The sequence below is a fragment of the Manacus vitellinus genome, unplaced genomic scaffold (assembly GCF_001715985.3).
Source record: "Manacus vitellinus isolate BGI_N305 unplaced genomic scaffold, ASM171598v3 scaffold_3_pilon, whole genome shotgun sequence".
Classification (NCBI taxonomy): Eukaryota; Metazoa; Chordata; class Aves; order Passeriformes; family Pipridae; genus Manacus; species Manacus vitellinus.
The window spans coordinates 25,930,886-25,994,830 of record NW_021940535.1 but is presented as its reverse complement, the minus strand read 5'-3'; the positions used below and the strand labels follow the sequence as shown (position 1 = coordinate 25,994,830).

At 35.5% G+C, this 63,945-nt stretch overlaps 1 protein-coding gene across 1 annotated transcript; it reads left to right on the top strand.

Moving 5' to 3' along the window:
* Positions 1 to 7,266: 7,266 nt before the first annotated feature.
* AHR (aryl hydrocarbon receptor) lies at positions 7,267 to 59,112 on the top strand. The gene is made up of 10 exons (XM_008920367.3): positions 7,267 to 7,448; positions 36,364 to 36,479; positions 39,872 to 39,961; positions 41,762 to 41,885; positions 46,116 to 46,246; positions 47,083 to 47,285; positions 49,029 to 49,138; positions 50,629 to 50,770; positions 51,571 to 52,852; positions 56,070 to 59,112. The coding sequence occupies exons 2-10, from the start codon at positions 36,447 to 36,449 to the stop codon at positions 56,223 to 56,225; spliced, it is 2,271 nt and encodes a 756-aa protein (XP_008918615.2). The 5' UTR covers positions 7,267 to 7,448; positions 36,364 to 36,446; the 3' UTR covers positions 56,226 to 59,112.
* Positions 59,113 to 63,945: the final 4,833 nt, after the last annotated feature.

The window sequence follows — 63,945 nt, the reverse complement described above, 5'->3', positions numbered from 1 at the left end:
GCCGGAGCGGGTCCCGCGGGTGGTGCCGCGGTGGCTGCCCGCGCCCCCCTCACCGCTCCCGCACTGCTCAGGTGTCTCTGCGGGGAGCGGGTGGTCGGAGCCGGGAACGGCTTGGCCAGTTCCGATCGTTTAGGGCTGAACCCCCAGCTTTAACCCTCCGGTATTCCATGAGATGCGTTTATTTGCCAAAGAAACCCAAATGCTGTAGACCGGTCGAAAGAGGGGAAAAAAAAAAGTTTAGTGTATGGTGGCTTTTTGTTTGTTAATTTGTCACATTGAAACTGTGGGAACAGCTTACTATCCGAGTAATTTTCTACGATGCACCTGCTTTAGGTTTGCATCCTAGGCTTTGTATGCTCCACTAAAAGGCTGTTCTCATGAGAGGGGCATTTTCAGGCTAGAGGAGATGCTTAACTTGCACTTTCGACCGAAAGTCAAGAATCTATAGGTCATAAAAAGTAGCAAAGCTAAACTACTGAGTTGCAAGAAAAATAAGGAAAGCTAAAAAAATCTTTGTGCATTTCTGCGGGGTACTTCTGTAGATGTAAAATAACTGCCAGAACTACAAAAGCATTAAAGGAGAGAATGACAAATATTTAATGAAATCCTATTGTGAATGATGTGTTTTTAGATTCACAGCAGACAGACAACTGTCTTGGGGGGGAAGGGAATTAGCTTGAGCACTTGCTTCTTTGTGGTTGGAATTGTTAGAATGAATGCATGTAACCCTACAAGTTAGCACAGAAAGTCTAAAAATGTATCCTTTTCTTTTTTTTTTATTCCCTTACTAGAAAATGCTTTAATTATAAAAAGAGCAGTGCTTTCTTCTTTGACCTTTCTTTTCCAAATAAAAATGTAGAGGTACCTAGATAAATTTGCACTGTAGATTTGGACTTTTAAGAATGAAATCAGTGTTTTTTCATGAGGAAATGACATGTATTTGTAGGCTATTAATAGCTAAAGGCAAATAGTTCTGGTTGTGAAAGGGCGAGGTGTTCTGCCTTGCCTGGTAAGATAGCTTAATGTCTGGCTTACTATTAATTTCTGGTTAGCCTTGGCTAGAGGATGTGAAACCTTGTATTTTACCATACTGTAGTGTCTACATAAGTAATCCTTTTCCCTGTATCTACTCGTTATGTAAGTTGTCTGAGCTGCTGTGATTAGTTGAACTTGAAGCCTTTTTCTTTTTTTTTTTTTATTACTAATAGGAACTATTTATCTATTGAGGGACTGTGCCCTTTAGGACCAGAGGGAAAAGTTTCTTCTCAAAATAAAAGTATTCATATTGAAATAGTATGCTCACCCATAATTGAAGCGGAGGCTGATTGTTAACCTACCTTGTTTGGGTTACTGGAAATTATTTTTATGCGACACATTCATCTCACATGTAACATTTACGTGTTTCTTTTCTTCTCAAAATGCCTATGCTCTTTGGCTGCTGCTTCTGTTAGGCCAGCCTTGCAGAACATTTCTGGTGGGTCAGAGTGCTCCAATTTCTCACATAACTAGTTACAGACCACACCTTTAGGCCAAAAAAAAGTGAGACAGGTAATAAGTTTTTTTTTTAACTGATGGATGGAGGGAGGTAAGATGTACTTGGTGCTGGTTAATAAAGCTTTGACACCACTGTCATTTTAATCTGTTTGAAGTTGATAATGATATTTCCTACCCTCAGTAGAATTCACAGCTCTTCAGAAAAAAAAAAAAGGTGATACCTTACTGGAACTAGTATCTTTATAGAAGAGATTGTTTCTGTTGATAGTTTTAATGTTTTGTTTGCCATGTATGTAACTCTGAATGGCACATAATAATTGGTAACCTGTGGTGACAGGCAGATAGTCCTTAGAAATGGAAGAAGGTCTTAATATATTGCCATAGTTGCCATTGAAAAAATATTAAATAGAAGAAATAATTCTTACTTCAGGTGTAAATAACTCATGAAAGCCATGGTGGTAACTCAAAACCAGTTTAAGAAACATGCCTCCTGCAACTACCCCTTTTTATTATCTACCATGTAAAGAACTGAACTTGAAAGGGAATCACAGGCTATTGCCTGACAGTGCCAAGTGTTGAAATGTGCTTTTTTGATTCAGTAGGGAATTACAGTATCACAGCTGAAAAAGAAAAGCAATCATGGGGGAACATAATAGGCAACTGTTCCTGCAATTCATCTTATCTTGTCATGTAAGGAAGAAAAAAAAAAAAAGAGGATGCTAAACATGTGCACTCCAATTGCTTGTAATATGCTACAGAAATCACTTTCTTAATACCTTGGAGTCTTTCAATTTCCTCCCTCTTTAGTGTTTGAGCCCTGCGAGTCCCCCTGGCGGTAGCAGGGCTGGGGGGGGGTTCACTCCCCACTGAGACTTCGGGAGCAGTGGGTGGCCCTTGCGTGTTGCTTTGCTCTTTTTTTCTGAAGACTTAAATTTCTTTCATCTAGCGATCGTTAAGTGAATTAATATACTAGGATTGTAGTAGGAAGGATAAAATGCAAATTTTATGGAAGTGGGGCTTACTGCAGATAGATTCTGACATGAGGTGAAGGGTATTACATAAGTACAGATCCAACTTGCAGTTTTTATGTCTTTCTGCTTACTAGCTCTGATTTGGTTTGTTTTTGGTTTTTTTCAGTGTTTGGATAGGAATTGTTTTGTATAACTGGATAAATGTAATAGACAAAGAATGGGGTGGGGAGTTCTAAATGTTTCATACTATGCAGATGCAAAAAGCATAATGTCTTGGGTTTTAGTAGACTGAATAAAAAATTATGATAGGATTTTGTTCTGTGTTATCTTGAATATATTTGACTTTAAGTACTTCAGAGGTTTGACTCAATCCTTAATGATGAATAGTCCTAGTAATGTTAGGAAGCAGAGCAGAGATATTTTCATTTAAAACATTGAAACAGTTTATGTATTCTTTGAAGGCAAACAAACAAGAAGTGCCAAAACAAGCTTTCAGAAAGGAAGTTCATCAGAAAAGAAAAATAATCATTGAAATATTCCTTTGTGTAAAGCAGTATCGGCTACAAACAGCAGTTTGCACCTTTTATTTGAAATGGAGGCAATAAAGCTGTTATCATATGTAGAATAAACTTCTTATATATATTTGTCAGTCTCAGTGTAGCTGTACGTTACATGTAGACTGCTACATAAAATTTGCTGGTTTTAAGGTTTGATTTTGGTTCTTTTGGTTTGGTTTTGGTCAATGTTTCTTGCAAAAGCATACATTTTAGAAAAGAATCTGCAACAAATGGAGGTGTACGTATGTAGGTAAAATGGTCAGTAGACAGGAACATATTTTTTTTGTTTCTTTTTTTCAAGTAACATTGGCTTGTTATCTTAAATAATAGTGAAATATTTTAAAACTGAGTGTTAAACTTTCATTCCCGATTGGTGTTCTGGATGTCTCTATTACTCTGGTTGAGTCCTTCATGCACCAAACAAACTAAAACTCTGTTTACTACTGGAGGACAAACAGTAGCCCAGCATTGGACAAGTAGTATGCCACTGCTTGAGGTTTTTTTGGTAAAACAACTTTATCCCTTCAGCAGCCTGAATCTTTGCTGGTTTCAGTCTCTGCTGAAAGAGCCACAGGAAAGAATCTCTTGCCCCTTCAAGATTAGTTGATGACAACTTTGGTTTTTAAGAGCTTGATAGTCCATGTCATATCTGTTGCTTCCAAAGCAATCATCGACTGAATTTTCAGTAATCATAAATTCAGTGTGGGAAATAAGAATAAATGCTTAGAAGTATTTTTCAGTTGCTTAAGTAAATAGAGAATTTTTTAGGATTGTAATACTTGCTTAGTGATAACTGATGCATTTCATATACCTGAACTACACTGAATTAAATCATATGCGCATTTACTCTTAAATATGAGAGGAAAAATATACATAGCTGAGAAGATTAAATCCATTAGCTAGGTGACTTGTGTGTTCTTTCTTATGTCCTTTTTTCCTCAACAATAAAATTGTTCTGATGAACTTCTAATTAGTTTTTTTTAGAAGAATTATGTTTCTTTTAAACGTGTCACTGTATCTTTAGTGCTCTTCTTGCACATTCTTTTATTCTCTTGAGTTCATTTCACAGTTCAGTCTTGTTAATAAGGTATCATGCTTTTCAGTGCTTAGTTGTTTGTTGTTTTCCTTTTTTTTCCCAAAGTATATGTTGTCATATCATGAAGAAAATAAACTTGTGCTTTCTTTGCGTTTTCTCAAAAACTGCTTCAACTTCCCTTTAAAATGATAAAATCAGCATGTAAATATTGAAACTTAATTTGGCCTTTTGATAATGATTAAGACTTGGGTATTTGTGCACTTTATAATAATTTATTGCTATTAATGTCTGGGAAGGCACACATGATAAGCATGATGATGAAAATTTCTGATTGAGTAGGCTGTAGAAGACCAGTGAAAACAGTAGTTAGCTAGTGCTGTGGTGGCAAATCCTTTAAAATTGTTAAATTAAAAATTAAGTGTGCTTGCTTGTCTTGTAGCTGTTGGATGATAAGGGTTGTAGCTCAGTTCAGAGGTTCTGAGTGTACATGGATCTCTGGCTTTGATTAGGGAAATCAGAAGGTAAAAGATTAAGAACTGAAGGATCAGCTTAAAATACATTACCTCCTTTAGTACTTTTTTCTTCTATTAAATAAAACACATGCATGGATTTAATCTTGACATAGGACATAATTTGCCTTGGAGATAATTTTCTGCAGTGAAGCTAGGGCTGTCTTTAGCATCGAGGGTTTATATAAGTGGATGGAAAATGGTTTAGCTTGCTGCTTATGCCCCTGGCACTTCCGCCCTTATTCCCTTTGTCACTGAAGGATCCATTTTTATGTAATGGATTTTAGTTGGGTGACAAAGGGGAAAATTAGGGATAATCAGTGTTTGATTTGGAGGGAGAAAATATGGCAAGATTTATGCTGCAAATAGTAGTAACATAATATTCAAAAATGCTTTCAACTAGTTAAAAGTAAAAAACGAGAAATCATTAGAAAATCAGTGTAAATTAGAAAAACAATCAACAACTGATAACCTGATGAGATGACTGCACAGTTGCACATAATTTCAACTACTTTGTCAAATTGTGAGTTTAAAGTAAACCAGAGGGCAGTTGTTAAAATAGAGCAGTCTGCTATTTAGTTTGAAAAGTTTATGTGTGTTGAATGGTTTCTATGGAGTCCTCCACTTTTCAGGAGCAGACCAGTTTGATTTGATATTAGTTAACCATTCCCTGATTGTTATACAACTGATACCTGCTTAAAGTTTAGAATTTATTATTCAGACATTTATGGCAGTCTAATATGTAAAAAAAAAAATTAAGAAATAACTTTTAATTTACTGCTAATGTTTGGTGATTTTGAACTTTATTTTGTTAGGGTTATATTTAAATTGTGTAACCCTATGGCTTGTACAAATTAGTATTCTGCCAGCATAAGAGAATATGAAGAAAGCTTTGCTAATTTATTCGAAGTTTAATATTCACTTGGGAATATGGTGAACGGACAGTGTCAAACTCAGGACTTGTGACCAAAGCACACGCATCTAACCAAATAGCTTGTCATCCATGGCCATTGATGATAAAGCTATGGGTTTTTTTCAAAGACAAAGAATTTTCATATTTCTTGATTAATTTCTTTTTCCCACTTTTCCAATATTTTTAGGATAAAGCTCTACTAAAACTGTGTCCTAGACAATATTTACCCTGCAGCAAGTTTAACTTTATCTGAGGAGTAAGTAATTGCTGCTGCTATGTTATATTTTTGTCTATTAACAACATTTTATATTATGGCACCTTCACGTTTCCAGGCCCTACATAAGGCATGTGCCTCCTTTAATGTGCAAAAGGACAGTCATAGTGCTGGGGAGCAGGCAGCCAGACTTAAGTGCAAGTTTTTGACAAGTGACACTTGAATAAGCAAAGGCTGTAAAAAGAAGGGCTTGAATTTAAACTAACAAGAAGTGTAATTGAAACATAAAGTAAAAATAAGCTAAAAATAAGAATGTCTGTTCCAGCAGTACTTATTTGGCTGGAAACACAAGATGAAGTTATTTTACTCTATGGTTTACTTTAAGCAGCGGCAAAAATAACTATTGATGCTTTTGCGTTTTCTCATCGTAAAATTGATATAAGTATGACAGTTGGAAGCAGACTAAACAAAATACTGAAGAAATTAGCTGCTGAATGTCTTTATGCTCAGTATTTTTGAGTGATGAATATTGCAGAACAAACATTCCTGGAGAGGAGCACGAACTGATAACTGATGCAGATCTCATGTAGAACCTCAATACTGGAAAAGTGAGAATGAATCACTCTTTAATTAGAAAACTGTTTAATAAAGATCATAAAATCTACTATGGCTTGTGCAGATAAATTATTTTGTTTCAGTATTGGCTTGTAATGACTAATTGTAATTCAAAGGAGTAGGGGCTTAAACTTGTTCCCAGACTTCTGCGTGCATGGGGAGGTGTGAGTATCCAAATAGCTGGAATTGAAGCTCAGGGTGGATATGAATGGAAAATAGCAAGTTTATAAAAACTTCATTATGTAATTCATAACAAGAAAAGCTTTTGAAATCATTCTTTGTAAGGTACAAAGGCACCTCTTTGTCATGCTGTACTCAAATGAAATGCCTTCAGCTGAGAGGTGACTTAAAGGATGAGCTCAGTAGTGTTTGCTACAAAGATTTTACATGCAGACTAACTTTATCTCATGGGGGTTTTTTGTGCAGTTTTGGATCTTCATTATCTAGCACGTTACTAAAACTTTTGTTATATTCAACTGAAAACAACCTAATCCAAACATTGACAAAAATTAGGGACATCTGTGAGAAATAATTATCGAAGCAAAAAAGTGTGCTCTCAAATGTATTTGTACACAAATACCACTAAAAGTTACCAAATTATTTATTATAATAATTATTATTTATTATAATACAAACATTTGGAAGAATAAGTGACTGAAAATGTAGGAAGCTTTTTATAAAAAATGCTGAATCTCAAAGATTTCAAATATTCATTGCATGTTCAAATAGACACTGTAGCTCAAACTGCTTCATTTAACAGTGTGTGTGTGTTGGAGGGGAGGTTAAGCCATCTTAGGTTATTTCTTTTTTTTCTGATGGGAAACAAAATCACTTGGGAAAACATTTTGGTTGTTAAAGTTTGAGACAATTTGTAATCTTAGCCTTGGTGAATATTTGCCTTCATTTTGGAGAGGAGCTTACACTTAGGCTGTGTTTGTTTTATTGCCACAGAGTAAAGCCGTCCCCAGCTGAAGGAGTCAAGTCCAATCCATCCAAGAGACACAGGGACCGCTTGAATGCGGAGCTGGACCGCTTGGCTAGCCTCCTGCCTTTCCCTCAAGATGTTATCGCCAAATTGGATAAGCTGTCTGTGCTTAGGCTCAGTGTCAGTTACCTGAGAGCCAAAAGTTTTTTTGATGGTAAGTGTTGGAAATTTATTTGGTTTTGAACTGCTTGTAAAATTCAGTTTACCCTGTATGTTGATTTCAACTGTTCAAGTACTTAAAACTGTTACATTTATTTTAATGGAATAAAATTAAATGTATTTCAATGGAACCTCCGGTTTTGTGGATATATACAATGTAACTGTATAAAGTAAGCTTTCCAGTTTCATGAAACCAAATGTAACTACTTATATTTCACTTAGGTCACCAGGCTTTCAAAGCTTTACGTTTGGAATTGATATTGCCTTTAATGAGTCCTCCAGTCCTTTTCATCAGACTATCAAAAATACCCAAGAGATTTCTCTTTTTCCCCTCTGAAAATTGCCTTCATAAAACTATTACTGTTCAAAACATGTCATGTGAGTTCCCATCAGCTATATGTTTTGCTTAATGATACATCAAAAATGACTTTGTTTTGATATAAAGTAATTGCTACTGCCTCTTCCTATAGTTTATTGCAAAGGTGATTTGTAAAGAATAGAGACAAAGTCTTTCCTGGGTCCAAGCCCTGATTAATGCAGGACATGAGGCATTAAGACGACATCTGAGGTTCTCCAGTTGTGTGGGCAGGTTTTCACTGACCCCAACCCTGACACGGGTAATACAGCAGCACTTGGAGTAGTCATTAGGCCAGAAGTGGGTGTTCTTGGCCACCTCAGAGCTGGCCAAAGAGTCCTACCCCACTCCATCACTACCTGAGCTGTTCTGTAGGGTGAGACAGGCTGGCTGGCTTCATGCCAGTTTTTACATAGGCAGAAATATTCTGATACTTTTCATTGCTGGAATGAAGCAATGAACTTTTATTGAATTAATTGTCCTTTCTTGAACCAATCAGTCAGATTTTACAATATTATATTAAAGATTAAATTCTGTTGATCAACTGTAGCTAAGGAATCTTGATTACAATGGAGTTGATATTATAATTTTAAGCTGTTTTTTAACTAAGTTTTTCGGACATTAAAATAACCTCTGTCCTCATTAGTTTAAGATTTAGTGTTTCAGCCTTCATAACATGGATGAAAGAACTCAAGAAACCTAACTAAGATAGTTTCACTTTTTTCTGCAGGAATACAGAATTATTTTTATTTATTGTGTCAACTGGCTTCAATTTATTAATGCTCATAAATTCACATTCTGTGTTTTATTGCTTGAAGAATATATGCAAGTGTCTTGGTTTCTGTGCTTGTTCAGGACAATTCTTAATATGGAATCCAGTCTAAGGGTAGAGTTGGGCAAATATTTCTGGCAGTGTTTTTTTCACATGAAAAAGTTTTCTCCCGTCAAATGAGAGAAATCTTTTAGAACGTCAGTTTCATAAAAATCTTTGCAAGATATCTCAGGTAGGTTGCTTTAAAAGAAATTATTTTGCTTGTCTGTGTTCTCTTGCGGAACTAAAGTGTAGTTCTAGTCTCAATGAAATGTGTTTTGTTGTGACTTTTAAAATGGTGTTTTCTGAAATAAGCCCAAGATTGCAAAGTTCTGTTTTGCTTGGGATGAAGTGATAATAACAAATCTCAATTTCTCATGCAATGGAAATGCTTTTTATTCTTCCTGCCCCTTCCCTCCAATTTGCACTTGAAGGTCCTGTAATAAAGGGGTTTAAGACTATGATTTCTGTATAGGAAAAAAAATTAAAAATCATGCCTTTAGCTGTAAAGAGACATTCAGAATTCCTTCACACCAAAATTTACATCAGTTGCTTGTTTTTAATTTGAACATATGGTAGCTTTCAGCCATTTAGAGTGGTGATGAATTAGATGTACATTAGTGGCAGAGAAGTTATATTTGCATTTCAAGTTGCAGTTTAACTACTGTGGATCTGGAATTGAAGCAACCAACCTGTGTTTTTAACTTAGTTGCATAGCACTAGGTTTGTATCCATTTCAGGCAAAGGTTTGTAGCTAATGCTACCATACTGGACAACAGCTGTAGAATATAGAACATTTAATTGCATTATAATGAATTAAGGAGCAGAGTTTTGATTTGCCTTGTAGGAAAGCAACAAGTGCATATACTAGGGTGCATTACAGGAGAATATTTTTCCTTTAGAGTCTATAATATAAAAAAGCCTGGTAAATTTGAAAAGATAAAAGATCTGATGTTGCTTACCTTGTGCAAGACATTTTTAATAGTACAAAGTGAAGCGAGTTTAATTTATACCTTCAGACAGAATAGCTTCAGTAGAAGTTGTCTTAACACTTTTTTAACAGAAACCTTTTTACTACTTCTTTTCAGGCCTTTGAACTGTAGGACTACAAGTCAGGTTAGTCATTAGTTTCCATCTCAAGGTGTTTAAAGACTAACATCCATGACTTCAGTAGGAGTGACCAATTTATGACCATGACAGAGACAATAGTGAAAACTTGGTCTTTTATACTAATGTTCCTAAATAACATGGAAGCTATTTCAGTGAAATTCAGCTTCCAAAACAAAAATTAGTGCTTTGAATGAACAAAAGATGAGAGAATAAACAAAAAAACCCTGAAAACCTCTAGTTTAGATTTGCACAATCAATCTATGCAGTACTTCTCAGGATGGCTTTTTTGAAGGCACATTTTGTGTAATTGAAGATATGCGGAAAACCCTGTAGAATCAATCTGACAAATGCAAGAGTGAGCACTGATTGTCACCTTGAGTGCCTAGACTGAGCCAACTGCTCCACTTTATTAACACAGCATGCTGAAGTAAAGGGAAACGCTAAATGAATAACAGGATGCAAATGGGGGGTGTGTAAATTCCTGCGGAAAGTAAAATATAAATGCGTAATCATATGATCTTGCTTGAAAGGAAACCCAAGTTTTTTCTGTAACAATAGATATTTTTTTCAAAGAAAACACTTGCATTTTTCCAAGTTTAAATAATCTAGAGTGAATGTCTGTTTACTGAAGGCGGAAGTCTGGGGTGAAAAAAGGAACCGTTTTGTGAAAGACATTTCTAAAAGTTACATCAATTTGAATAAATGTGCCTCACTTAAGACACATTTTTTTTTGTCATTACTTTAAAAGCTAAGGGGTCTGTGTGTGTGTATATGCAACATATATGAGTATATATACATATATATCCCCACCAGTAAAAAAAGCATATTCCCCTGACCCTACTAATTAAAATGGTACAGAATGTTCTCCAGAGCTAAAGACAGGTGAGTGTTTCTCTAGCATCTACTGAAATGTGGTAGACTTCTGCATGCTTGACATATTTCAGGTTGTAGGAAGTAGGTGCACGTATTTTTTTCTTCCACAACTTCAAAACATCTTATTTTCTTGTGTTGGTGATTGTATTCTATTAAGCAGTTGCTTTTGATTGTTGTCATTTGTTAGTAAAGTTATTGTGCTGTGAAGGGACCCTTTAGATACATTAGTTTTGTGTGGTCAGGTTATTCTCAAGTCCACATGGTGTCAGAAGCCTTTCTGTATCCCCTGTCAAGCATTCAGGCATGCTTTTATATGTATGAATTTGACCTTGTACTCAAAAAGGAAGTTTCAGTAATGGCTTAAAATAATGTCTCAAGTCTGTTTCTTTATAGAGTCTTATGTGATGAGTCAAAGCTAAGAAGTGATTTAGGGTGGTGTCGCTTCTCGGCAGTGCAGTACTACCTGCCTGTACTCAAGTGGATTAACAGTCCTCAAAGTCAAGCAGGTTAGCTTAAATCACCGCTGGAGTGTTTATTTTGTGCATGTAAGATACTTTCTGAAAGTGGCTTAGGGGAAGCTTTTTATTTTTAAGAGACTAGGATAAATCAGTCAGGTGTCTGCTGACAATCAGTAAAGACTTTGTGTTGTCCTGGTATTATTTCAGTCCATTTTGATGCTAAGTGCCCATGCATGTGTGCATTCAGCAGTGAAAAACATAAAGTGGAATATGGGACAACAGCTCTTTGTGCAGATGCAGGTTAGTGTGAGCTTAGCATATGGAGCACAACTGGACAATCATTTAGGCATAGCCTGTGTTCCCCATGCATATGAAGGGAAAAAGCCCTTTTGCTTCTAGCTTTGGTCCTTATATGATGAATTGATAATCACTTAAATACTTTACTGCAGTAAGGAAAAACATTTATAAAGATTTTTCTTGGGGTTTTGGCGAAACAGATTAAAGAGCTAAAAGTAGAGTTTGCATGACTAATCACTTTTTTAGTGTTAGGGGCATGATTTTTCTTTTTAAAGGTAAATTGAGAATAGAGGAGAGGCTTGCAGAATCAAAAATAAAGTAGCTGTGCTATGTGTGCATATCAATACATTAGAAACAAAATTCAACATGTTGCTTGTTAATTATCCTTTCATCCATTTCACTAAGAATTCCTGTGGTTTAAAGTATGGAGTTTTTTTCCATCTTGCTTATTGGGCAGTATTCTGCATTTATAGAAGAAAGTTTCTGTTCAAAATTAGTTTACAATTAGTTTCTCATGTTGTATGCAAGTGATTCTGGCAAGCACAGCAATAACAAAATAATTTTTTTTCCCCAATAAGTTTGCATTGCCTTTTTTTGCTTTGTAGTATAATTACCACCCATTCTTTGGCATAGCATATCTCAAATTTGCAATGCAGCCATTGTCATCACATAAAATATATTCCTTGGTAGTGTATTTTTCCTGTGCTGCCCACTGTTCTATCACTGTGTGCTGGAGAAAACAGACCACATGTAGTTCCTGCTCTGCAAAGCATGGCTAAGGTGTGCAAATGGGAAAGACAGGCAAAGTGGGAGACAATGTATTTATTCTGTCACGTTGAGAAGGCCAGCAACATATCTCCAAACTAGCAGATATAGATAGCCTTTTTGCCAAGTGTTAGGTGGACAATTGATTGGAATCTTATCTGAGAGCTGGGGGAAAAAAAATTGGGGGGAAAAAAACCAAAACAACCCCAACAGATTAATGATGTTTCCTTTTGCACTGGCTTTGCCCCTGGCCCCAATCCAGAGTTATTACAAAATGTGAACCTTGGAATTGTATAGTTATTTCAGTATCAGACTATCATATTATTCAAGTTATTTCCTAATCTATGCTTGTTTTGCTACTTGTGTTTTTTTGATGTGTTTTGTTGTTGTTGTTGGGTTTTTTGTTTGTTGGTTGGTTTTTTTCCTCCAGACCTCCCCCACTGCCCACAGTCCCCCAAGATTCATACTGAGCATTTCTGGCTGTCTGCTACAGGCTATTTTAGCCTGTATTTTACGTAACAGAAGATAAACAGGGATTTAGGCTTTGAAGTCCTAAGTTCTGATCTTCAAAAATTATGATTAAAACCATGTAGCTATGACATCACCTTAAATCTAAAAATGTGTATGTTTTCTCTATTACATGCTCATTCTTAGCTTGCTCAGAAAAATTTTATTTTTAGGAGTGCTGTGTCACTAGGCATCTGGTGCAGCTGGGGCAGCCCTGTACCCCTAGGGATTGATCCAACTGAGATTTAATGTATCCCAAACTGAACATCTAAAATTGAAAATTCTGTTTATATCACTAAGAGCCTAATATGTCAATGCATTTGTCAGATAAAGAGGAGAAACCAAGTACAAATGCTAATAGTGAATGTGTTCTTTGGATTTTCTTTTCCTGTTACACTGCAGTATTTTAGCGATGGATGTTAAACATTCTTAGAAGTCCCTTTGCAAGGAAAAGAATTTAAAAGTTATCTCTTCTTCTCTCCCCTATGTGTATTATTTAATCAAAGGCATATGGAAAGTCAGTGTAGGAACCTCTTATGTTTCACAAAGCTGTTGTAAAACTTGTTGAAAACCCTGTGCCAGTATGCAGAGCATTTGTTTTTTTCTCTATAGCCCTTGTTAATAGGGAGATTAGTTTTAAGCATATGGTTCTGGGTTTTTCTCTATATTCCTGACTCTGTTGTTTGCAAGATCAGAACCTAAAATATAAACTAACCTATTCTAACAATGTCTGTTTTGGAGTTTGGCATTGTTAGTGTTAGACATTCAGACCCAGAACAGGTAGCAAGATAAAAGCCTAGCCTCAGGAAGTGCCGCTGCTTCTCCTGTGTACTGTATTCTGAGTCTTGTAATCTTTGCTAAGATTTTTATTACTATACTGTAGCACCTAAAGATAATGAGATTTGGAGCTTTTTGGGTTTGTTTTACAAATCACTGTAACTGTTGATCCCTTCTCCAAAGGCAGTTTGAGTGGAAAAGTATAATTAGAGGTAGCACCAGGCTCTCAACATCTGTCTTCCATGGACTTCATGATTCATCCATCTGAAGTTGTAGAAGTATAGTTTGCTTGGCCTTAAAAGTTATTTAAGGCTTCAGTGTGAATGCACATTAGAAATGTGTACAAATAATCTATTAATACTGGTATAGCTTTTACTGCTGTCTATGCCCTTATGACTCAGCAGTTTTCCTCCTGTGCAGGCTTTTCAATAGAAGAGATGCCTAAGTTTTTCTTTATTGGAATACAGATAAAGTCAAACAGGAAATAAGACATGCTTGTATGATTAAGCTCTGTAGATGTTTACAGTTCTAACCAGTTATAACGCTGTTCATTTTTCCTGAGTAAACAAAAACTTCAACTCTATTAAAACAGTTTCTATTCCATACATACTTTGATAGAGCACTGACTGCTTAAAGAATGATTGCTTTGTGAATTGTCTTGGAACTCTAGCTAGGTAATTAGAAGCTAATTCTAGTTACCAGAGCTTGGTTGTTGTAATTGATTAATTTATAAATTACTTTTCTTTTTAAGAGAATCTGAAAAGGTAAAAAATTACAAATTTCAAAATACTCTTCGAAGTTTCAGGTAATATATTGATAAATGTTTCCTTGGAGTTCCTGCTCCTCAGTGCAGTGATGGGCTGTCCTAATTGTATGTCAGTGATAAAACTTAGCATAGTTATTCTAGAAACTTAACTCTATTCTAGTTCTTACAGTTTACTTCATTTATCTGAAACTGCCTTAAGAAAATGTAGGTTTGCTGCCTACCAGCTGTGAACATTAAAGGGGACCTACAAATAGGAATTAGTCGCCCTCAGTGATGCATACTAAACTCTGTTTTTAATTGAACAAAGATATGCTTGATTTTTTCCACTGAATAATTGCCTCTTGAAATTCAACCCATGTGCCTTTTGAATTGCACAGTACTGCACACTTTATGCGTGGCATTGTATAATATCTTATAAGCTGAAAGACATACATACTTGGCCCCTCAAGACAAATTCTAACTGATCACATAAAGTAGGAATTTACTGGAGTAAGTCCATGGCCTGACTGGTCAAATATTTTGGCTTCCCCATCAGACTCCATTGTCACATCTTCAGCAGTACAATTTCTATGGCCCAACACAAGACACTAGCTTTTTGTACTGAAGTATTCAGTTGTAGTGAATTCTTTTTTCCCTCTTGGTGTCTAAGTCTGAGTTACAAATCAAAGGATGATGTCTTTCCTTTATTGATTATTTTTTTCAATGTGCCATATTTTGCATTTTTGGAGGAAAAGATCAGGGTAGCTCTGTCTCCTCCTTGCTTATACCATTTGTTGTTTGGTGTGCTTTTATCAGACAATGGTAAGAGATGTGCCTAGAGAAAACAATTCCAGTATTTCCTTCTTGTCCTCACAGCTGCTCTTAATTTTGCTTTGATATCATTACGCTCTGTATGGTCCTATATGTAGTGTCTTACCAGAGACCAGGCTGTTGATTTGATCACATTAAAGGATGTTGAAATGCTTATGATATAATACAGCACACTGATACTGAAGGCTTTTGTTAATATGCTTTCTTGACCTGTTTAATGGGAAACTTTTTAGACAGGTGAAGCCTAATATATATATAAAATTTTGTGGTTTGTAGCTGATCCTTCAGAAGGATAGCAATGCAAATATGAATTCCTGGTCCGTACGCTATCAGGTGGCATAAATGCTAATAAGTTATACCTAGGGATATGAAAGGAAAAAACAGTTGCCCTTCTTCATGTACCCTATCAGCATTCGAAGGTAGAACGCAAGGCTTATGGTCTTCTGCAGGAAGGGTTTGAGCCCCATAACTGTAAGAGTTTTTGGGAATTTACTAACCTGTGTATTTCCAGAGTGTCCGCCTTCCCTCTGCTTGTCTCAAGCTCTATTAGCTGACTGAGAGCCCTGTGCTGGAACCCTTGCAGTTAATTACCCTCAGCATTAGGAGCGTCAGCTACCCTGGATCCCTCAGTGTTTCTTGTAACATGGATTTACTACTCTGAAATGGCTACTGTCTTAGTTAAGTGAATAAGTTCTTACTTGGCTTTTATCCTGTGCGAATACCTGTCTTATTCATCTGTAGACAAATCATGCCTGACAAGCAACTGCCTTTTGTGAAGCGTGGCTGGGTTTGTGGACAGTGGGAGAGCAGTTAATATTGTTTCCCTTGACTTTAACAGAGTCTTCAATGTTGACTCTTGTAGTTTCTGTAACACCAAGCTGGTGAGTTAGGGTATCTCCAGAGCATCCTTCCAGTTCTGTCCCAAGCAATCTTCCCTCTCTGTAGTACAGCTGAGGTCTGACTGTCAACCTCAATGGCTGACAACGCACTCAGGGGCTGACGAGGTTTCTTCAAGGGACAAGGAAGGAATCATCTTCCAGACTGAGGACATGCATGTGGCTTTTAAGAGGATAAGTCCATGGGCTTTGACAGTGAAATAAGCTTGGAATAAGTCCCATATCCCAAGCAGAGAAGAGGCAATCTTTGTCTTGAAAGGAAACAAGCCTCCAGAAGCCCACTTGACTCCCTTGCTATACTTCAATCATTGCAGAAAGTTTTCTGTTAAATTGCTGAAAAGTTTTGAGTTGGTATAAAAAGTAGGGCTTCATCTCTTTTGGTGGAATGTATGTCTTTTCCCCCTCAATATAAATAAGAGATTTCTGTAGGAAAGTACGTATTCATTAATACCTTTACATAGATAACAAGGGTTGGACTTGAATGGTCTAATAAAGAAACCTTCTAAACCCGTCTCCATACCCTTTTAATACAGTAGTGGCAAAACTCTACATTTCATTTTACTGGTAAAATAAACTGTCCTGTTACATACATGGAATGTAATTGACCATTTCCCTTTCTTCCAGTTAAAATTGTAGGGAAATTCCCCAGGTAAAAAAATTTTATGGAGCTGCTGTTGAGCCATCAGTTCAGTGAAGAGAAAGTTAAGGCATCGTTTCAAAAAAAGGATTTGAGTTAATTATTGAGTACGAGGTCCATGTTTGAGTGAGTTTGTCAATGAAAATGAAGGGTAAGAAAAAAACTGTGAGCTGTTATGGGGATTGTAAAATCACTTTAGATTCCTAGGCTTTATAGTAAAAACTATGATCAATGTATAAACCAGATGGAACAGTTATTTCAGAAAGATTGATTTTACTGAAGAGTTTAACCCATTTCAGAATTGGTGATTTAATTAAAAAAAAATTAACTCTCATTTTTTACTCAGTATTGACCTGTCTTTCCTACGAATCAAAAGCATAACAAGTGATTGATGATTTTTAAATGACATATAATGTCTGATTAGCTTTATGCATATAAATGTTTTTCTTTGTTCTAACATATGGAAAAAGTATGTTATAGGAAAACTCTGGTTTAGGAACCAAAGCTTCTAAAGTAGGTAACTGTGAATCTAGACTCAACTTCCCATAAATCTTGTTCCACAAGGAAATAAATTGCTTTCCTTTTTTTTTATTTTTTTTCATCGCTCAGCTCAAAAAAATTTAAAAAGATTTTTTTCCCCTCCCTTTTTTGTGGCTAAAACAGTATCATATCAATATGTCTGACGGTAAGTTACAATTTACAAGCATGCATCTCTTGCTGACTCTTCTTCTGTAGAAGCAAGGAAAATGCATCCAGACAAGCAACTGAATGGGAAATAGAAGAAATGTCTGTGTGCTGAGATATAGTTTTGGTAATTCAGCAGATGACTGTTGTCTCTGTGATAGTTAGGGAACGAGAGTTCATTGCCTCTAAGTCTTGAAACCACAAACAGTATATGGTTTGGTATGTGGTTGTTGAGCTTCAAAGCCCAAATGAGAGTTAAGAAATTTGAACAACTGCATGTTTCCTGAGATTTACTTTTCTTTTTTAAAGTATAAGATAAAAGCAAAAGTAAAGTTTTATTCCTTATCTATGTTTCAAAAAAAGAATTTAAAAATCCTGAACTAAAATTCTGTTATCAGGTGAATAGGTACAATTGGCTAACCGTAGAAGCACTGCACACTAACTGCTGCTCTTCTGCATTATATATTTGTCATGTGCAGTCATTCTTCATGGTTGTTTTTTCTCATCTCCAGGCTCTGCTTTAAGTTGAGCAGAACTGTCACTGATGTATTGGAAGCTCAGAAATTGCCACCCATCATATAGATACCATTGACCCTCTCTGACAAAGACATAATAGTTTATTGCTGGTTCTACACTTCATGGTCCTGTAACCTTCTGCCTACTTTTTGCTCTCAAAAATGGCTGCTTGCCTTTCAACTCCCATATAAATCTCATTTTGTATTCCTTTTACATTCTCTAAATCTGGGAACCTGATGGGGATATTCTGAGCAATAAGCACACACATGCTTGTAGGCTTTAAGGGAATGAGCATTAAGTGTGTAGTGGTTGCAACTGCTTCTGACTCTTTTTTATTTTTCTTTTCTTTTTTTTTTCCTTTTCTTTCTTTCCCACCCCCAGCTCAGGAGGGGTGGCTCCTAATGCCTACCACACACATAAAATGACTTTAAAGTGCCTTGAATAGCACAGTTTGGGAACATCTGCTTTAAGTAGTGCAACTGTTTGTGTGAACAAAGACTTGAGTCTTCCAAATGCAGTCTCTGAACTCCTGGTTTTGTAGGTTGGGCATGTTGGCTTACTGTGGTGTTTCTAGACTGATTAATTATCATGCTGTGAAATAAGTTCAGCATCACTCAGTCACTTAAGAAAAAAAATAAACAACTTGGTTGTTGGTTTTTCCTTCTACTTAAGAAAACATAGCAATGTGTTAAGTACCACTTTGTGGCAACTGAGGATATGTCCCCCATTTAAGGGAGACTACTGCATAAACACTTAACATTCCACACTTAATAATGCTGCTAACTCTTTCTTTAAAAAGCAACATTAAAAAGAATAAAAACATATACAAAATTCTGAGCTCAGCTTATCTGTGTAGCAGAGCTTGGGTTTGTTTTAATCAGTGTTGTGGAAAATACAGTGGTGTATAATGTTTTTTCAACTCTTTAAAAACAGGTATTTTATTTTTTTTAATCTTTTAATGGTCTTATATGAAACACCGATCCACTTCAACAACCAGTTCAGGGCTTGGTGAGCTGCATTTTGGGAATGGCTCAAAAGAAAGTATACTATGAAAATTGAGGTAAAATTCCATACACAACCTGGTTAAACTTCAAGTTTTTGGATTAGGTACATGTTTTAAAGCAGGGTATGGTATACATGTTAGGCAAATCTAGTAAAATCTAATGTCTTCATTCTGTAAAATTTTATTAAAACCAGTAAGTGTATTACTTCAATGTTATAACTTCAGCCAAGTTTAAGAATGTCATAGCTACTGTTAATGCTCTTAAAAGTGGGTGTGATACTACAGGTAAGAGTTCAATTACTCTGTAAGTAATATTTTGCTGTAAGCACGTGGCAGGCATGTTTTTATTCATTACTTTTATTCATAATTTTTCTGTAGTTGCTAATGCAAATTTACTGTTTTGTAGTAGTAAATTTTATAGACAGCAGGGGCCATGATTTCAGGAGTGGGATTTAGCCAACAATTTATACATTTGTCAGGGTGGGAGTAGAAAACGGCAGTAGGAGCTCAGGCATTTGACTGCTGATATTCATGCTAGTTTTCCATTTTAGTGGGTCTAGCACCAGAATACTAGATGTTAGGTGTGGCATTTTGAGTAAGTCAAAAGTCAAGAGATCTCTGTCAAGATTTTTTTTGAGGATAGACTGCTAATGTTATCAGATTTGTTTATTTGACCTGAGTTAGGAAAAGTTTAACAGAACACTGTCAGCAGACTTTCCCATTGCATTTAGCCTGATTTGTATATTTTGAAAACATTTTAAAACCAGCTTACATATTTAACTCGCTTCAGAATTCAAGAGGCTAATGGGCATTTGCTTCTCTCAAACCATATCAGAAGAAAAGGTTGCTAGACAGTTTCAGTTCTTGGTCAGTTATGATGTTTCTGTTGTTTTAACATTTTCGCAGTAGTAATACAGAAAGGAACATTGATTCAGAAAATGTTTTTAGTAGAAAAGGTGGTTAATTGCCTGGACTTCAGAATATTATGTTGTGCAAGGTGATTTCCTTCTCAGACACAACTGCTTGTTTAATTGAAAGTGCTTGCAGTAGTGGAAACAACCCTAAAAAAATAAATTATGTTTTGCAGGACAGGCCAAGTAATTAGATTAACTTTTGTAAACAATAAAAAGACTCAATTTAGAAAAAAATATTTCTGAGAGTGCGTCTGTGTGTTCAAGCAGATCACCCTTCACCAAATGGATCTCAGCTGCCTGCTTGTGAAATCTGAGTTAAGGTGTGTTCAGAATCAAAAGTTGGGGCAAAATTTCAAGAAGTGATGAATGCATGACATGGATCAGTTTAGTATTTTTAACCTTTTCATAAAATGCTTTTCCAGTAAAATATAGACTGTAAAAAATATGAAATTGAATCCAAGACTGGATGAAAGTAGAGAACACTTACAAAATCATTAAAGTCTCATCGGAGAATTAAATAAGACAGACACCTGATAAGAGAAAACTATAAAATGTGTACACAAATGAGAAGTTTAAAAGCAAAGTTAGACTAACAAAAAGGAACATTTTACATTAAGCAATAAGGAAGCCTGAAACAAGATGAAATAGTGGAATATTGTAATAACTGTTATAAGCTATATAGGAAAAAATAATCAAGAACTGGATTACTAGTAATGTAAAAAAATTAGTGAGCCTTACACTGCCTCTTCTAACTTAAGAGAAGAAAGTATTGGAGATAATAATGACAGAAGAGGAAGTGCTTGAGCAGGCAAACTTTAAAAAAATAACATGACATTAGGCTCTACCTGTTGAGTGCAAGAACACAGGTGGAATCTTCTAAGCTTGTTTCTTCCAGGATTTGAATTCATCTGAATTACGCCAAAACAGAAGAATGTGACAAAAAGCTTGCATGAAATTGAGAAACAAGGCTGTGTTTGAGAGGAACCTTATCAAGTGTTTTCATTTCATGTCTTGCAACTTCAGATTACTTTGCCAGCCTTGTATGTCACCAGCAACTTCCATTCCACTCTGCAAAGGAGATGTTTCTTGTGCTACTATTTACTTATGTTTCCATTATGTTTCCATTCATCAGATCAAGTAGCAGTCATGACGGGCAGCTCATGTTGTGAAATGCATCTCCTCACTGAACAGTATAGCTCAAATAAGTTGCTTCATCTGTATACAAAGATATGTTTTTGGGAGGGCTATTATATTTTAGAGATTGCTACAACATCACCTTTTCTACATACATGTCTGAAAATAAAAGTTGCTGTCTACTTTCTGAATGTGATAATGGACTACATGTTTCTCAAATTGAATTTAAAGATTGCCACCTCACTTGGAGCTTCTGTATAAGAAAGTTATGTGCATAAGAAATGGAACTAAGAGATGCAAATAATAAATTATTTTATAGAGACTGGTTATTTTTGTATGTTTATGCCATGCAACAATGAAAGTTGTAATCAGTTGTGATTTTTTTGTTTTATGGGCTGGATGAATTGTTTGTAGCAAAAGTTTTTGCTGGTGTACTTGCAGAGTAATTTGCTTCCAGGTTGGATGTGAAGTATTTGTCAATTGAATTTATTCTGAAAGGCTGGCAGCTATATGTTTATGTATGCATTGTGTAATACTGCTAAATGTTTGGAATGAAAGAGTAGATTTTTTTGGCTCGAGGATCTAAGGATGGAAATACCATTTGGTACATAAAAGCAGAAAGCTGTAAATTACTACAGTACTAAGTAGACTAAACACCCATTCCTTTCATAAGAAAGGAATTCCCTGTAGTTTATTTATGGCAGTTATCCTTGAGGAAAGAGACAAGTATTAATAGTTTTCACAGCCTTCCATGCATAGAGCAGGAAAACAAATCTGATATACTGTAGACACTATTTTTTAATAACTTCTTTGGTTGCTAAAAATAGAAGTAGGCTAGGAAAGTTCATAGCAATATAACTTTTTGTCTTCCTTGGAAAGCCAAGCTGTCCTGAAGGAGGAGCGCCTGACAATTTTGTCTATCTTTTTTAACAGTGAACAAGATCAGTTCCATTTCAGAGATTATGTATATGCTTTGTGCAAAACAGACCATTTCTATCGCACCTGCTATTTTATCTTTGTACATGTCAGTACCATCCTCTGCTCACACACGAGTATAGTCATTACTAGTGATATGCCGCCTTAATTTCCTTTCTGCACTTGAATTTTTGTGTTTAAACATACCTGAGAGACCAGTCATGCTTTTAGCAGGGTCAATTTAAAATTATTTTGCTCAGTAGATGATATACATATATACCACAAAACTGGAAACACTACAGGCTCGTTTCACTTTTCCTAAATTGGTAAAAATAGCATAAATCATGAGCTTTTCAAACAGCCTTGCACAGCCTAGTTGTTTTGTTTGAATATTTCTTTCCATCTTATTACTTGTATTTTGCTATAAGAATGAGAGTCATTCAGCTTAATATTCATTTGGAATGCAGATATCTGAAGCTGCAGAATTAATAAACTGTATCAAAAATTTATTTGTTTGTAAGTGTGATCAAGCTCTTCTCCAACAGAGATGAAAACTGCTTAGAAATGGAAACATACTTCTATTTCCTTTTATAAATTTATGTGATTTATTAAATCCTTAAATTGTGATTTGCAGTTGTGTTACAGAAATGGTGATGTGCAAGGCAGTAATGTTGATGCATCTAAACTTTTGCCAAAAATTCTCACGTTGCTGTTCCTCCTTTAGTACTGTAAGGTTATGACAATTAGGATGAAACTGCCTGGAATCAATCAGTACTCATTTGTACAAAACACTTCATAGTGGCAATATGTTTGAAAAAAATATTATCAGAATACGCTGTAATTTACAACCACTAATTAAAAAAGTCTTGATAAGTTCAGAATCCTCCTGCATAAAGGGCTGGGATGCAGGAAGGAAGTGGTGTTCCTCTCAGTAACTGTCACCATCTGAATCCCACAGAGAGCTCTGTGTCATCTCGTAATCTGTCCTATAGGCATCTCCCTCACTAACATGTTAAAGCTAATAATAGATTCTCATTCTGTTTTATCAAAGCTAGTCTTTAATTAGATGGATTAATTTTAGAACTAAAGCAAATGTCTTAAACATGGAGGCAAAATTTAGTTTCTATTAAAAGATTAAACAAATATGGTGAATAGCTGGAACTGGATTATTTTATATAAAAATATATCTTTTCATTAATGACAGTTGTCAAAGGGATATATTTGTAAATGTTATTAATAATTCAAATGACCTAGTAAAGCAGATGGAGTGAATTGAATGAAATTGTCAACAAAGTATTTCAAAGTATTTTTGCACTGGTTTTGCTTAAATTTTACATTGTTAAGGTGTAAATGCTTAAATTTCTGTAACTATGTATCAGGGTTTTTTTCTGGTGAACAGTAAAGCAGAAACAGTTAATGTAAATCTTTTTACCTAAGAATCAATTGTACAAAGATAAGTTGATGCATATTTTAGGGGGGAGCTTCTTAACTACCAGAAGTGCTTTTGCTTTTCTTCAAGACTAAATCACAAATATTCTAAGCATATGGAACAATTTAGCAGAAAATACATAATTATCAAACAGATCTGTCTTTGCCACCTTGAACATTATTTCTTGTGGCAGGGTAAATGAAACCTCATGTTTAGATTTTATTTCATTTGATCTTCCGCTACTTTGGCAGCAGAATACAAAAAAAATGACAGATGGCACCATTAAAGTATGAGTTAATTTGTGCTTACTCTAATATGAATCTTGATAAAGGCATGGCACAAACTTCTAACTGAAATTTTGAAGCAAAGTACATTTATCTTGGTAAGAATGTGAAAAATCTGTGTAACTGTAAAAACAAATTTAATATCACGCAGGTGTTCATAAGCAAATATATGCATATTATTCCATTCATTATAAATAACGCTGCAATCAAATTTTGGCTCTAAGCTTGTTTCTGTTTGTTTTTTCTATGTGGAAGCCAATATCAGTGATTGCCAATTCTCTATTGCAGTGTCCACTTTGAGGGCAAATATCCTTACTGATGTTGTAGCCTTACCTATAAAAAACACCTTTTACAACATAAGAAATATGCTGCCAAGATTAATTCAGTATGCTGCCTTTTATATGATTTCTGATTTCACTTTATTACCTTACTAGATCTAAAGTCTTTTGGAAACTGAATTTTCTAGACAAGGTTATGTGTTTCCCATGACACATCCATGCCATAACAGAGTGGAATGGCTGTTTCAACAAGGACTGGATCAGGAATTGACCTTGTCTTTTGTAGTCAGTGCCCTAGATGTGAACCTGCTTTCTGATTTTTAACCTTCAGACTTGAGAGAGTGGTTTTGGTTTTTTGTTTGGTTTTTTTTGTTTTTTTTTTTTTAGTTTTTTTAAATTCTTTTCTGTATGGTAGATAATTTTCAACAGGAAGAATAGTTATTACCTGTAACCCCAGCTTTAAGACTTCTCCTACAGTGGAAAAGAAAGGAGTGGGAACCACCTGTAGCAGAGGAATGAATAAAACCTGGGGTTAAATCCCAATATTGTAAAAAAGAGCTATGTAATTTTCTCCAGACTTATAAAAGAATCAGTGGCTGCCAGCTGTCAGAAGAACCTGGATTTATGCCATATGGGGGGAGAGTCATGAGAAATCCAGTTTCTGCACAGTGCTTGGGGTCAGAATGAGGAGGGTGCCAAGCCATTCCTTACCATCCAGAGAGAGTTATGGCAGCTGTGCATGGTGGGGCTTACAGTGGAACTTAGGAAACTGAAGTACGTGTGGTATTTAGATTGTGATTGTACTGGGTATAGTACCCCAAATTTCATATATCAGATCCTTCACGCGGATCTGGCCTTCTGTCGTTGTTGTACAGTACTCTGGCCTATAGCCATATCCATCTCCACTGCAATTGTCCATGTTAAAACAGTATTTCCTATTATGTAACTGTTTTCAGAAGTCTGGGAGCCAGACAATAACTGGCTAAACTAAAATGTTATGAATGTTTTTCACTTCAGTAGCTACAGTTAATAAATACCGATAAAAGTATTTTTGTAAACTTGTAATTGTTCTTGTTTCAGCTTTTCTGGTGGGACTAAAATACGGTGATAGGGAGGATTTTTCATTAAGTAGGACTTAGCTGTCTTTTGTTTCTCCCTTCTGAAGATTTTGGTAGATTTTTTGAAGCAATCTTGGAGATAGTGTTGAATGATATATTCCTGTAAAGCATGGTTACTCCATTTATTAAATTCAGTTTCAAAAAAAGAGATTTCCAGAAGATTTGAGAGAGAGATGTCATTCAGTTTGAAAAATCAAGTTAGAGTCTTATGAATATAATTGTAACAGGTAGAAAGAAGACCTAGAGAGTGTATATTACAGGAGGGGACTCTGAGTTTCTCACAGTTAGCATGGCCTAATGCAGACCAGGGATTATTATTCCTGTCTGTGAATATACCAGGTTAACACTGAGAAGGGAGAAGAGCTGTTGAAATTAATGGGCAGTGTTGCCACAGGAGGACATAGGAATAAGCTGGACACAATAAAATGATCACTGGAAATGTGAAGATTTCTATTATCAAAATAAGCCCTACTAGAGTTTCAGGGAGGGGTTAAAGAAAAAGGAGGAACTAAACATTCTTGAGATTTAACTAAATATTTACTGTGGTGATGCGGTCCCTCTTAAGTGTAACAGGAGTTATTGTCTGAAAATGTTGCATCTTCCAGCTTAGCTTTCTAATGGCATTTCAGATGTGGTGAAGGTTGAATATACTTAAAAAAACATTTTGAAAGGAAATGGTAATTACTTCTGTACTACCTTTCAAATATCAGTTGATTTAGAAATAAGAATATATGGAATTCCTAGACAAGAAAGGAACGTATGTAAAATCAAGAGTCAGTGAAATGGGCCATTCCTTCTATGCATCCAGCAAAGTATTATATTTTCTGTAAAATTTTGGAATCAAGTTATGTGGAAACAGATGGAAATCCCTTTTAAATTGTGGTGATACAAGGTACTGCAACAACACATCATCAATCCCCTGTGAGCTCCATGGCTAGGTAGTGTCACAACTCTAGAAAGGTCCCTTGTGCTATCACAGTCTCAGAAAAAGTTGTATTTATAAATAGTTTAAAAATAAACAAAAATACCCCACCACAGGAAAAAAACCCTAAACCCTCAACACCCCCTAACTCCTCCTCTCCCCAACCAAAAAAATTCTGCAAGTCCACACAAGTCACATAGTCACTTCTGGTATCTGTCTTGATTTCTGAGGCAGTTTATTAAAAGTAGAATGGAAGTATTAAAAATATTAAGACAATATTATGTAGCTTTTGGTTTACCGAAAAGCTCATGCTATGAAAAGAACATACAGTTTCTGTATTATTGGGAATAGAGCCTTGACTAGAGTCATTATTTAAATACTAAGTAAAACTATATTTTAGAATCTTAAAAAAATAAAATATGTTAAAATACTTTTGAGATATTGAAAAAATGTTCTGTCTGTGAGAGCTGATAGATGACCCTGGTAATGCATTAATCAAAATAATAGCCTTTTGCTTTATGTTTACTGTGTCTGTCTTCATACATGTCCAACTCAATTAAGCAATTTTGTTTCTGAAAGATGAGTAAAAGAGTTGTCCCAGTATCAGGCTTGTGTTAGTACTCGTTGTATCCAAGGTACATTTTCGTAGTTAGTATAAAATCGTCTAATATGAGAATTAATGGAAAAAAATTTGTAAAACTTAAACCCATGATTTGTCTGTGGTTTTATCAGACCACCTATGTCAGGTTCACTTGTGGACAGACTAAAACAGGCCCTCTGTGAAATGAATCCCTATGGGGGAGAGCAAATTATAGGGGCAGAGGTTCCTGTTTCCCCCCAAGTCCTCTTCTTCTAGTTTAGTCTATTTGCTCCAGTTTCCTTTCTTTGCAGCATTCCTTGCCTGTCTCTTTCCCTCCTCCTAGGGGTCATAATGAATAAAATATAGTTTTCCTTTGCGTCACAGTCTAACCCTTAGCAACATAGGTTATATAATGCTTGCTGTTGCTATTTCTGTTTTCTGATGCTTGATCAGAAATACAGACCTCTGTCCTGTGCGACCTCCTAAGCACAGTGTTCAGTAAAAGTGCCAGTCCAACCTTTTTTTTCCCCTTTTTTTGCTCCCTGTGCAGAAATCCATTGAAATTTTTACCTTGTTTATTATATTGAGACTATAAACATTCATAGGTCTTGATTTCATAAACTTTACAGCTTAGCAAACCAAAACTGTCAGGAAAAATGATATTGAAATACTGTGCAATTGTAAGCTTTAAACTATTGGTTATCTAATATGATTTTCAGAGGGGGCACTAAAATCTCTTCCAAACAGGGAATCTGAACTTCCAAATCTTTACTCAGTTTATCCTTGCAGTACTGCTGGAGCTGAAGTGCACTTTTTCCAGTTTTATAGTTCAGGAATTGAAATGTATGATGCCTGTTTGATTTCTACCACATCACATAGGAAGACAATGTCAGAGCCACAAAACCATCCATCCTCTCAACTTTTAGGCATATTTTTGATAACTTCCTCCTTCAGTCCTTCAGCCTTTCAGTCTTTCTCTTTTCTGCCCGCCCACCACCTACTGTGCCCCATATATACACTGTAATGTATCTTACAATCCTATATTTATGTGAAAAGTATAATAGTGGCTGTTACCACGTGAAAAATATACCTAAGCCATGGATGCTGCACTGTTTTTGCCTTTCTTGGTTTTGGATACATAGTTCTACTGTCTAAAAATGCTATCATGACTAAAGCCGTGGGGAAAGACAGCTGTCACTTTTGCATACTGTTGCAGTTAAAACATCATTCTTTCAGGATATTTAACCATGAAGTTTTGATGTTTCTCCAAAATAACAGTGGAAACCCAGTATCTTGTCCAAATTCTGGCTCAGGAAGTTGCTGTACATTTAGCCCATCACAAATAAACTCATTAGGTAAGATCTAATTCCTGTCCTGGTTACCTGCTGTTACCTATTCAGCTTTCCATAGGAGGGGGAGGTTAAGGTTCATTTCTTCTGATAGGCTTTCTGCTGGTATAAAAATAATGCTAGGGAAAATTAGAGATGTTTCATGCAGGCTTCCCCATATTTCAGGTACTAGAAAGAAAGCGTTTATGGTTTTCTTCCTCCTGTTTGGTATTTACACGTGTAGTTATGCACTTAGCTGAACAAAGGCTTGTTAGTACAACCAACTATTTAAATATATCTCCTTGTTTTATTATAAACGAGTTTTTATGATTTAAATTGTGGCTCATTAGGCACATAATTTCACATGGTATAAAAAAACAAGTTACCAGCTTGCTGGTTCACCTTGTGAATTTTCAAGATATTTTAAAAAGTAACTGATATGGGTTTGTTTCTTTTTTTCTGTATATATAATTTAATAAAAAATTAAAAGGCAAATTTAAATTAAAATCTTATTCTGTAAAAGATATGTATTCAAATACATACTATGTTCAAGTAGAAAATATCAAAACCAGACTAAAGGTGAATTAAAATAATGTGCTACAGTATTCCATATGGTGGTTTATCAACAGAAGTTGTACAGAAGTGTTTTGAATTTTTTCAAAGTTTTTTTTTTCTGCTTCTGTTTGTTGTTGGTGTTGATAAATTTTACCAAGCAGCAAAATTAGATTCAAAAAAATGATTTTTTTTTTTTTCCAGTGGTAGAACTGTATGCTCATTTACTATCTCATAAATAATCTTGTGATCCAGAAATGTAATTTCTGGGAAATTTGTGGCTCCATTTGAGTCTTGGCCAGGGAAATTTGATTGAAGTTTAGGTACAAAAAAAGTTCTAATCCTGCCAAGTTTTTGTCCGTTTTATGATTTATAACTCTGAGCATTGGAAATGTATCCTTGCCATAGACCTGGAAAACAAGTAAAACTGATCTGAACTCACAGACATGTCAATTTTGAAAGGGCAAGCAACAGACTTCCTTATGCCAAAAATAGCTTTTGTGCTAAAATATTTAAGCATAGTATTTGATCACAGATAAATGAAAAATAATATTTTGCACTTTGGACCTTTTTTGTATAGTAGCGGAAACCCCAGGTCATTTTAAAATTAGATGGGTTTTGTTGGGTGATTCTCAAACATCATACATTCAGAAACCATGGTACTTGGCATTGAGAAAAATGCTGTGTCCTGTTTTTATTCCTCATGTATATTCGTTATATATTGATTGCAATGAAGAGACTATTTTAGACTCCTGCAGCAGTTCAAGTAATGTGTACCACTTCTGTGCTTTTCTCTTGTTGAGTGTAAAATATGTATGAAGACATGTCTGAAGTGTAAGTACAGCGGGGCCCTTGGGAAGTTCTGAAGCTGTACCTTGAGTAATTTCAGTCCAATGCTGACAGAACGGTTTATTCTTGGTTTGTATTTTCATCCATGGTCTGCGACATGTTAGAGTTCTTAATAATAGAAAGTTTCTTAATATTGAAAGTTCTTTATCTTGATTATACCAGAAGTATAAATATTTCTCTGCAGTCTAGCAAACATATAGAGACTTATTGGTGGCATTCACTAAAGCTTCCTAATAGTTTCTGTCAAAACCTTTTGTATTAAGACACATTTAACCTATGGAATCATCTGCTTTAGAGATGAAAATTTCCTTTTTCTCTTCTTCTCTTGTGCCTAAACATCTTTGGGCAAATCCTACATTTCTTTCTCCTTTAAGTAAAAGTTATTTTATACTTGAACATCCTCATAGCTGGGTAGACTTGTGCTCTCTCTGCCATGTCTGATTCTGTAGCTGATGAGTTTGCATTTTAGTGGGTTTGAATTTGGGTTATAAAGAAAGTACTGGATGACTGGAAGTGGAGAAGTGCACATGCGCAGAAATTGCAATACGTACAGTGCCGGTCTGTGGCACCGTGGGGCTCTGTTTTGAGTCACTTGCACAAAGTCTGCACACATAGAAATTCTTGATTTCTTGACTTGTACGTTAGTAGACACTCTATATCTGTACAGCAGTTAAGTTATTGACTCTCAACTGCCCAGAACCTGACCACTTACTTTTTACCCTTGTTCCTTTCTCATTTTTTGATTAGTGAAAATTAATTTATTTTAATCTTACTTGTTAAAACTTATTCTGGCAAAAGTGTTATTTCCCCTCAATCTCTTTTTTATTTCCTTCACCAACCTACATAACCTACTAATATTTCTTTAAAATATTCACGGTGGGATGATTTATCCTCTTGTGATAGCTGCTTCATGGCAGTTTCTCTCTTGAACCATGAACGATTTCTTTGAGGCCAAATCAAGAAATACCTGTCATTTGTGGCCCAGTGGTTCTTTCAGTTGCTTTCCCTAAGTATGTAGACATGTTTATATGTCTCCACATTAGCTGAAAATATGCTCATAAATCAAAGTACTGTGTCTTCTGAGGCTGAAGGTTGGTTGTTATGAGTTTTATAAACTATTTTGGCTATTTTTCTGGAAAACATAGGCAGCTCCTGCCTATGTTTTATTGGTAACTTTTCTGTTTTAAAATATATTATTAGTGTTATAAAAATTAGTATGACAATAATTAATATTGTCATAATTTGGTGCACTCACTGATGCTTAAGAGGAAAAAAGGTATCCTTTGTTACTAGTCACTTCCAAATGTACATTATCACCTTCATTTTTCTTATTTTTACAAAATCTGATAATTCAACTTCCATGGCTACTTTTGTAAGTTGTTTTCTGCCGATATTGCTCTGGACTGTGTCAGAAAAGTGATGTATTTTTTACATTTTTATTAATGTGTTTACATTTTGGAGGTTTGATAGTAATGGAATATGCATGTTCTTATACATTTCTCCATCCACATGACCCATTGTAAAGCTATCTTGAAAGTTACTCAGAATTCATAAATAAAAAATATTAAATGGAAAATTTAAATACGAAAAATAGAGTGAAAACTTGCTGCCAATACATGTAACATATTTTATTTGTACATGCAACCTACAGAGAAGTTCATCTTGCCTCTTTGTGTAGCATAACTAAAACTTTAGAGCTACAGGTATGATAATTCTGAATTGTATTTATTTTCTCTTGTATCTCTGAATATGAAGCAATCCTTCAGAAGTTTTATTAGTGAAATGTAGAGTTTCTGCTATATAGAAATGTACCTATTTACAAAATGTGCAGTCAATGCATCTTTTATCTTTCTAGAAAACTAATTGCATTTTTTCTTCATGTCACTTAACTTCTATAAACATTTTTACCTTTACAGTGTCAGAGATTGCAGGTGCAAAATGTAGGTATATATAATATTTTTTTCCACGTAAAATTGATCTTTTGCCAGTATAAACAGTTCATCTTATGTTAATGATTAGGCAAGAGTTTAATATTAATCTCTGTTTTCTCAGCAGTGGCCTCCTTGTCTTGTTTTGGCTGGTGAACTTCATGTTGAGGGTTAGCATTTGTTGCTGAAGTGAGTAAGACCACCCCCCTCAAGAGAACTGTTGGGTTTTTTAAAGTAATTCAGAACAGACTAGTAGAATTTATAAATCTACTGAAAAGGTTATGAAACAGTCTCAATTGGCTTTGACTGCAAACTTTGACCTGTTTGGCCAAATTGTGGAAACTGTGCCAAGATTAGGTATACAGCAGTTCTGTGAACCTTTTTAAGATTAAATTTCAGGACTGCATGACTGATGTGCTAGCAATATACTTGTGATATTAGGCAAGTGTTACTTTAATACAGTTTTAGCCTAGAAGAGATCATTCACCTAAAAGTAAAAATTATCTTGAGCCAGATTTAAAGAAATTTGTTGCATGTCAATATGATTTTAAAAGGTCTGGTTAAAGCTTGCCATTTTGATTTTCCATTCTCTATACCTCTCTACAGTGAGCTACTCTGGCTCCTCTAAAACTATTTACTATGCTTTTTCTTTGGTGAAGAAAATGTAGCAAAAAGAAAAAGTTCTAACCACAGAGTATCTTGGGATGGTTTCTGTGAAGCTTTTCAGCCAGCAGTTGCTGAAACGGTTTATATTCACCACTCTAATAACACGAGGCAGGTTTAGATGAATTTTGAGCTGGAAAGTTTAATCATACATTTCTTCACTCCTTTGATAATAAGAAGAGAGATTTGGTTTGCGAATGCTCAGGTTTCAGTGGAGAATATTATCTCCAGACTCCACGGCTGAGCACTAGCAAATGTGTTGTATTTTCTTGATTTATGTCAGAAAAACTTCTTTATTCACTCAACACAGAAAAAAAACCCGCTTTTATTATTTTTTCTTGTTTATTTTGTTCTTTCTGATGCTTTCAAGCAAAATGTTTGTTTGGGTTTTTTTCCAACTGTAATAGTTTCTGCATTTGAGGAAAACAGTATAATAAACTTGGTTTGGATGAGCTGAGTATTGACAGTGTCCTGATATATGCTGTGATGAATAGCGCTGTCTTGTTCTATGGACAGACAACTGACTATTGCATAAGGCATTAGTCACATGCATGTTAGAGGCATTTTTATTAGATTTCATTTTTACTGATATGTCTTTTGAATATTTGTATAAGTATTTGTAGGTTTGTCACTTCTTTCCTGAAAAGGGGACCTGGAACAGTTTTTAAATGCCTCTCTATTACTTTAAGCGATTTAACTGTTAATATTATTCTCTTAATGTAATAGTAAAGTCGACATCTCAAATATTTGTGTGTTAAATCAGGTTCTTTATAAATGCCCATCAGAAACGTGGCTAATAGTTACTGACATATACCTTATGCTGAATTCTCTGCATCTCCAGTTACTTTATTAAGGTTGGAACAATCAGTACAGGTAGAGGCCTGCCAAAGAAATCAGTAGAGTGTATTTTCACTTGCTCTGTGACAGAGTAAGGAATCATCATTTACAAGATTCCTGCTAAAAGTGCTCTGATAGGTACAGGTGGCTGCATGGTCGTTGATTTTGCAAGCTGAAATGGGTGAAATAGTGGAGTTGGGACTTTGGAGCAGCTGGCTGTCAAGTGAGGAAGTCATGACAAAGGCTCTCATTGAGAACCGGAGTTATAACCTGGAAGCGGGAGGACACCGGTTGTGAGTTGAAGCTGGGGGAGGGGAGCATACCTACTAAGTATAATCCCTAGAGATCAAGTTTTTGAAGGTGAAAAAGGCCTTTTTCATCCTGGACTAGGACCTTTCTATGAGAACAGCATGGAGGTTAAATGAGATGGTGGATAGACTTATATTTTTAATAATTTTCCTCATATTAGATTAACTTCTGAATATCTCGGCAGATAATTCATTAAATTAATCTATCATGTATTATCAGTTGATTCAGCCTGCTGTTTATAATTCATTCATATAACTGACTGATGTTCCCTGGAAAGAAGAAAGGTTGCTTAATACCTCTTGTCCTTAGGTATTGAATATAATTTTTATTAATGAATAAATTTTGTGGTTTTAAAATTAAAGATGGCTTTTGGCAGTAGATGGAACTCAGTTGCTGGAATTCTCTTTCAGACCTGAAGAAGTAGTTGTATGTCATACTTGGGGTTTTTTTTCCCCAATACATACTGTTAGTCTAATAAAGTACACTGCATCTCCATACAAGTCTCTTATCACCTGAGTGTAACAGTTAGAAGCAGAGATAAGAAGCTGGTAAACATTGGTGTCAGCATTGTTATTTAATTTATCTTTATAGATAAAATGTAAAACCGACTGTCTTTTACATTTACTGGTTTGGGTGCTAAAGCATTTCCCAACTATGAAGGAAATGTACCAGAAAATACAATGTTGTTTTGTGTCTAAAAAAATCTATCAAAGGTCACTATCTAGTTTTATTGTCTTTGGGATTCAGCTTGTACTTCTAATCAGGGAAATCTAGGCAATAGAAATGATGCTTATTGCTGGACATAGGATTAAATGACAATCATTAACTTCGAAAGCAGGTGCTTACAATCCAGCCCTCCTGCTAGAATTGTGTAACAGATATATTTTGGTTTGGGTTTGTTTTTGGTTGGTTTGGTTTTTTACAGGTATGAACAACTTTGATTTATTTTTGTTGATTTAAAGTTATTAATGGGAAATTCTGAGAAGTAATTTGATTGTGAATGTATTCTAGAGTATGTATACAGATTTTTTCTATTTACTCTGTGGGAGTATTCATGTTTTAATTTCCCATGTCTGAAAATTAAGAGGGGATAGGCCAAAATGAGTTGTACTTAATTCAGAGATTCAAAGATTACAAAGTAATGAACCATTGGGATTATTTTGTCTGATGACATGAGTAACATAGACTGAGAACTACCAGAACACATGGCTCGTTTTAAGCTAGGTCATGTTGACTGTAATATTACCTTTGGATAAGTTATGCTTTTTAGATTTAGTTCTAGTTTTCATTACCTGTTACTATATCTCCAGCTGATATTTCTGAGGCCACTTCATTGTGTGCTGTGACCACATCTGTTCAGAATTACTGCCTGGCAAGGTGACCCTACCTTACTGTGAGGTCCCTTGTTTCTAGTAGCCTTCAGTTTGACTGTATAGAACCACACATTGCTAGTGTGCATCCACATAGCCAGGGTTGTTCAGTGCCAGGGACTTGGGTGGCTTGTAACAGGTGTTAACAGGCCTGTGATTCATCTGTCAAAGCAAGGTAAATTTGGATTTGTTGCCTTTTTTTTTTTCAGGAGCTATACACACTCAGTGATGGATACAGCTCTAATTTCCACTGTATCTTCCATTTTTATTAATCCAGATTGTCAGCAATTTTCCATCTGCCTCAGTTTACAACAGCTTGATTCCACCCACATTCTGATTTCTGCAAAAGGTGTAGGTTCCAATTCAGGAAAATGTTTAACTTCACGTGTACCTCTTGTACACTTAGAAAGTTAGGAGGAATATAGCAACCAGTGCATCATCTGTGTTTGAGCTCTAGAGCTCTGTCAACTGATAGATTTTATCTGTCAGATTTTATTCCATAAGACATTATAAAAGATAAAGAAACCACCTGTATATAATTATATATGGTATTTTTCAGAATGGTAAGTGTGATAGGCATCTTTACTTGCAACTTCCACAGCTGAATGGAGCTTTTTCAATAATCATAAAATATAAATTAAAAAGATAATAAGTTTTCTTCTGCTGATTGTGGACTTCGTTAGTGTTTAGTGAATATTCTAGGTATCCTTTTCAGATAATGCTCAGGAAAAAAAATTGGCTACGTGTCCCATTCACTTGAATTCAAAGTGAATTTGCAACTGCAACTCTGTGTGGTCTGTTGCAGGACTTTTTAACAATCTGGTAGGAAGAACAGCATAAAGGTTTAAATTTCAAAGCAAACCCTTAGATAAATTCTGATCTGATTATTCAGTTAATGTCGTTTTAGAACACGTTTTTCATCTACACTGCCTTTGAGGGATATTTTAATGAAAACTGTCTGGCTTGAAAGTTGTTAGCTGCAGTGATAGCTTAAAAAAACCTGAAAGGCATCATTATAGGTAGTGTAAAATATCATTTAGCATAGTTTAAAAGCAAGTGAACAGAAGTTCTTCAGGATTCTTGACTAAAGTTCTGAGCAGTGGAAAAATGAAAGTTTTCAGCAGGTTGAAAAATTGGTTGGAATTTAGGGTGGATATCTCATGGCTGTGAGATAAACCATGGTATTTTACAGAAGTGCAGTTGTTTTTATAAATTTCCATTGCTTTGCAGCTTAGAAATTTTGGGGTTGGGGCAGGTGGTGACCTTTAGCTTTATGGTAAAGGTTTAAGGTACAATTGCTCAAGTAATTTTAAGCTGTTTAGGCACTGCAGACCTACTCAGACTAATTTCAGATTTGAAGACTTTATTTTTTTCTCTCTTTTTTGGAACTATGTAAGGTAGGTAAATTCTGAGTTACAGGTGATCTGCTGGTAACTAATTTTACTTGATAGCATCTTGTTTATTGGAAGGATGCAGAGATGGGAAACTTGTAGCAATATGGTCTGATTCTCAATCTCTTAGTTGCTGAGTAATTTTTTTCTTTTAGTTGGATGTATTTGTGACGTGAATAATGATGATTCATGGTTACAATATTTTATCTGAAATTGGAAAGTTTGCTTAGTTGTTTAAATGGTTAAAATTTAACTATGACAGAAAAAAGAAACCCCAACCCAAATCTTTTTGTTTGAAATACCTTTCTCTGTGTTCTTTAGTGTGTAATGCGCATTTAGGGTTCATGTTTCTTTCCTTCCTTTCCCTGAAGGGAGCTTTATGTCTAGAGCAGGTTTCTGTATCTGATGAACCATAGTTTGATGTCTGAAATTAGAGAAGTGCAACTGTTTTCATACCTTAATACGGAGCTGTTGTCAGGTTATAGGAGGTTGGTGTATGAAAACAAGTGTCATTTGTTTGTCACAAGAGTGACAGACTAGAAGTGAGTCTTACAGTAAAGACAAGAAGGAAAAAAAGAAGTATAAAGTAATGAGATTTGGATTGATTTCAATAATGCTGCTTCTGTAGTGAAAGTATTATAGTATAGAATGGAGAAGGATGACAAATTTGGAGGTTAGCTCTAAAGGTAAGGAAAAAGTTTGACATGGAAACAGAAGTTTTCATTAGATTGACTTTGTAGGCGTCTTTTAAATACATTTTTTCTTACACAAAATAGCACATCATTACGTAAATTTCTAATGAGCCTGTCAAAGATGGCTCAACGTTTTTCTTTCTTTGTTCTAGTTGCATTAAAATCTTCTAACTCTACAAGACCAGAAAGAAATGGCATTCAGGAAAACTGTAGAACAGCAAAGTGTGGAGAAGGGATGCAGATCCTGGAAGGAGAACTCCTACTGCAGGTATTTTTTGCAACGGATATATTGTGCAAAGATTTACATTAAAAAAACTATTGTGTGTAGCATACTATATTCACTGATGAGATTTGAAAAGTAAGTTTTCTTATTGTAAAATCCTTTTCTCGTTTTCTTTAAGGTAATATTATACAGCTCTTGCACTTTTTCTGGTAGTGATGTAGGGTGGTGTTAGAATATGGGCTCCACTTCAATGTTTCCAAGTAATTTATTGGAGGTTTCTTTCCCAGCTCTTTACATCTATTGTTAATAAAAATATTAATATAAAGTAATGGTCTTCGTAAAGGTCAGATAAGTTAGTAATTGACTGTAAATTTGGTGACTAATTATCTAAAAGAAACAATTTCTCTTTAAAAGACCTCAGGGTTGCTGAAATATCTAGCTTTCTTGGTAGTTTGAAAGAATTCAGTGGTCCATAGTGTAGGTTCAGGACAAAATTTAGAAAACACCTCAACTTTCAATAACTTTCAATATTATGAACTAATAGAAAGTATTAATAATAAAGAGTATTGGTGATTTTCTTTTTTTTCTTAAATTCTTTAGCCTGTTTTGATGTCCTAGAGTGTCAAAACATATGAATAATGATATAATACTAGATCGAAATTAAACTTGGGAAATTACTAATAAAAGTATTCCAATGTTCTAATTAGTTTCACAAAATAGATTTTACTGTGACCTGCAGCTTCATTTGAAAAATGCTGATAATCTGTCTTCTTCCCAGGTTTCCCACTGATGTGTCTATTAGAAATGGCAAATCATTGTCAGAGCCAATTGTTTGCTTAGAGCAAAATTAATTTCAGTGTTCAAAGAGTAGAAAACAAGTTCTAAGAATCCCACAAAACAATTACTTTAAATTAATAGTAGTTGAAAATTGTTTTCTAACCAACTAAAAAACTAGGACATGTATGTAATTTTCTAACCTTAATAAAGTATAATGAAGAACAGTTATGGAATTACTGCAGGTGAAGAGCTTTCTTTTTAAACAAGAATTATCTAAAAAGGTAAAGTATAAGGTTTATATTGGAGGCATCTATTTTATGTGAAATATAGGGGGGGTTCTATGACTTCCAAGTGGAAGTGATATGAGGGAACTGTTTTTCAGTATGAAAATTAAATGGATAATATACTTATTTTACTGTAAATTCTGCCCATCTTGTGAAGTAAGTAAATTAACTGAATTTTCTAAGGGAGTTTGTTTTGTAAATATTTTATATATGTGAAAAAACCCAGAGTTATCTTAGATAATGTAAAAACTCATGAGAGATGAAAGTGGGAATTTTCTAGACGATACTGGAAATCAGTAAGATGTAAATATTGATAAAATCCTTCCCTTAAAGTATAATTGATGAATTTTTTTGGGTTTTTTTGCAAAGGTGGTATGAATACACATCATATTGTTTGTATTTTTTTCTATTTGTTCATCAGATGTTTTCTCTTGTTTCCTAACAAACAGGAAATTGTCTTAAATTGCCAACATAGCAACTGCCTTACCAATTCAATATACTGTGGAAGTAGAGATCAAATACACAAATGCGCCTTCATTAAAATCAAAATGATGTCCTTCATAATTTTTAAAATTATTTCCAATTCTTATTTTAAGTACATGATCTATTAAGGTCTAAGCAAGTTTATGATAAAAAGTGCAAGGCAAATGATGACCTCTAAGAAATTTTTAGAACTTCTTACCAGTAATGAACAGTTTCGTAATTGCCTTTGTATTAGGAGTATTGAGAGCATTTTTAGAGGCACAAGTTTTATCTTCAGTGCTCCAGAGTGCTTCCTGAGGCATTTCACTATTTCTTTTAAAATAATTATTTTTTGATTGCATTTTGCAAAAGCCTCCATCAGAACTTACCTCCCATTTATTGATATATCTGGATACATGCATTTTACAGTATTTTTGGCTTACAGAATGCATATGATTTTTTTAGTAGCAATCCTCGTTCAAGGTGAGCTGTGTACCAGAGCCACAGTAAAATGTGGTTGCAATCCAGGTACAGGAGGTATACGTAGCTTTATATGGCACAGACCAGAATAAGCAATTTTAACGTTTGAGACAGAGTTAGATACTGGGCAGCTTGCAGACTTTTTATATCCAGCCCTTGAGGCGAAATGCCCTGCAGAGTAGGTCAGCAGAGGACACAAGCACCTGCCATTGCAGCGTTCTACTCTCTTGAAATTACTGCAAACTTCAGGAAACCCAAGGATTCTGTGTAACAAATAAAGATTTCTTGGATTGGCTATGCTATTTAATTTCAAATGATTATTAAGGCTTTTTTAACTCATTCTTTATTAATGTAAAATTCACTAAACTTGTATAAGGAGTTTTTACAGAGCTCACAACTCTATGAGAGTATTTAATGTCTACACATTAAATAGGAGTGGTTCACACCATTTAAAGGCCAGTCATTTAATCAGATATTTAACTTCTATATTATTAAATTGTTACAGTAAGATATAGCATATCCTTCACTTCTTTAACATTTTCTGTGTTACAATTATTTTGCATAATAAAGTTTTTAAAAAATGTTTTGAGTATGCTGGCCAAATTTCCCTTTGAATGCAGTTGAGGAAATTAAGTGGCACAATGTACTTAATCCAACCCCTTGAGACAGCCTTTTGTTAAATCTTGACTGAAATCCATAGAAGTAAATCGGCACCTTTCAGATGAGCTGCCAAGTCACAAATTTACTGTTTGCTATCACAACAATTGCCATGAACCGTATTGATTGGGAGTTCAGATAAATGCCCTTTGCGTGACTTCGAGTGTGGAGCCGCCTAGTCTGCTGCTTCATGGAGGGGGAAATCTCTTCAAAAACATTGTTTACTTGCAACAGTCCACTTGTGCAGAGGTTTTCTATTTTAAGTAAGCTATAAAATGTTTTCTTGGACTATATGGGTGATCTTGATAGCTTGATTTCCTGTTCACAGAGGCCTGCCTGCACTATAAATAGAGTGGATTTTGGGACTGGGGTTGTGGCATGGCTCTTGTTTGTGCTGGTGGGCAGCTGGGGGTACCAAAGGGCTGAACCACACAAGCATTGTGAACTGTGGTTGATATTACAAAAACTTATAGTTGTTCATACTGTTGTCCCTCATCCACAGTTAAAAGTATTTAAAAGTCATCAACAGGGTTTGGCTTCTCCCCTGAATTTTCCAAAAGATCAGTTTTATTTTTTTTTCCATTAGAGCTAGTTTTCTTCATTGTAACAGGTAGAGAGAAGCAATGAAGAATCCTTCTGTTTATGCTGTTAGATAATGATATGGTTTTGCATGCCTCACATTTTATTGGGAGAGTAGAGTATAGGCAGACTTACAGCCACAATAATTGTCTGGAATTTTGTCTGTGAAGGTGACAGATTGGTGTGTTTCCTCCCCAGGCATTAAATGGGTTTGTCTTAGTTGTTACAGCAGATGCTCTGGTTTTTTACGTCTCTTCTACCATCCAAGACTACTTGGGCTTCCAGCAAGTAAGTTTATTTTTTCCTCTTTTTTTGCAGAGGTTTTGCTTACTTTCAGAGAACATCAGTGTTTGTATTTAGGGTCTGATAGTTTGTGTAATAAAAATCTCAGTTAGGTACTTTGGGTTGGATCACTTTGAAACCATATTACTTTTCTATCAGTTTACATAGCCAGGACGTCAGGCCAAGCACAACAGGAATATAATTTCCAAAGTTGAGTTAGGCAAGATAGGAAGTTTTCACACTTAATTAGTCTTCACTGTAACAACTGTTTGAAATTTATACTGTGGTGTTACCCAGTTTATGATGCTGAGTGAGACATAATTCAATGGGAAGGTAATTATTTTAATAGAAACCTTTCATGCAAAATTATTACCATATGGCTTGAGATTTTAAGTATGAAGTGAGTGATTTTAGTATTTTTAGAATTTTAGTGTTCTCTTGGTCATGTTTATTTATTTAATTATTTCTTTCAAAACAAGCTTTTTTTTTTCTTTACTATTTATGGTGCAGACCACATATGGCTGACTTTAGTGGGCTTTCAAGCCAGGTACCAAACTAGTAAAGACCAAAGCATAGTAGGCAAATGTTGCCTTCGTTACAGAACTCCTGGGGTTACTTTATGTGGAGATGATAGAAGCTTAGTTATAGTTATCAGTGTATATCTGTGGATGCTGAATGTTGATAGATTCAGTTGCTGTCTAAAAATAGGGAGAAATTCTGGTTGGTCTGCAATTTTAGTTAACTGTTGAACTGAGGAATGTTTGTGTAAAAGAAAGTATTTCAAACAAAACATCATTATTCCTGGGGCTACATATTCTTTCAGTGTTGGGGAATGAAAAAAGAGAAAAGCTTGGGAAACAAATTGGGCATAAAATTTGTATAGTAATACTAGTAAATCAAGTGCATGATATAGAAGCGAAGTCTTAAATTTACAAAAACTAGCATTTCTGGCAATTTGTTCTGGAAAATACTGATTTTTTTATTAAATTCGTCAAAGCCAAATTTGAGTTAAACTTCTGCTTTTGCCAATTCACCTCAATTACTTTAGATCTATGTTTCATTTTAAATATGTTCTGTTTATATAATGGTTGGGTCTTTGAAACATGCTGAAAACAGGGAACTTAAATCCTCTCAGTCGACTGAGTCTTATCTTGAATATTTTGGGTCCTTTTTTCCCCCCTTAATTTCCTTCAATGACTGATCCTCAGTGTTGTACCTTTGCCATTTAGATTACATTCCAAACAACACAATTGCTGGTGATATAAGAGCTTAATAATTACATGTTTTACACATCCTTAAGGAGTGACAAAGCTTTCAGGCAAACAAATGCACTGTTCATAATCTACTTGGCTTAGTTTTGGAAGTTGTTTGGTTCAGGGTCTTTGGCTTCTTTTGTATTATACTGTAGCACGTATAATGGGTCAAGTCAAGTCCTAGCTGGCAAGTACTTTATTTACCAGTATCTAAAGTTAAATTACTTAAACAGAACCTAAGCATAAAAGTTCCAACCTTTCTTAGATAAAAGCAGGTAAAGAGATAGTTGACATAGTGTTATTTTTTCTTCCTTAGAAAATATATTTTATTATTGTTTCCCATGTTTGCAGTCATGGGTGTAGCTGAATTCTCTGTGCTGCTAAAAACTGTTTTGTGAAGCTTTGCCACGTGCATGTGGTTGTATGTCTTTATCCCTGAGGAAACTGGATTTTCCCATATCCATAGCAGTGTTGTCAACCAGACAACTTATATCATATTGTCATATAATTTTCTTATTCTTGTTCTTTCCCACCTTTTTTCATTTGTACATAGTCGGATATTATACACCAGAGTGTATTTGAATTGATTCACACAGAAGACAGACCTGAGTTTCAGCGACAGCTACACTGGGCATTAAATCCTACCCAGTCAGCAGATTCTGGACCAAATGTACAAGGTAAGAATGCAGCCAATTTCTGTGTTTATCTGTCTGATTAGCTGGGTTTTTCAAATTTGTGTATGTAAAAAAGTTTAGATAACTTTATGTGGAGAAAGGAAGGAATAACATCTTTTAAACTTAGTAGAATTTTATTTAGGCAACAGTAAGAATTACTGTATTTTGCACTTTAAATAAGCACTGCTATTCACAGCACAACATCATAAAAATATTAATTACACTTTAAATTGGAAGATTTTAATTTGGAGCATAAATGACAATGTCTTACATGTCTGATCAGTCTAAGAATGTGTTAGTGATGGTGTTAATATAGGGAACAGTGCATTCCTTGCCATGTAGACCAGCACTTCTCTTGGCCATAAAAGGGGTAGAGGAATAAAAGGTGAAATAGATGAGCCATTAAGATCAAATAGTATGCTTGTAAGAGCATTGGGTTGTCACGTTATTGGCTGATGCTTAAGTGACCTGCTATATTGAGAAAAAAACTAAGGGGAAAGGCATTGCCTATATATCAGAACAAAGATGTGTAGGTACAGATAGTTACATGTAATACAGGAAGCATGTGCCTGCCTTATAATTACAATAACTGCTCTATTTTAATTCTCCATTTTACACAACTGCTAATGAAATATGTAGGTAAAATTCTCTGTTACTGTGACTTGATTATAGGTATTTTTTTTTAATCTGTAAGAAGTCCATAGTGCTTTTAATAAATCTACCATTCATAAAGTAACTTGATTTTAAACTCTTAGCAGTTTCATATTTAATATTTTAGAGTATGGAAAGGCCATGATTTGATAGAGAAATTAAAAACAACAAATGTTGTGATGTTTGAAACACAGCTCAGTATATTTCATTTTTTCATTTAGTGGTCAACATTGCTATATCATCTATGAATCAATCTAAACAGTCCTGCTGCATATGCTGCACAAGTAGTTAATAGTACAATTTAGTATAGCAAACAGCTGCTGGCACTCAGAAACCAGATTTTTGTGTGGTGACTTATTGTTTGCTTTAGAGTGAAATGGTGTTCTATAGCGCTTAAGCAAGTGCATATGAATTTATGAAAGGTTATGTTTAAAAAGTACAACACCAGGTTGAATTGACAACAGATTTGACTGAATCACTGAAAGTGCTGAGCAGGATTGCAATTGTTTGTTTCATATCTTGTGTTTCTAGTTTACTAAAAGCTTCTAGTTATGCCCCATTTCTGAAAGTGTTCAGAAGGCCAGGTTGGATGGGGCTTTGAGCAATCTGGTCTAGTGGAACGTGTCCCTGCCCATGGCAGGGGCTTTGATTAGGTGATCTCTGAAGTCCTTTCCAACCCAAACCATTCTGTGATTCTATGATGACTTTTGAGCCTTGGGTAGCATAAAAGGTTTGGATGTTGAGGATTTTTAAACTGAATTCAGATTTACAACAAAGGATAATGCTATGATCATGAGAGTGCTCTCCATTTTTGCTAAGTTAATTAATTTCCTTTTTAATACATTCATCTAGCATTATGTAGATATTTATAGATATACTATAATTGTTCTCAGGCTTCAGCACAGATTCCAGTCTGAGTCTGGGAACTAATACTGCTTCAGTTAGCCTGGACTGGTTATTTCTCACTCAGTACTCTCGTATGCCTCTAAACCACTGGTTTCCTCAGCTGTTACTGTACTTCCCAGACAATCCTCCCAGTCCTGTCTTATTCCCAGAGAAGTTTGCAAAATCCTGATTTTTCAGTCCCCAATATCTACTTTGGGGCCTTAAGTCTGGATTATCTTTTAAAGTTCACATGCTACACAACCATGTATGGTCTTGAGCTTAAAGACAAAGACTTAATGCACTGCATGCTCTGGGCATCGCTCCATGGTATTGATGAGATCCAGCGTGAGCTTCATGAGAGATATGGGTTCTAACCCCTGCAGTGTTAACTGGTGGTTTTGCTCCAGGGATTGCAGATGCTCTGTAAGATTCTTTGCCCTTTTACAGTGAGTCACTTCACCAAGGTCCTGGCAGTAAAGCATCTCTGCCTCCTACCTGCCTGAGAAAGCACAGCATTATTCCTTTCTCAGAGGTAGGAGGCTTGGGCTTGAAGCCCATTCCCTCATGTTTCAGTTCCTCTCGTCTCAAGAGCTGCTTCTTCCACCAAAGCTTTGCTCACTCTTGGGAACTGCCCATTTTACTATGAAAGCTGACAAACACTTCAGAGAACCCAGCTGAACCTGCTGAGCCTATAGATTTCAGCTCTGTATTTACCAGAAGAATAACACTGAGTTTCTCCTGTGGCAGAAATGCTGAAGAGCATACCAGCATACCAGGGCCAACGATGCCAGCAGAAGGACTTGCACTTCTTGTTGAGTGCTAGAGCTGCACTCAGTCAGAGTTGATATTTTTGAATTATAAGTTAGGATTTGCAAGCTGTTTCTTTGCTCTTTCTTCATAATCATTGCTTCTTCAGGGAGCATCCAACCTGTCTCAGAAGTGTTGAAAATTCTCACCAGCATTTAGGGAATTAATAAAAAAAGAAAAAAATCTGCAACAACAGAATGTAAGGAAGTAAGTTTGCTTTGTCTGTTGAGAACCATTCATATGATGAGTGTGGAAATTTGTTATTTTATAGTATCAAAGTTAGCTGGTAATTATCTTGGACTACAAGGATCTGAGTTTCTGGTCCTGTGGGATTAGCTCATAATGGTGGCTTTGGCCAATGCACAGTTTTGCAGATGGCTGTAATTTCAGATTATCCCTTTTTGTACACACTATAACCTAGAGCCCTTTTTCTTTTTCTCAATATGTTGAAGTTTGTTCAGAAAAAAATGACCTTGCATAGCAGTTCTTTTAAGAAAAAAAAGGTATCTCATGATTTTATCTGAAAAGCTGGATAACTCAACATTTTTTGTAGGATTTAGATGGCCTTAGGTTGCAAGACCTCGTGGTGAGCCATCAGCAATCTCATTTGGCTCCAGTTCTGACCCTTGAATTAATAGGAGAATAAATTGAACTGGCTTTTGGTAAGGATTTGTTTTCCTTTGGGTTTGGTTTGCCATTATGCAAACCACTGAACCTATCTGTAAGTTTTTCCAGCTGTCCAAGAGACAAAATTATGTTCCAGAAAACATAATGTGGTGCGTTATGAAGTGATATGCTCTCTCCACCTCATCTCCAACTCTGGAAGGTCAATATGGGTTCTTAAAATCTGTACTATTCTTTTGTCCATACATGACAATCAGTTCTCTCAGAGTACATGGACTATTTTTTAAAATAACAGAGTATTTAACACTCTACAGTAGCATTTTAAACGGTTTTTACTTAATATTCTACATATATAAATTCCTAGGGAATTACCAGTTTGTGGGGTTTTATATTTGCTGTGAGTAGACATGCTCTGGTATTTCTGCGTATGTAGTCTCATGCAGACCATATGTATTCTATCGGAAGTTTTTGATTTACCTTCTGTTTTTACTTTATATTCCAAATGTTTAAGTCTGTTTTCTAAATGCCACTTAGCAGCAAATGCTTTTCCTGAAGGGGTTAACTGTGTTGTTATCCTAGCTGACAGTCGTGATTTTTAGTATTTTTTAAAACAATCCACAAAACACAAGTACTCCAAGTACCTCCGGAGAGGTAACTAGGGTGTTTTGATCAGCAGAGCCCAGAAATATTTTCACTGTTTAGCAGAGTGCTTTTGCATCCATTAGAGAAAGTACCCACGTTTATTTATTGTGGTGGTTTCCTAAAGATGCTTATTTTTATTTATTGCTACAGCTTTCACCTGGCTGTCTGAAAAGTAACCATTTGATCTCCTGCATTTTTGAATACCTAGTTCCTGTAGTTGCTACTACAGGAACCCTTTTTGCAGACTCTACTGTTATAGGATACATGGATGTGCTCTCTGCTGAGAACTCTGCTCTCTGCAACTGATTCAGAATCCAGGTTGTTGACAAACATAATGAATAAATTAAAAACACAAACAACAAAAACCCCAAAGAAAAAATACTTAAAAATAAATTGTATGCAGTTTTCAAATACCATAGCCTGTAAAACATAATCCCATCAGAAGTACTGATAACTAACCAGTGCTGCAATCATTATAGGTTCTGAGGATGTTTCCAGTTTACATTGTTCTTGCTCTGGTCATGACCTGATGCTTTGTTTATGAGACGGAAGATTGTTTGTTATAGATAGCCTTCACTAGGTGTTCTTCTAAAAATAATCCTTATAAATAATCCTTTCCTGCAGGAGATAATGGCTTTTCACAGCCAGCAACCTATTATAACCCAGACCAACTTCCTCCAGAGAATTCTTCCTTTATGGAAAGGAATTTCATCTGCAGGTTACGATGCCTCCTGGATAATTCATCTGGATTCCTGGTGAGTATAGAGTTACGTAAAAACTTCCACATACGCTTAAAAGTTGAGCATCTGCATTATCCTAACAAGATGTACAGAAACTTATTTTCGAAGTCTCCAAAGATATCTGAACTACTTGAACCAGAATGTTTCAGCTAGTGACACTGAATATGTCTCCTTCAACATGTTGTCATGACCAGGTGCAGGTTCTCTCATTTCTCATGGCTCAGTTTCCTCAGTGAAATGCAAATAAGCATCTGCTTTTGTAAAGTACTGTGTGATTTGCAGATAAAAAAGCATTACAAGATTATTTTCTGTTGTGTATCTTGAGATGCACTAAGTTATAGTAACTAAGAGGACCATAGTTTTCCCTTATTATGGAAAGTCTGTGCTTGCTCTTTTTAATTCTTTTTGTTAGTCAATTGTGTAGATTTTGGAACAAATATGTTATCATCCTCTTAGTGACTTTCTACAAATAGAATTGTTTGCCATTGCAAAATGAAATATATACATCTGCAAGATAAATGTTGTTATAATTATATGGATGTATAATGCCATGTTTTTTAGAATATTAGAAGCCCCAGTTGACACTTGCTGTTACATGTTTGGAGATTTTTTTAACAGAACAACCTTTCATTAATTCCTTTTTGCGTTGATTAGTAGATCTTGAAGTGTCACACTCAGGAGTGTAACAACAGTATTCTATACTTGCTAGGTAACTTTTATGTGTGCCATGCTACAAAGTTTGAATCTGATGAACTTAGAAAAAATAAAAATATATGTTTTATTTCATAACAGAAATATCTTACTCCTAAATATCTCCAACATATAACAATTACTTTTTTCTTCATCCTAAGGCTATGAACTTTCAAGGACGGTTAAAGTTTCTCCATGGACAAAACAAGAAAGGGAAGGATGGTGCTACTTTGTCTCCTCAGCTTGCTCTGTTTGCAGTAGCTACTCCCCTTCAGCCACCATCCATCCTTGAGATACGAACCAAAAACTTCATCTTCAGAACTAAACACAAACTGGATTTCACACCTACTGGCTGTGATGCAAAGTAGGTGTAAATTATTCTGCATAATAGTCTAATAATTTGCTGATGAGATAGGTTTCATGTATGTATTTGAAATATAAAGCAGGCTACTCTTTCAGTATATATGCTGATTCAGTGATGATTGCTTAGAAACTGTTATGGTTTTTCTCTTCAGCCCTCTTAGTAAGTAAACAGAAATGGGATTGTCATAGTCTACTTCCTTGAAATGGCCTACTGCTTTCTGACTTTCAGTTGTTTAAAAAACAGAACAGCACCACTGACTCCCTCAAAAAAAAACCAACCCAAAAAACCCAAACCCACCAAGACAAAACAAAAAGCAAAGAAGGCACAAACCGAACCCAAACTAAAAAGCCCAAAAGGTAGAATACTACTGAGTTAAGAAAAGTTTCATATTTAAATCTGGTTTGAAATTTGGTTTTAGAACAGATAGAAAAAGTGTTTCATTTTATTCTACATGCATATTTTCTCATTCAGTTCAAATAGATGTAAAATACAATGGAAATGTCATTTTCTTCAAAATAAACAAATTAAGTCCTTTTTTATATTACTACTTTTACCCATTTCCAAACCATTCTTTTCCCTATGTGAGATTTGGAAACACTAGTGCATTACTAGATCAAAATAATGTAACTTTGCATCAACATGGCAAGAAGCCCATTAAGATGCTTCTTTATCAAAATAAAAGCCTCTGGCCTCCTTCCTTCCTTCATTCTCCTTTCCCTCCTGTTTTTGACTGATAATGCTTTGAGATTAATTTTCAGTGGAATCTCATACGGATTTCTATGCCTACTTGTAGAATAGAATCAAATTACTCAGTATTCTGTCTACTGTGAGACCAAAATGTTTTACTTGGCTTCTGTAAACTGATACAAGTAAAAGTTAGCAAAATGTTAACACAGGCATCTCTTTCTTCTGATTGTTTTTCATTAACTTGAAACCTTCAATTTTTGTAACAGTTTTTACTTTTACATATATTGTTCCCCATTCCTACTTTTTCCTTTTTTTGCCATCCTGTCTTTGACTCTCCATTTCCTTGTTCCAAGTCCTGTTTAAGTCTCTTTTTGACTATTTTATCATGTATCTCATAGAGATCACATGAATGCTGTTAAGTTTTTCATCTCCCTGCCCTCTAGTAAAGTACTCTAATTTTAGCTACCAGGGTCAAACATGGCTCTTGACAGTACTCCTCTGATGTGTATCTTGTTTAAATGCAAATGCAAGGGTCCTAAATCAGTAAATAGCAAAGGGGATATAGTTATGAGATAGACCCTGTTTTAAACTTTAAGCTACTAAAAATACTGAGTTAGACAAGAAGATTTAGATAGCTAAAGTTAAACCCCTACTTAATTCTACATGCAAGCACCTACAGGTAAATGCTATGAAATAGGGCTAAGAAAACAGTGTCTTTCATTGTAACAAATGGGAGCTGCCTGCTAGAAGTGAATATGTTCAAAAGTATGGAATTGAGAGTCCAGATGTAGGCATCCACATTTTTTTTTTTGTGATCTAACAGCTTTTGAAACCATTTCTAGTCATTGAAGGCAAGCTGGTAGACTAGTTAAGATTTTATGATTTGTTAACTGTATTTTTTATTACAGCTGCCCTGTTTCCGCATACAATTGATATTGCAACAAAGGATAGTTAGCACTTGTGTCTGAAATGTTCTAGCCATAATTAACTTGCTTGGCATTTATTCTGTGACTTGGTTCATCAGCAGCATTGCAATTTTTTGTTTTTAACTTCCAGAGGAAAGATTGTCCTGGGATACACTGAAGCAGAGCTGTGTATGAGAGGAACAGGATACCAGTTTATTCATGCAGCTGATATGCTTTATTGTGCTGAAAATCATATTCGAAGTAAGTTTTGTTCCCCAAGAAAGGCTGAAAAATCAAAGTATGGAGTATTTTCTCAGTATGAATGTAATATGAAGTACTGTTTAAAGTAAAAGTTAACAAAAAGAACACTGTTTATTTCATGTAATCTTTCCCTCCCTATAAAAACTTATAGTGGTTGAAGAAATATTTACTATTCCTATCTAGACCCTTGTAGGATATATATTCCAGTCTCTGTCACATCTTGCTCTTCTCACTTCCTTCTCTGCTCTACCCAACTTCTGCTATTTCAACAACTTCCTTTGGGCAAGGAGACTATTTCAAAGATAGCTTTCCTGTTAGCAAGTTAAATGAAACATTTTCTTTTGATACTGGTATAAGATTTTTACCAGAAATTAATCTGTGATTTAACATGCTAGTATCCTACCCATTTCTGGTTTTGATTCTTGACAGCTTAATTTGCTTTAACTAACGTTTTATGGAGAGAAATATGATGTTTTAAGCTAAGGAAATAGGTATCAACTATCTAATCTATAACTATTTAGTGGACTTTGGTTTTACTTTTTTGTTAGTTGCAACATATTTGTCTTTAGAATTTACAGTCATCTTCAGGACATTTTTGTACTTCTTCTTTTCTACTGACTTCTCTTGAAAGTGTTTTTTTCTTTTGTCCCCTTATATAAAGTTAAATAGCTCCCTCAGTATGTTAGTTCTCAGCCTTTATTAAGCACATTTTCTGTTTTGGATATAGCTCAGTCACTGTTGCCTGTCAGTGGTTTTGTTTCTTTCATAAAGAATAAGGAAGAAATGGTTCCAGAATGGAATGGGATGAAACTTCAGAATGAATGGTTTGAAATTTTGTCTTAAAACTGGTTTTGCTCCACTTAGGATGCTAAGATTAAAAAAAGAGGTCTTGTATCCAAGATTATTTTTGGTTAGGATTCTTAAGCTTCTAATACTTTTTATTTAATTTTTCTATCTAGAAATACTTTTTTTTCAACAATATACAATGAAAATGTAATATGTTTATCAAGCATTGTTAGTGAGGTGGTAGTGTGAGTGAAAAATAGATTTTGAAGTACCTCTGCATTAACCAGTCAAAATGTGAAAGTACTGGATTCAGAACGAATGTGTTTTCTAACTGCTTAAGTAATAGTCACTTTTTGGAAACAGGAGAGTCTTAGGCTTTTGTCACTTACAAGTTCTAATATTTATTAATTTCTGTTATTGAAGAAATAAAGGATGAAGCTCAATACAGAATGCTACCAGTCTGTAGTGGATATCCTACAATTGCTTGCACTTTTGACTTTTATTTTACCAGTAAATTAGACCTTTTAAAGTGATCAATCATCCTGTTTCACTGGAAATGCATTAGTGCCACACAGAATTGTGTGATTGAGGACATGAGATTTGTAAAATTGCTACATAGATGGGATTGCTTTCATGACTGTCATAGAGATTTTTGTGGTTTTGTTTGCTGGACAGTAAACAGTATGCTTACTCTTTAACTCTAGTGATGAAGACAGGTGAGAGTGGAATGACTGTATTTAGGCTTCTAACCAAAGAAAATCGATGGGCCTGGGTACAGGCAAATGCTCGTCTTGTCTACAAAAATGGAAGACCAGATTACATCATTGCCACGCAAAGACCTCTTACGTAAGTCATTTCTGCATGAAGTAGTATACTTCAAAAACTGAGACCTTTTGAAACTGTTTATATTCAGAAAGGATTTCTTTGTTTTTAATAAACACCCTTTAGATTCTGAATTCCAAAAAGAAAACCTTCAAATTTGCTAACAAACACTTTAAAAAATTCTGATATTTCAATACTTATGTGGCATAGTCGTTTTTGAGTAAAACTTTAGACATTGATTTCATGTAGAGGGTAAGGGCAGTGGTACAAGAACAAAGTTATTCCATCCACCCTATTTTTAATTCGGTATCTTCATTAGCAAAAATTGAGAAATCCAACTGCAGTTGGATTTCACCAACAAATAATGTAAAGAAATTCAGTCTTTTATGGTGTTGAACTGACTTCTAATTAATATAGAATTCAGCATTTTCATACAGGTTAAATAATTTTGCTAAGGAGTCTGTAAAAATGGAGAAAAAGAGATACTTCAAGTATTCATTTACTTGCTACACCAGGAAAAGCATAATGCATGGAACAAAGCCCATTTATTTTTATTTCAGCCCATAATGCACAGAAAATGGTGTGTGCTATCTAGATTTAATTAGAAATGTAATATGTAAATGTGGTATTACAGTTATAAGCTCCTTATTTCATAATCTGCCTGTTGGTTTAACTCAGGCAAGTTGAGCTGGAATAGGCAGGAATTTGAAAAATGCCTACAAATAGAATAGTTCAGGTTTTTTTATATTAATTCCAGAGGACAAAAAGATTACGGTAACTGTTTAGTAGTGCAGTATTATAGCACATATCTGATTTATTTTCAGAGATGAAGAAGGGGCAGAACATCTACGGAAGCGTAACATGAAGTTGCCCTTCATGTTTGCCACTGGTGAGGCTGTGTTATATGAGGTATCTTTCCCTATGTCAAGCCTTATGGATCCCTCTCAGACGAAGAGTAAAAGCACAGCGGGAAAAGGAGCCAAAGCAACGCTACACAATGATTCCGTTGATCCAAACTCCCTCCTAGGTGTCATGTTAAGGCAAGATGAGTCTGTTTATCTGTGCCCTCCAGCAGCACATAAACTTTCCTTTGAGCGGAACTTCTTTGCAGACAGTAGGGATGAACTGGGCGGTGTGGTTAGCAGTGGTTGGACAGATAATCTCCTACCTGCTGGAAGTCACAACATTCTCAAACGGGAGCTGATGGAGTGTTCCCAGGACAGTACTGTTGAACTTCCTGAAGACAGTGCAGCACTCTTTCAGGATAACAAAACCAGTGATTTGTACAGCATCATGAAAAATCTGGGTATTGACTTTGAAGATCTAAAGTGTATTCAGCAGGATGAGGAGTTCTTTAAAACTGAATTATCTGATGTGGATGACATTGGGGACATCAACATAACTGATGAAATCCTGACTTATGTTCAGGATTCCTTAAATAAATCTGACTTTTTATATTCAGAGTGTAACCAGCAGCAGCCATTGGTCCAGAATGAAGGCTGCTTGGTACAGCAAGACATAGATCCACATCAACTTCATCAGCAGCAGAAACAGCTCATGGAGCAGCAGCAACAACGGCAACAGCAGCAGCAGCTCTGTCAAAAGATGAAACATATGCAAGTCAATGGGATGTTCACAAATTGGAGCTCTGGCATCAGCATGCCTCTTGGCTGCTCTCAGCAGCAGCAGCCCCAGCAATACATGTTCCCTAGCATGCATGCCACTACATCTGAGTTCTCTTACAAATCAGAAGTGAACACTTCTCCTTATGAGTGTAGGCAAGACTTTATTCCTTACAAGCAACCCACAGCAATGGTGCCACAGCTTTCTAATTTTGCTCAAATGGATTTCCCTGCATCAGCTTTTGACAGATCGACCTATTCCGCTTCTTCCAACTTTGAGGATTTTCTCAGTTGTTTGCAGCAAGTCCCTGAAAATCTTGAGTGTGGGATAAACTCTGAGTCAGTTATGCTAACTCCTCAAACATGCTATGCAGGCGCTGTTTCTATGTACCAGTGCACGCAGGAGGCACAGCCCAGCTGCGTGGATCAAATGCAATATGATCCTATGATGACAAATCAACAACAACAAACATTGGTGAACAAGGTATGGTAAACAGCCTTGCTGCACTGCTTGCATTTTGAATCGAGTTTATATTGTTTTGGGTGGCTAATAGGGTGCAGAGTTTGTCATGAATGAATTGCTGAGTTTGAGACAGATGGGTTAGCAGTGTGTGAATGTCTTTGCTTTATTTGTTCATTATATTGGAGAGTTGCATTTGGTCGAGTTTATGTGTATCTGCAGCCTGATAGCTCTCGTTGGCCATATTAATCAAGAGTGAGTGAACTGGTCTGTTGTACCTACCAGTAATTTTCCTGGTAGGAGCAAAACAAAACTAGATTGATCAAAAGCTTGGAATTTGTTTATACACCTTTTTTAGAGGAGTGGAGTGATGTCAGTAATATTGCTTGGCACACTGATTTTCATTAAATATGTTGTAAGTATGAAAAAAAATCTTGTTTTTAAAGTGTTAGTATTCTCTAGCTACTCAGGTTCCTCAATGATTTTAGGATTACTGAAAGTATTAGATTATAATGTATGAATGGCATGAAATATGAACTATTGTACTCCTACACACTATATTACTGCAAAAAAAAATTATATATTGCTCTCAGTGAAAGTCAGCTAGTTCCTCAAGCTGCTGTCTAAATTATCTGCTGAAGACAAGAGAGTAGGAAAAAGTTATATTTGCAATAAGTTAGACCTTTTTCACAAAGGAGAATGCACAATAAAAGCTTTAGAAGAGAGCGCCCTGGTAGTAGCACACACTACAGTTTTAAATACAGTACTTCATAGGTAAAATTAACTTGAAAATAAAAAAATAATTACAAATTCCTGATACTGAATAACCTTTGTTGAAGTACTTTCAATTGTACCATTTATTTCTGTTAATGCTGCTCAAGTACAGAGCGACAATTCTTTGTTTTTCCTTCCTCAATGAGTTAATGTTCTGAAGTACTGATCCTGCAAATGCTTATGCACATGCATAAGCATTTACAGAATTAAAGTATTAATTGGCATTTAACCTGTGCAAGGCAAAGGTGAGGAATGCAATTAGGACATATCCAGGTTTTTGATATGCTTAATACAAGTACAAAACATACCCTTTGAAAACTGCCTCGCTACTGGAAAAAAATATAATTGCAGAATTGCAGAAATTTACCTAAAATATAGAATAGTTCAGCAAGATGAATAGCTTCTCCCTGAGTGCCCAAGGGCTGAAATAGCGTGAAGTGACTTTGATGAACTGCAGTGTGTGAACTTGAGCACTGCTTGGCTGTATGTTGCCTGGCTGCATCAGTGTTATTAGTCTTTCGTAGTGCTTGATAATAGGATTGCAGAGCAGTTCCAGGGTCATCCAAGTTTGCCTGTATAACAACAAAGAATTGCTCTTTTCACAAAAGCTATACCGGTGTGATGCATCAGTTTTGAACAACCAGTGCATTCACAATTCCATTTCTCATTTCTTTATTTTTAATATTTGGTTTCAATTACATTCATTTTGCAGATTATTTTGTTGTTACACTACCTTAATCATGACCCCTTTTTGTTATTTTCTTCCTTACATTTTCTTCACATCTACCTGTAAAAAGTTTAATGACTAAGACAGCACCTCTGAAAAAGATATTGTCTATTGCTTCATATTTACAAGAATACTGGGCTGCAATAACAATATTGCATTTAGTTTGTTGTCGTAAAAAATGAACAAAGGCCACTTTGTGAAAAATTATCTTTATTTAAGTTGTCCAGAGGCAAATTCAGCCCATTTTGTTAGGGTATTCCTGTGCTTTGTGGGGCTGCGAAGCACTGCATAAGCAGAAGCCTCATGCGACTAAGCAGATAGGATACTGCTGTCTGAGCCTGTGTTCACACAGCCAAACCAAAGTAGGACAGTCTTTGTGGCTGGATTTAGCACACTGACATCCCTGTCAGTGGTTAGAGTCTAGAGAGAGGACAGATGTTGCTGCACAAGCCATGATTGCTATCCTTTCCTCAGACTTCTAACTCCCATTGATTTCTACATGAAAAGACTAGAGGATTAGAAAGGCAGAAGGGTCTGTTGTGGTCATCTGCCTTCTGCCTAACTTGTAATTGTGGTAGGATCATATCCAATGTAGTCTAAAATCATTTTCAGTGATGGATGTGGACAGAAAGGCCTAGTTTGGCTGCTTGTTTGGGGTCAGTATTCCTTTATTAAGCAGTACTAGTACTTCTTAAGTACTAGATTCTGTGTCAAGAATGTTCTTAAAAATTTAAATGAGCATGGTCATCTTGTTGAAGAATATCGAAGAAATCTGCTTCTGTCAAAAGTAATCCTAAGGTATGCTGTCGTAGCTGTCTTTAAAAGTATGTCAACTTTGATTAAAAACTTAATTCACATGGCCGTAGTCTTGTTGTTAAAAACTTAGCAGAACTGTGCACAGTTAGTCACATTTCAATGCTTATGTTGAAGGAAAAAAAGAACCAAAACCCAGCATATTTTGAATGAATGAATGAATCTGTAAGACATGTTTTCGAGGACAAATCTTGAATGAATGAGTACTTAAGATATAAGCTACTCTTGAAGAGATGATGGAAATGTTTAAAATACTTTGTTGTATTTTCTTTGCATTTGTCTTTTCTTTTACTGAAGGGAGTATTTTGTAGATAAAGTGACTTTTCCACAGCATGACAGGAAGCATTACATCAGTTGATTAAAATAATCCTATGAACAATTATGTTAAAACTGATGAAAGCCATTCATTGCTCTTACTTGGCATTGTCAATTTGAAGACCCTTTGTCAAAAAAGCCCACCCTGCAATAGTTCACCCAGTGGATTGAACACAGTGCACTTCAGCTTACCAATAGGACTGCATGTGCATTCCTGGAAGAGCTGTAAAATCTGGATGCCATTGCAGACATGGTGTAAATAGGTTGCTTTTAAAATGTAACAGCTGAATGTGACAGTTAGGAGTACTCAGTCAGACTGTACTTGCTAGAAATGGAAACTATATTATGCTTTAGATAACAGAACTGTTTCTTTACTTAACCAGAAGTAGGGCTTCCGCTGACTTCAGCATGGGTAAGTTTTCATGATGATTCAGTCCCTGCTTTAATGCAAATTAACTTCTCATTCATCATTTAAAAAAAAAAGTTTTACAGCTAATCAATGTATTTTAAGATTATTTCATCCACTATGTGTCTTTAAGAGGACTTTTAAATACTTATAAATAAATTGGTTTCCCACACTAACCATTTATATGCTCTTTTTTTTCCTGCCAGTTCCCAAACAGTTTCAATGGAGGAAACGTAAATGAATCATATCCCTCTCAGTTAGATGTGATCAGTAATGCACAGACTGCCACACATCTTCAGCCTCATCATCATCCGAAAGAACCCAGATCCTTCTCAGATTTGGCATCTAGTGGATTTATGTGATTCAGATCTAGAGCTCCATCTGTGATTTTGTCTGGGCGTCAGGCTGCTCTGAGGAAAAGCTTGATAAGTCTCTCTTTGAGCATCAGACTTTAACAGCTAAATTACATTTGGAGAGTATGAGGTTGGTTGCACTATATACTGGTGGATATGTAATCTAAGACCTGGGTTTTTAGTGTGACAGGTGGAATTAAACTTCTGACTAAAAGTATGCATGTGCTGTTTTCCATCAGATTGACTGTGTCATTGCAGTATGGATTACATATGTACTACAGAGTATGTCATGCTATACAACATAAGATAAGGCAAATGGTTTTGTTGTTTAGAAAATAATTGGGCACTTTACAAATAGCATCGATGGCACAAGGAAGATGATTTCACACGTGGATTATTTCCAAACTTTATTTTTTAAAATCTATTAAAAAGCTCTAAATTCATAAGAATCAAAAGCACTTCATTTTAATGCATACTAAGCTCTTTAATCACTTATTTTGTATTTAAATCCTTTTGTTTTAAGTCTCCATTTCTAGCACTTTAATAGAAGGCTTAATACAAGGATATGATATGCAACTTCAGGTTTTCTATGAAACAGACCCCTTGCATTCCTCCTTTTCATGTCAACCTTAAGTGCCTCACAATTTAGCTACCTTGTTTCTGATGGGAGCTTATTTTAGCAAAACTCACTATAAATGTCATCTGTAGTCTGTGAACTTTTAGCTAACATCTACAGTGCTACTGGCTGTATCTTTTTTCTTTCCCTCTAACGATAATTTGTTTAGAGAGTGACTTAACTCTTTATCTGTGGATTTGTTACACTATTATCAGGAGTTGTTGATGTTCTGAATTTAGTTCAGCTAAAGAGTTTGGGTTTATTCTATACTGCTTTTCTGCTTTCTTCAGGTAATACAGGGTATATTAAAAAAGCAGATTTTGCTGAGGGGGAGGAGCAGATCCTCAGGATTAGTTTTAGATTATTAATGCTGAAAAACATGTGCCTTATCTTGTGTTAAAACGCTCATAATGTTCTTTAGAAATAATACAAGGCTGCTCTATGCAAATATTTTCATTAAAATGGATATTGAAAAGGATTACATTTTCAATGTTACTAGTGGGGAAAGAGTCAGTTTTGGTTTAAACTTTATCTCTGGCAAATTGCACTGCAGGAGGTTATTCTTTTTTGTGTATGTTGATCCATTGGAAAAACTTTGTCCAAAATATGAAACTGGGGAAAGAAAAGTCATTAGAGAAATTCTCCTTCTAATATGTTTTATTTTCAGGAAAGAAAAAACCTAAACACATTCACTAAACATTCTGAGGTTTTGGCTTGCTTTTATCTGAGAGGATTGTTAAATTGCTGACACCAATGTTTGGTGCAAAATAATAATCTTCATGAAAAATACAGAAGTGTGTATATGTTCAAAATATTTCATACTCTTGTGTGTTGTATAGTTCATATATAATAAAATGTCTTTGTAAAATATTTTAAACAGTTAATTTTAAAGTGTTACATCACCATATGTTAAGAACAATTGTATTACATTTGTTATATGTAATATAAAATGGCAATTTAGCCAGTTTGTTTTAAACAGGCAAAAGTAAGTTGACTCTCTCCAGACAGTTGTTAATATTGTTTAATAAAGGACAATCACATAAAACTGGAATTCTTTCATAGCTGAAACATGCTCCTTTGAAGAAGAGCATATTTTCTTCCATTCTGTGTGATATGATATGCTAGGCCAAACTTCTAACTCAGTTACAAATGTTCAGATTAATAACTTCAGCAGTTCTTTTAAGTAAAATTACCATATATGAAAGGGACATTAAGGAAGCAATTACTATTCAGGAAAAGCCCGTAAAGACATTGTGGGTTGTATTATGAGGTTGCTTTTTTCTTTTAAAGTTTCAGAATTTGTTTTCAGCACAAATTACATCAGTAACAGATTTACTTAGTATCATTTGAATTAATTTTTGATTCTGTAATTTTTTTTAATTCAAGGTCTTGTTTTAAGCCAATATCTGAAACGTCTTCCATATCTAGCTAGTGTATCATGTTGGCATTTGAACTTGAAAATTAGAATAATGCTGTAAAACTGGAAGGTTCAAAGGGATAATGTATGTTTTCCATCTTACAAAACCAGTGTATATCCTGTTTATGAATTTAGTTAAACCAAATACATGTTGTCCTATCACTAAGTGCCAAGGATGCAGTACTAAAACTGTGCTGCTCTACTTAATGTGAACAAATTAGTTGTTTATATGCATATCAGCGTATTTTGTGCATTATCTTAAGCGTAAAACGTTGACTGTATTAGTGCACTCTTGATCTGCACCAAACTGTACCTACAGTGCACAGGTGTTTCTGAATTGGATCTCTATTAGCCCTTCAGGTCTGTTATAAGTAAGATTATAACCCAGTGTTAGTCAGTATTACTGTCCATTTTTGTACAAGTTTTCTTACCTTGTTTTTCTTTCCAGTTCTTGTCTCTCCTTTGCTATGCCTGCACATACCATGCAATACACCTCTTGCATTAACGTATGGTTCTGTAGCGCTCTTGCTCATCTCCACTGAAGTTTGTAAGACATAATACATGGTAATAAAATAATCACTTGAATGTAGCTGAAATGTATGTTCTTTTACTGCAAAAATGTTTGATTTCAGCAGTATACAACAAAAGTACATTATCATACTGTTACTACTATCTTTTGAGAGCTTGTCATCTAATAGTTTACAAAACTTGTTATTTACGTCACTGTGGACTTTGCACTTCTCTGAATATTAGATGCAAATACAATGTATATAATTTAGAGTGGTGAACAAATGTGTATTTGTCCATGGAATTAGTATTTTATACTTGCATGAAAATGAGTTTATAAATAAAGTTTGTAAATAGTAAGCCACAATTAGTAGTTGGAAGGCTCTTGTATTCATTGCTTAGTCACAGTAAATTCACAGTTGAACAGTTTTGAGGTAGGAATGATTTCTGCATAGATGCTGCTAGAAAGAAGCATGTTCTCTTTTGTGATCTGTAGCTGGCGATTAGTAACCTATTCACTGTTTAGTGCCCATTCATAAATAGTGACTTTAAGTTAAGGAAACAATTCTTTTTGTTTCTTTCTGTTTACTAATATTGCTGTTTTCTGTGTGCTACATTGTCTTTGCATGATAACATTTTGAAATCAAGTGTAATGCTGAAGCAAATGTTTCACTGTAACCCCCCACGCAGTTTACCAAATTTAATGAGAAGGTGAATTTAATTGGTTTCAACTACACTATTGTCTTGTAATGCGTTGACACGTCTTATCCAGAATCCGTACTAGGCTGTGAACTCTGTATGTCAGTCCTGTGGCTTACTGTTCTTGCGTAGTACAAAAAGACATACCAAGATACTGGAATAATTCAACAAGACTTCAAATCTATTAAGTAACATCTGGAAATAATCAAGCAATAATATAAGCAACACTGGTCATACTTTTTTTGTAGTCTGTTGCATTTGTTAAAAGTTTCAAGACACACATCAGCCTATTCCCAGAAGCATAGGACCTCACTGTCCAGTTTTGTTTGAAGGAGAAAGATGCTTTCTTCTGGAGAAATCCATTTTCTTTATGATTAATGAAGTTTGGTCCTATTTCTAATTCAACATGAAAGTTAACGTCCATGGTGGTCCCTAACCTGCAGTAGGCCACTGCATCAAAAGCTCAGTGATGTTGGCAGAGTCAGGCAGTTTGTTGGTAGAAGTCATCGATTTACTCAAGGCTCTGTCAGAGGGAAGCTTTCCCAAATAGTTCTTTTGAGCTATTTAAAAAGATTTTGAAGCTTTGGAAAACTTTTGAAGATTTTCCTAATGAGCAACTATTTTTTCCACTCACACAATCTGAGAGCTGCTTTATTTTCAGGTGATTTTGTTCATCTGAGAACTAGCTTAGTAAGTTAGGTTAAAGGTTTTGTCTGGAGTAAGAGCCTGATTCCACTTTTAATATTTTTATTCTTTCATTGATGAATTTGACAAATTATCTTCCTACCTTTTTCCCTCTCTGCCTAAGCATCCTTCTCTATAGCTGACACTTGTAGTCCTAAATAAGTAATAATAGACCAAAACAGCTTTAGGCATCTAGAATAAATGTTGACATCTAAAACTAATACTGAAATTCCACCCACTGTACACTTTACAAAATCTGAACATGTAATGAGTTCTAGCATGGGGCACTGTTTGGTTTCCCCTATTTCATTTTCATTCTTTCCAGGGGCCAATACTCACTTTGATTACTTACCAGGGAATCTGAGCCAGCTCTATAGAGAAACACCCATTCTTCCACTTAAGCAAACTCTTGAAGTTTGTCTTCCTAACAGGTAAAGAAGAGCCATAATAGTAAGCCATCAACATCTAAGTGAATAATTTTTAAAGACTCAACTGCGTATGTGAAATCGAAAATGTGATCAGTCAATGGGATAATGGAGTTTCTTCTCCATAACCTCACCTTTCTATCCAATGTCCAGCAGAGAAGGTTATTAGCATTAAATAAAGCTATATACACTTTAGTTTCCAAAGCAGACAGTCTTTGAGGAGTTCCTCGACCCTAAATATTTTCATGATTTATGCCAAAGCCAACAGGCTCTTATCTTCTCTTGAATCCAGCGTGCATGTAAATAAAATTATGAACAACATTCAGGAATTAATAACTTCAGCAGATATTTTAACACTGTTTTGAAGGTTATGTATGATCATAATTGTCTGGATGTGCCCAGGGCAGTCTATGACCCAGCAATTAGCCACTTGTTCAGCTCTTCATCAGCATCTTTTTTATTCTCTAGAGGGTAAATGTAATCCATTTTGGATGGAGGTTTAAATGTAAAAGCCCACAAATGAAACAAAACAGCATGACTTTCATACTTGGTTTTACATCTGCAGTAGATGAAGAATCTCTGCAGCTGAAATATGCTATAAATGGCCTTATCAGAGAGTTTATTCCTTCTGATTTTAGCTGTCCATTCTGCTATATAGGTTTTTAAAGCACATATTTTCCAAGTTCTCATCAACATTATAATCATAGGTGTCTCTGAGACCTTTTTCTACAAAGCTGCAGGTTGCACTTCCAAGTTATAAATAGAACTGTGGAGTAAGAGCAGAATGACTTTCTACTTGTAAAGCTTCAAATACAATGCCAAGAGCTGGTAGGAGTTCACAGTAGTGCCAATCACGAAAAATAAAACAGTCCTTTGCTTGCAGAAGTCCCTAAAGTTACTGGACAAAATGGTATAGCATTTGTGAGTCCATGGTGTGTGGTGGTAGCATTGCTGCATAACATGCACATGCATGCACACAAAGCAGCCTGTGATCATGAAGACACATGATAAGTGCCAAAGAATGTTCTAATTATACTGGCATCTAATCAAACCTTAAAAGGATAATAAGAGGCTGTGATGCCTCATTCAGTATAAAGAAGGATCTGCGTTCAACTTCAGACCTAGACTTATTATCAGTATGTAAACTTTTATGTACTTAGCTTTATGGCTCAAATCTATTTTCAGTCCCTCAATAGTTCTTAACAAAATAAATAAAAGGAAATTCTCAGGCAAAAAAAAATTGCTAACTTTGTATTTAAATTTTAATATTACAAAGTAAAATAAAAATCACAGGATCTTCAGACCAAGAATATTATTGTTAAGCAGAAAAAATGTGGAAATGATCAGTTTAAAGAATGTAGATAAACCTCATCAACATGTTTCTGAGCTCTTGCTTCTCCCCTCAAATACAGCTGTATGAAGTCAAACTCATCAAGTTTGTTTCATTCCCTCCTTGTTTTGCAGACATCTAAACCCAGCATTTAAAATCTTTCTTGCTACACATGAAAAAGATACAGATTTTCTGACTCAGCTGTGACTTCAAAACTTATGAAAGTTCAAAGTGCTTTGAAGTCAGCATGCCCATTGCTCTGTAATGCTAGAATCTGGACAAAAGTGAAACATGTGGCAAAAGATCCAGAGTTGAGTGGATGTACCATTGGAACATTTTTCATTGCTTTTATTTATTTTTGGAACTAAGATATTTGTATATTAATGGAAACACTTGCCTACGCGCTCTCAGGGGTCCTATAAACCTTACACAGAACCTGCTCCAATAGATAATAGTACAAGAAGATCAATTTAAGCTTAAGGTTTAGATATTACCAATGTTGTTTGTAGCCTCTGCTGCTTCTGAATGAGCACAACTGTGTAGCTTCTGCAAAGGGCCATAATATGAAAGTCTCTTCAAATCACTTTGGCAGATTGCTCCCAGATGGTAAAGGCAGATGAGTTTAGCCTATGGGAGTCTGTAGAGCAGGAACAGTTGCTTCATGGCTGGAGCAGTTGCCCATTTTGTCAGGGAACAAGGTAGCTAGACTCCTGCCGCTGTGCTGCACAGTAGCTGAAGTCACTAATAGGATATGCAAAGGACAAATATGGCTCAGAATTGCTGCCAAGGCTCTTAACTCCTGTACAGACAGTGCAGGGAGATCTAGAGTGCTAAGTAATGCTCACACCACAGGGCCCAGAGCCAACTGTAAGCTCCTAGACCAGACTTGTCTGACTGGTGACTCCCTTTTATGCAATAGCCTTGTGGTTCTAGTACAAGCTTTCTGCCAGGGCTTGACTGGCATCAGGAAGGACTGCATTCAAATGTGGAGCATCACAACAAACACACCAGTCAAGCTTCCACCCGGGAACTTAGAATAACAGATCTGAATTGATGTTCAAAATGAACCACTTGCGAACACAGATCACTTAATGTTATTTAAGGGTGGGGGGAAGAAAGAAAATTCCAACAAGTTAGGTAAACAGGATGATTTACAACATCTAATGCCTGAAGCAAATACCAAACTATTTTAGAATCGGTTTTCTTCTAATGTGACAACTGCTGGGTCAGTTCTTGTCTACTTTGAAATATCATTAAAGTAGCAGCCCTCAATTGATAAAATCTGTTGGGTAACAGGACCTAATCTTAACAGTTGCTAAGTTGCTTATCTGCTTTTTGTAGCTTTGCCACACTTCTTTGCTACTGTTCTTTGCAACTTCTCACTGGCCTCTGTTCCTTGCTTTACTGTCTGCTCTCTTTGCCATGGCAGAGAGTGAGTGGTTCCTGCTATAGCAAATCAGAGCACTGGGAGTAACACAGACACCTAACATATATGTTTATATGTGTTAGCTTAAACAGCTTTTCCTACTTTGCAGTATAAAGGGAATTTTTGAATAATACTTCTTTATTAAGCTTTAGAGGAGAGATTGATTTGTTTGGGTTTTTTTAGACCTTGACCATCTGTCTAACATCAGAGTTGGCAAGTAGAATACCTGTCTTGGGACTGCCCCTTGTCATCATTGTTCCTCCTCTGCCCCCTCCATGCTGGGAAAAGGGACCTTGCCCCTGTGCCAAACTCAAAGCAATAGTTCAGCTCTCGCTTTGCCAATTGCTTCTGAGTAATGTCTTCTCTCAAGTAATCTTTCTCAACTTTTTGGCCTGTCAGTCTTCATGCAACCCTGAGTCAATTCTTCTGCCGAGGAAGAACCAAACCAGTGCCAGCAGGGAGAGGTAGGTAGCAATTCTCTGGCTAAGATAAACGTACCCAGCCAGGTATTACAACCCACTCGTATTCACTCGTCATTCTCCACATTAGAGGAATAGAACTTGTACATACTTCTCCCACCCCTAAAGTCTTTGAAACCTTTTATAACTTCCTAGTTGTAAACCAG

What these genes read in the sequence shown, in the direction of transcription:
- AHR (XM_008920367.3), top strand. Translation starts at nt 36,447, where the DNA reads ATGCAGATCCTGGAAGGAGAACTCCTACTGCAG. An exon ending in ATAATTCATCTGGATTCCTG is followed by an intron (nt 46,247 to 47,082) that starts GTGAGTATAGAG and finishes CTTCATCCTAAG; the next exon opens with GCTATGAACTTTCAAGGACG. An exon ending in CCTACTGGCTGTGATGCAAA is followed by an intron (nt 47,286 to 49,028) that starts GTAGGTGTAAAT and finishes TTTAACTTCCAG; the next exon opens with AGGAAAGATTGTCCTGGGAT.